The sequence below is a fragment of the Phaethon aethereus genome (genome assembly GCF_964289735.1).
Source record: "Phaethon aethereus genome assembly, chromosome: 1".
NCBI classification, from domain to species: domain Eukaryota; kingdom Metazoa; phylum Chordata; class Aves; order Phaethontiformes; family Phaethontidae; genus Phaethon; species Phaethon aethereus.
The window spans coordinates 66,234,912-66,307,000 of record NC_138575.1 but is presented as its reverse complement, the minus strand read 5'-3'; the positions used below and the strand labels follow the sequence as shown (position 1 = coordinate 66,307,000).

The 72,089-nt window shown below is 38.1% G+C and overlaps 1 protein-coding gene across 1 annotated transcript; it reads right to left on the bottom strand.

The window, feature by feature from the left end:
* Positions 1-20,727: 20,727 nt before the first annotated feature.
* Positions 20,728-57,484, bottom strand: MTPN (myotrophin; the record flags this gene model as incomplete). Its single annotated transcript, XM_082008116.1, has 4 exons — positions 20,728-20,820; positions 30,099-30,182; positions 31,343-31,456; positions 57,413-57,484. The coding sequence occupies 4 exons, from the start codon at positions 57,482-57,484 to the stop codon at positions 20,734-20,736; spliced, it is 357 nt and encodes a 118-aa protein (XP_081864242.1). The 3' UTR covers positions 20,728-20,733.
* Positions 57,485-72,089: the final 14,605 nt, after the last annotated feature.

The window sequence follows — 72,089 nt, the reverse complement described above, 5'->3', positions numbered from 1 at the left end:
CTGGCATCCTCCCCAAAAAGTCAAGAGTTTTCACGGGCTCAGATGCTCAGCAGCTTCATAGTCTTCTCCTCAGTCTGTCACAGAAGCGCCAATGCCTGACCAGACACGGGAGCAGGACTAGACAACTTGGGGCAGGGAAAGGAGCAGAATTATTGGATCCCGAATCAAGACTATTTTAAAGTTTTACCTTAGAAAGTTCTGCCTCCTTCCATTTCAGTCTTTCGTGATATATCCTGAAGCTCCTAGATGTGACTGATGCATGGAAAGGGACAGTCAGGTTACCTAAAATGTTTTGAAACTGGCTTTTAAGTCAATCACAAACATTTAATATTGTAACTGATGACAATGGCTGCACTCAAAAGGAGTTTTAACCATTATTTCAAAAAGCAAAGCAAGGAGACAGCAAAATGAAGCTGGTTAATTTTTAAATTACTTTTTTTTGCCATAGCTGTTTGCTCCTGTGCTGCTTATTTCTAGCATTGGCTGAAATAAGAAGTGCTGAAATACATACAAAATAAGCTATACTATTTCTAGCCAAGCCAAAAATACCTGGAAATCAAAGCTTACCAAGCAACACTGTTCTTAGTATGTTCAGATGAAGATTAAAATTGGATTCAGTTTTTGGGAGCCTTACTCAAATGAAATCCCCAAACCCAACAAAGTTTACTCATTGTCAGATATTCTACTCAAAAACATGGCAGTGATGAATTTTTCTGAAAAGACAACCCAAGATCCACCTTGCATAGAAAAATACCTGGCACTGCAAATAGAGATTCCTCTCCAGATCAAAATATGAGTTGCTTTAAATGTAAGTTATTAATACAGCCCACGTGGCTTTTCACAGAGCTAAGAGAGTTGCAGAAATAAAGTAAAACCTTAAAGTCAGTTTTTGTTTTCCTTATTTTGGTAACCATGGGTATGAGATCTCTCAGACACTTTGGGAAGTAATCCAGACTTCTCTCACCTACAGAAAATAATTAAAGGAACACCCAGGGGGGGGGAAAAAAAAAAAAAAATAGCTTTTTCAATATTGTACCTTTTTAAAAGCAAGAAATCCTAAAGCTTTGAGGTATTCTAAGGTTTCCTCTTGCCTTCTCCTCTCCCTTTTAATCTTAGTTACATCAAACACACCTACTTCAGCAGGTAGGAAAATTTACCCTCCCCTAAAACCCGTTAACCAAGTGAGCTTTTTGCCCTTGAGGTACAGGAGGTCTCTTCTTCAGTTTCAGTCATATTTGACATCTTTTAGTGCCCACACAGAGGGGGCTTCTGCAAAAACAAACTACATGTGTCCAAGCTAACAGGAAGCAAAAAACCTTGGGATAAACAAGGTATCTATGGTACCTTTGAGACTTTCTGTGTGTGTTTTTAAGAGGGCTCTCTCAAAATGAAAATGACATATCTCATAATAACTGAAACAGAGAACTTTTATTGCAGAGCCATCAGACATTTAATATCACAGTATTAACTATTCATTATGAGGATGCATGGAACAGTTCAATAAACGATGGAATAACTTCTCAAGATACCAAACCAAGAATACTGGAAAAAACATTCTCTTACACAGAGAGACCACTGTCTTACAAATATGCTCTCGAAGGCCAAAATGCTCTCAGCTCACTGAAGACTGTATGTGTATGTCTAGGGTCTCATAACCATTTGTTCCAGGTTATGGGAAATGGGTTTCCCATTTTTCTCTTTTCCTCTGTCTCTCTATTGATCCTCATCTCCTTTCTTAGCCTCACAATGAAGAAATCTGTAATAAAAATGACACTGAGAGCCAGATGATTCAGGTAACTCGTTGATGATTCAGATCATATCATGTGTGGCATGGAACATGTACACTGAAAAGCTGCATTTTATCACATCAAGAGATTACAGTTGTTACAGTAAAGTACAGCACAGAAGATCATTATTCTAGAAAGGAATACGTTATAGCAATGATGCTGTTAGATGTTCAAACAAGTGGTTTATGTGTTATCAGTTGACAGGCAAGGTGAGAAGATGCTTAAAATTAAGTACAGTTAAAAAGTCTTGCAGAGTCAAAGATTTGTCCTGTTTCCAGGCATTCTTAGAGCTGTAATTATGTGCATTTCTCTTTTGTAATGTAATAAAAACCTAGTAAGTATAGAAGAAAAGGTGTGGAACTGCTCGCAACACAATACCGTTAAGAATTAACTGATATTTTGCTGCAAGTACAGGAGAAGTGACCTTTCTGATTATTCACAGCTCATCTTTTTCTCCCTAATAATGTAGGAATAGCTCAAGGAAGCCACTTTTACGGTTGATGTGCTTACTCGTATTTGAGCCCCTTGAGGATATGATATTTATTTGTAACCAGGGTTGCTCTTCTGGTTTTTATATTGTCTTATTATTTACGAAACAAAATATCCAGAAACCTTCTGGACTGCCTGTACCCCACTGTCTTGTCCCTCCAGCAGGCATTGGGGTGGTTGAAGACTCCCATGAGGACCAGGATCTTGATCATGAGGCTTCTTCCAGTTACCTACTTCTTCCTGATCAGCTGGGCTGCAGCAAACGCCCACCACAACACTGCCCATGTTAATCTCTAATCCTGACCCATAAGCTCTTGACTGGCTCATCACCCATCCTACGGCAGAGCTGCATGCATTCCCACTGCTCTCTCACATAAAAGGCAACTCCCCACCACACCAGGCTGGTCTGTCCTTCTGAAAAAGCCACTACCCACCCATTGCAGCACATTCCTGTGGTACCAGTGAGATCATAGCTCTGCAACTACTCACAGACCTCTAGTTCCTCTTGTTCGCTCCCCATGCTGCCTAGAGTTCCTCTGCAGTTACTGGGTTTAATTCCCAGCACGAATACCTCTGCAAATAATTTGCAGCCCCAGTCTCTGAAATGTGCGTACTGTATGTTTGCTCTTCTCCTGGGAGCACCTGGGGTAACTAACACTGACATAAAAGTGGCCGCATGCACCTTCCCATGCACCAGTGCAATGGTCTTGCAGTTACAGAATTGTATCTGTTGCACATTATTGCATGTCTGTTCCAACTGAACTGTGCTTTCTCAAAGAGGTTTAAATAGATGCTTTTGCAAGCCTCTTCAGCCTCTGCCTTTTGCCTCGTCTTGCATTTTTATGGGGGTCTTGGCACACAATCTTTGAAAATAAATTGTATAACCCCTTAGATAAATCTCTGGTCACTCTACAGAATTAGGCAGATGACAGCAGCCAGCCAAGCCACTACAGTTTGCCAAAGCCCTGTTCAATGGCTGAGCTGTAAAAACAGACTACAGGTGGGGTCCTGGCCACCTGCAGTTGCAAAGTGCTACTTAAAGTCATTGTTGTGATTGTTTCACCTGTAAAATGGACAACCTAGATTAAAACTGGAAGCACATGTTTGACTGACTCAGCATGATTTAGACCACTGTAGCCCATCTACAAAGGACTGCTTTCTCAGCTGTAACAGCGGGACTGTTCTCTAATCATCTGATTATAGCCTGCATTTGACTGGAAGACCTGAAAATACACCACCCTACAAGACATGAAGAAAAGCTAGGATAACCAGGACGAATCTTAGAAATCACGCCTTTCCTGTGTGTATAAACTCAAACTACAAAGGGATGAAATGTTAGCGCTCCCTCAAAATGCAACATACAATCTGAATCATCCAATGGGTCTAAGGGACCTCAGGAGATCTAGTCTAGCCTCCAGGAGAAACTTCAAACTACAAGCTGATGCAGATGCAGCTGTGCAAGCAGGAGGGATGTGATCTCTAATGGACATATTTGGCCATCGAAGCTGATGAAGTAAATCTTGCCATACCAGATGTTTTGCTGGTTTTGTGAGGTTTTCTTTGCTCAGGCTGGACTGATACCAAGGATAGCTTTCCTACTGTAGCTGTATTCACTCTTGTAGCATTTTTCTAGTATAGCACACTAGTCACCCCGGTAACGTAGACATGTCCTGCAGCTAAAATTATCATCTGGTTTCCTATTGGAAAAATGTAAACTTTACATACAGACCATGATATTTTTCTTTTATTTTCTCATCTTTTCTTACAAATAAAAAGACAGTAATATTGTTAGATTTGTACCTTAAGCACAAATGAATAATAGAAGATAATTATCCTGAAATTATATTTCTGGGAAGTCAGGGAACAATAGCCTCATAGCAGAGAGAAAAAGGTCTATTACGACCCAAATGTGTTTTTCAAGGTATACTACAATACCCCAGGTCATATTATTTCAAATTAATGGGGCCTGTAAACACACTTTTCTTGATACATCTTATTTGTATCTGCTGAAGTCATATACTGCTGTGAAGCATCACCAGAAGTGGTAGTCTGCAGAGAAATCTCTGATTAAGAGGCTGCAGAATTTTCACAATTTCAATTAACTAAAATGAATGGGGGAAATCTCTAAACTCAATCTCTAAGTTGGCAAGCGGTTTGTTTTGTTTAAATCCCATTTTCCTCGGAGTAAAAACCCGTTAATCAGCAATACTACATCATGAAGGAAAGTAAAATCTATTACCAAAAAAAAGAAAAGAGTAGCCCTATCTAGACCTGCATAAGTACAGAAGCACAACCTTAGTACTGTGGATGCAGTTGAACATGAAATTACTGAAAAGGGGCTAACGATGGCAGACATAATTTCTAAGTGGGAATGGAAATAAACTGTACTGCTATCGGTTATTTTCACACTAGAGTACTAATACAGCTAGTGTAAACACAAATAAAAAGTAGTACACTTTTAAATGAATTAATTATACTTGCATATAGTCTGTAACTAACTAATCACTCTCAATACGACTAAAAATGTTTAAATCCATATAAATTGCATAAATATGTACTCTTGGTATGCATTTTTGTTACACATATATTTTAATGTTTTTTTTAGATATACTTACCTGCATTAAATATATAAACCCCTGAAGAGTAGATGAAACTTCACAGAATTGCAAGCCTAGGAGGAATTTGGAAAAAGTGATCTAGACCTCACCTTGTCCCAGAGGTTTACACAAGTAATTTCTGACATACAGACCCCCACCCACCCCATTTGTTTTTAAAAGCATTTTTAAATTTTAAATGATGGAGACTCTATAGAACTACTATAGCAAGAGCTCCTTGTTGCTAGCCAGGTTAGGAGCAAGGGGAGGAGTTCATTGCAGCGTTAAACCCTATAACCTGGCCCAAAGGAACCAGGGGTAGAGATTGTACTGGATATACCTTTAAATTGTTGTAACCCATGATTTGAGTTGTACATTACAGGAATTAATGTAGCAGGAACCACCTGAACCACAAGCCTGACAAGAAGCAGTGCAAGCGCAGCAGTGACCTGATGTGAGCTGACTTTGGTGTCCAGTAACTCCACACAACACACCACCTCTCCTGTCCTGAGTGACCACCATAACAGATGGACCCCAAAGTCATGGACTAAATTAACTCAATGGACATTTTGTGGACATTTTAAAGACATTTCACAGGGGTGGTCCATAGACTAAGGGAATGATAACTGTGTGTTATGTCAAAGGATGGGAGGGGCGGTGGTGTTTGATGAGAATGTATTGGATAGTATGGGACCTGAGCACAGTATAAATGGTATGGAATAAGGGGTGGAGAACGTGCTGGTTTGGGCTGGGATAGAGTTAACTTTTTCACAGTAGTTAGTATGGGGCTGTGTTTTGGATTCATACTGAAAACAGTGTTGATAAGACGGGGATCTTTCCATTATTGCCGAGCAGTGCTTACACAGAGTCAAGGCCTTTTCTGCTGCTCACAGCACCCCACCAGCAAATAGGCTAGGGGTGCACAAGAAGTTGGGAGGGGACACAACTGGGACAGCTGACCCCAACTGACAAAAGGGATATTCCATACTGTATGACGTGCTCAGCATACAAAGCTGAGAGAAGGAGGAAGGGGTGGGGGATATTCGGAGTTATGGTGTTTTGTCTTCCCAAGTAACCATTATGCATGATGGAGCCCTGCTTCCTTGGAGATGGCTAAACACCTGCCTGCCGATGGGAAGTGGTGCATGAATTCCTTGTTTGGCTCTGCTTGTGTGGGCAGCTTTTGCTTTCCCTATGAAACTGTCTTTATCTCAACACATGAGTTTCCTCACTTTTACCCTTCTGATTCTCCCCCATCCCACTGGGGGAGAATGAGCAAGTGGCTGTGTGGCACTTAGTTGCTGGCCAGGGTTAAATCATGACATTCAACAATCAGCTTCAGAACTTCAGTATTTCTTGATGCTGGACTCCTCACTGTAGCTTATACCCATTTTGTCTTGTCCACCACAGTCCTTCTTGTCCACCCTTCCTCCTTGCAAGAGTGTTTTACATATCAGAAGGTTTGTTATTGCATCTGTTTTCTAGACCTTTGATTATTCTTGCTGTTCTCTCTGTTTGTATGAAGAATATTCAGACTTTATCTTACTGAAATTCAGGACTTTCCATCTCGGAAGTATTTGAAGTAGCAGTAGATATACAACATTAGCTTGCTATAGCCTTTTTACCTGTTTGCATTGTATCACTGGGACTTTTTGATTCCATCATAATGGATTAAATAGATTTGGTAGCAGCAAGCTCCAGTAGAGCTTCAGACCGAGAATTTGGGGACATGAAATTTTCTTCTATTTCTGTCCTTGACCATGATGCTTTTATCTCAAAGTGTCTGCTTCCTCTGTAAAACCTCCCACATGCAAAATGGTGTGTAAGAATCAGGCATTACTAATGATATTTTTCAGCAGTTTGCCCCTGCTATCATTGTAGTAGTGAACTCTAGCAAAGGTTACACATCATTCAAAGCATTTGTTCAAATTCTAAAGAATTGTCTGTCATCATTCTGAGAATGTACTAAATAATTGAAATACAAGACATTCTGATGGCTTGTCACAGGCTGCTTGAGCTGTCAGACTGCTGGCAAACCTTGGATTTTCTGTTGCAATGGATTTCTGAAACATAGTGCAGAGATGCAAGTTCACTCCATTCCCAGGCCTGCATTATCAACAATCTGTCCAAACTTAGTTTAGGTAGAGATGAGGTCGTGTATTGAAAATGCCTTAACAGTAGCTGGTAATGTGGTGTTTGTCTACAAAAGGCAGGGGCAGGGTATCGATTAATTTATTTGGAAAAGGAATCAATTACTTGCCTAAGCGTATGTTTGCCCTTGTAAAAGAGCAGTTTATAGAGTAGGATGCTTCACAAGGTCTCTGGGGGAAAAAAAAAGAAAAGAACTTCTGGCAGTATTTTAATTGCTTGTCTATTTACATGTTTGGGATGCTTGCATCCCCTGTTTCCTTTGAAGCTAGAGTCCAGACCCCTGAAGGACTGTAAAGTTACAAGATAATTACCGATTGTTAAAAGGGACTATGTTTTCTTAAAAAATTGTCCATATTGTTCCTTCTCTATTGCCCCCACCACCTCAGTATCTAACTGATTTTAAGTGGAGAAATTTCTAGATAGAAAATGTTTAAACTTTCCAAAGACTTGTGAAGGAGGTTGTAAAAAGCAGCTGTTGAAGAAACCAGCACATGGCAACCAGCACAGGGAAAAGTCATGGCACAGTTTAAAACTTGAGCGAAGGAGAATTAGACCTAAGTAGCTATTTGTCACTGTTGACAGAAGTTAATACTAGAGTGACCTAGGGATCAGTCTTAGGACCGGACCAAGGACATTCTACCCATGTATTAATGAACTGAAAGAAAAGGTGGATAGCAAGGTGACCATATCCCCTTGACTATTCTAGATTCTTGTGGCCAGTGAGGATTACAAGAAACTTTGGAAAGACCTAGCAAGCCTGGGGAATGGGCCAGATGCAATGAATCCACAGATAGCTATGTACAATTTTTGTCACTGCTGTAAATTAAGAAAGAAAAAATTTCCTGCTTCTCCCCATGAAGAGGTAAAATATTGTCTCAGGCTTATAATATTTTTGTTATTGCTGTTAGGCTACATTTTCTGCTGGTTCAGCTCTCTTCAGGACCAGGTGAGCATTAGTGATAATGCAGGAAAAGAGGCTGGAGCACAGCTCAAGACAGGGGGGGAAAAAAAAAAAAATCTGCCTTTTCAGCAGCATTTGCTGCTCTACCTGTTCTATCAAACTACAGCATAAATGATCTGTTCGAAGATCAAAAAAAATCTGTCACACAGAGAAATCAGCTCTCCTGAACCTGGATACAGCCACTTAATCATTTGGAACATCCTTCTCAGCGGGGGAAAGCAATGAACACCACTAACCTACTGGCTGGCCGCTGTGTCTTTCTGTACTGTGGATATCTGTAATTCTCCCACCACTGCTGCAGTGACAGCAACACACATGTAAAAGCCATGACAGCTTACATCACTGTATCTCGCATAAGGACCCTTTACACCAAACCCCAACACGCTATCCTTTGAATAGAGATTTTCTTCCTCCTCTGCTCTAGTTCACAGAAGCTCAACCACTAAGGCCTGCAAGATTATATACTAAGAAGGTGTTTAACAGTGCTTAAAGCAAACCTAGAGGTGACAGCTGTGAAAAATGAAGTAATTTGCAGCCAGCCTACACACTGGCACTCCCACCACTGCTAGCTAGAAGACAGGGAGGTGCCTCAAGGACAGGACCCTAGCAGGAGAACCCAAAGCTTTGTCACACCAGATTAGCTAACCTTCAGCTAAATAGATTCATACTTCTCAGCCTCTATTGGGATTGCTTCTTACAAAAAGGGAAGAGTTTAGTGCTTGTTTATTTTGTTGAAATACACATTTATCTTTGTTATTTCTGTATTAGGGATTACTGGATTGGGCGACTGGTTCTCAAACTTTTCTGTATAAGGAGTCTACATCAAAACAGAAGAAACTTTCACATTTTCCAACCAGCTATAAATGAAAAAATGGAACCTGGTCATTCCCAATGAGAAGAGAGACAGAGCCTGAAAGTATAGAAAGCCTGTGGAAAGTGGAGTGGTGCTTGGTAACTGTTGTTCAGTTACATATTGCCAATTTTAAACATGTTTTTGCATGTGTTGCAGGCTGCTGTGTTTGTCCATTTCAGGAATAAACATTACAACTGCTTTCCTGTGCTTTTTGCAACACTATTTCACAATGCTATTTTAACCCTGTGGAGTATAGTGGTTTTACAGTTCAAGATTAAATAATAGCACCATTTAGAAAGCAAATATTGAGCCAAAGAACTTCAAAGCTGCAACATTCACTTACTCAGCTTTCATGTATTTAAAATTGCAACTAAAATAAAACAAAAACTAAATGAAAAAGCATAATTCATTCATTTGAAAATAGGTTGTAATCAATATCCTCTAGTTTAGACTTACTTCTTTTGCTCTATCCCAAATTACAGCATTAAAAATACCTTGAAATCTTTTTCAACTCCTGTTTTACTACACTGAGTTGATACCCTCTGGAGCAGAAACTATTGGACTGTGTAAACCTGAAGTTTATTAGCAAATGCATGGCAACAGACACTGTTGCTTTTGTTTCCTACAGAGTAAACACTCTTTCTGCTGCCCTGGCCAGAGAGACAGCTTTGCTGTAAGAATCATGGATGTGAATTCTGGCTATACGTTACCATTCTGTATTTTTGCCATTCTGTACTCCTCCCCGCCCCCCCCCCCCCAAGTGTTGTTGCAATGCATACTTGCATTATTTTTGCTCTTTCTCTATGTTGCCTGATAATTTTCTATGCTCCCTAATAACACTGAAAATGTCCTGCTTTACCCCTCTTACATGTTACCTTCAGAGATCTTCTCTCCAGCTATCACTTTCCAATGTTATTTCCTCAGAAATTCATCAATTTATAATCAGAAGAGAAAGAAATGTTTCGGACCCTTTCCCCAAACGAGGGTGACCAACGTTTATTTCAGTGTTCCCAGTTCTCACTGAATGAGACTCAGTTTCATTCAATCCTACATTTTTCTTCCTTGATTAGCAGGTACAATGAATACGGCCGAGTGACTGCAGTCCCAATACAATCTTTAGTTCTGGAAGGACATTACTCTCAGTGACAAGAGTCACAAGTCATGAAAGAGATATTCAGTCTAACTACCACCTACAAAGTGCAGCTACTTTGACAGTATAGCCACACGTATCGCATGTGATCCTACATGCTTCTTCAGCTTGTCTTCTGTTTGTTGAAAATTCCTCCCTGCCACTGGCTCCACTGTTTAACTACGTTTTATTTTCCAGCCAAATACCATTTCTCGGCATGCAAGCAGGTCAAATTCATAATTCTTCAGTTTGGCAGTAACAACCTGGGTAGCTGTACCGCACAGGTTAACAGTGCTTAAACTCGTGAGTATTTCCTACTTTTGATCATCTCTTTCCAGAGGGAAATCATAATTGGCAAGGTCAAACCCAATGTTTTCAAGGAGTGACTTGCTAAATAACCATGAAACTGAAGGATGCACAAATTTTCTGGGGACTTAGCTTATTTATATGTTGGAGAACCAAAAATCAACCAAATTCTTCCTTTTTCCCCATATATACTTATTAGCTACGTTGCATCAGCCCAAGTTCTTTTACTGCAAAAATAACTTGTTACAGGAACAAGACTGAAAGCTCAACTTCAGCTTTACCAAAGCTAATCGCCACAGATGAAAACAGTGAAACTATTTAACACTCTTCCTAATATTTTCCCCTAATATTTCTGAAGGGAAGCACTACATCTCACAGCAATAGATCAAAGCTTTTGAGTAGACCTGGCCTCCTGTAGACACTGGGCCTGGCCATCAGTTGAAACAATGCCATGTGGAAACATCTGCCTCAAGACGCTGTAGAAAACAGAGAGCAGATTGCGAATACACAAAAATGTTGCCTTTGCAAAGGAATTGGGAGATTCCCCATGGCTATTGCCACACCTGCTTATCAGCTGCCACTCAAAGCCAAGTACATTCGTTTTCCTCACTACAAAGAAAGTGTTTGGATCAAATTGTCCAGAGTTCTTCAATTCTCAAGAGGAAATTCTTATATATTAGGTATCAGTTGTGATACCAAAGATGTCTGATGTCATCCATTTATGTAGAACTCAACCGGCAGAAAAATTTCATCAGTTCTTGTTGTTACACAAACCCTGTCAAAGATATACTGATGAAGGTATCAATTTTTAAGCACAAAATTGTACCAAAGTCCAAGGATCAGGGAAATGCCTACCTCTTACTACCTGTTGATCAACGCTGCATGAGTAAGATAAATTACCCTCTCTTTCTCTCTGAAAAGGAAGCAAAGTAACTAAAAAAACCCAACTTCTATGCTAGATGTTATTCTGCATATTTGCATATACAGAAGTTTCCCCCAGACTACAGGGGATTATTCTATTTTAATCAAAGAACATACAAAGCATACATCCCAACTTTAAAACAGAGAACTGTGAGACAGAATAATCAATTCATTTACCACTATAGGGAGATGAATTTGTGAACACAAGGAAAAAAGCTGACTGAATTTCTCATTATGACAAAAGAAAGCCTGAAAAAAACTCAACTGCCAATAACGTGTTAAAAAATGACATTTCTTACTATTAACCTGTCAAAAAAATAAATTTAGTGTGAATTTCAAAGCCTCTGTAAGACAAGCTTTGTATTTTTACTTAGTCAAATACCTTAATAGGTCAACTCCCTTACTAGCTATCAGCCTTTACCACTGCTGCTCTTACACTAAATAAAACTTAGAGAAACTTGCTACCCTCTTCACATCCATTCACAGCAAGTATCACTGATTTTCTTATTAAGAAAATTTGACTGTTGTCAAGAATGACAAAGGCAGCTTTAGACTGCTGGTTTCATCCATCAGCTTTTTAGCAGCAGAACACAGAACATTTGAACAAATATTCTAAATCCTCAGTAAATGGATGAGAGAACATGACCAATTGGTAGATGCCTCCTAGCACATATACCTACTCCCTGGCAACGGTTTGAACATTTTCTTGGGAGAGGATCCAGTAGAATACAAGTTTTTCTGTAGACGGTTTACATTAGACAGGTCAAGCTCATGTTACCTCTTTCAGATCATCATTTCCTCACTCTGGTAAGTCACTACATGACAAGAACAACACTCTGGTTGAAACCTTTTTCAAAAGGTGGCAGTGTTCTGCTTAAGTGGTCATGAAATTATTGATGGGTTTTCACAGCCACCAGTGGGAAAAAAGCATTTGGAAGTCCACAATGTGTCACAGCTGCTATCTGCAGTAAAAACGCTTGTGTGTGCAGCAGGCAGCTCTGCATTGACAAGGGCGTCTGCTTCCTATTAAAACTCCAGTTCAACAGAGTAGGACTACTCAGTCCAAATGAATGAGGATCAATGGACACTTAAGCCTCTTGGAAAAAGAAAAAAAATACATAGAGCATGTTGCACCTATCATGTCAGAGCAGGAAGTCAATAAACAATATCTTCAGCATGAACACACAAAAGCATTACAGAACACTAAGTCAAAATATTAATGATAAGAAAAGCCAACAAGTTTGTCATTGGGATTATGAATCCTCTCTCACAAATGCACACACAAATGTTATTAAGATACCAAATGCTTGGGAAAACAGGCTCGTTTGTTGACCACAAAAAAATGAATGTCATACCTTTGGTTTATCACCTCAACAGCTATTGCCGTCCATGCTCCCAGTCTGAAGCTCAGACATTCATGAACTTGGCTTATAACTGTTACTGAAAGTATTTTGCCTCCAGTGGAAATCGTGAAGAAGTGAGCTCAAAATAGAAAGCAGTCTATGCAACTACTCAGTCAGTATGGGATCTTATTGTTATATCCTTCACTTACCTGCTTTGTTTGTTAGTACAAAATTCTAAAATACGGCAAAGCCTACTCCAGCTCCTCTCTGGCTTCTAGGTCTGTCTTTTTACCCTTCTACATTACAGCTGGTCTTTTAAATCCTCATCTTTACTATGCTGTTTTGTCTAGTTAATTAAAAATAAGATGTCTGTTGCTGTGTCATCCTGCTATTAAAATACCTAATCTTGGAAATGTGCATTTGCCCAGGTGTATTTTGAATTATGGTGTATCACAACTAACAAGAAAATTGGAGTCACAAGGCCAACTACACTATAAAAAGCAGGACCACAACACACATGATGTCTTCTATTTCTGCCAGCAGTATGATGTATTAACCATCAACAGTTCAGTATGTAAATGAAGTACCTTGTGGGTTTAAGAAAATGATCTTGCTCCAAAGGTTGAAACAAAAATAATTTGCATTCTTCCTACCAACTCATAGCATTATGATAGAAACAGTCAAAAGGGCATCAAGAACTCAAACAATATGCAGTTTAAAACACTTTTGTTGCATCCACATTATTTCAGGGTAGCACCAAGTATCTCTGTGGCACCACTGATATTACTGTATTTTATAACCACTTTGCCTTCCAATAGCTTTCAGGAAAAACACAAGGAGGAAGTAAACCATGTTACACTAATCCTACAACTACTCAGTGTACACCTGCTATGAAGAAAAGCAGTAAGGAGATCAAGCATCTGCTAAAAAAGAGAGACATACTACTGTAATATTTAAAGTGAAGAATAAGCCTATAATAGCAAGGAGATAGGATGGAAAAAGTCTTTCATTTACTTAATTTCTCCTCAGTCTTTCCTCCTGTGATTTTAATTCTGCCTTTCCCATTATAGATGACAGTATTTTCTAGTAACATCTATAAAGAAGTTCTCTGCCTACTTTCTAGGCACCTATTAAAAAGGGAAAGCTGTGATGGTGGTAAAGTAGAGCTTTTGAAAGCTGTGCATTCAGGAATGGCAGATAAAGATAAAAGCATGGGAGCACGTGTCAGAGGTCAGCTCTGGCATGTGGAGAACAAATGCAGTTGACAGAACGTGATCTTTAGAAACCACTCCGGGATATTTTGACATTAATTTATAATACATTTCACTCCCTGTACATCTCTGTAAATCTCACCTCTGACAGTAAAAACCCCTTTAATCCCAACCTCTGAGCTTTGCAAATTGGGAACAAGGGTATTCTCTTTTCCCCAAAGCAACCACCTGCTAAGTAAGTGCCAATTTTTTTAACCAAACAAGAGAGAAGGGCCAATTCACATATTTAGAGTGAGAACACCACCTTAGAAGCACCTCCTTATTAAGTATACAGGTTATGCAGCTTTATTGCTATAGGTTGGGCCTTTTTTCTTTCAAGTTATTGTTTAATACAGCTTTGTAAATATTTAAATTTATAGCTATCTTCAGAAATTTCATTAATTTATAAGCTTGAGTGTTGTTCTTACATTTTAAACCTCTGACACTAGAAATTGGTGTCCCTCCCATCTGTTTCGTCTCTCTTTTATATAAAGTCTTCTGTGCTTTTGAGAAGGTTATTGACATTGACTGCAAAACACACAGAAAAACCCTTTAAGGTGTGTCAGGTCCTGAGAGATAGCCTGAAAGCTGATTGAAGGATTAAGTGCACAAAAAAAAGAAGGAAAGAAATAAGTTTTCCTGTTGAGAAGTGAAATAGAGGATTGTGCTGTCACAAAACAAATCTGTTGCTCTTGTATTGATTCCAGTTCTAATGATATCTCATCCGATGCCTCAAAAATTTAGCTACTTCATCCCATATTCTATTTAAGCCTACTCTTCAGGATTTGTCTACATGTAGGTATTGGTATCAGGTGTAGGACTAGCTTATCATAGCAATTTGTCTAAAGTATAGTTGGGAAGTACTCTTCAGCACAACTTTCTTATATAATAGATACGTATTGGCTGAATTTATTTCAAAACAACATAAAAGATACATTTCTGTTCTAAAAGGTGAAGTTACAGCTTTGCTTTATGCAAAGGAGCAATGAAAGAAAACAAGAATGCTCTTGAGTTTTAGGAAGTTTTCTAAAGCACATACAAGACAGAAAAAGGAAAATAAAATAAATACAACTAACAAGAATAAACTTTGGGAAAGACTTTTGGAACCTAACATTAGAATTGCTCTTTCTAGAAGGCTATCATGTTATGACGGCCATAGTTCATGCAGTATAATGACAAATTACTGTTTAACAATCTTGAACAAAGGCAGCTATCCTCACTCTCCGCATGCTGATAGATACTGGGAAGTCTTCTGCATTGCAGAAACTGAATTAGGCAATAACAATCCCATTCAGATATTTGTCTTTATCTCAATCCTAATTAAACTTCTACATCTGCCCTATGCTACAGTGGACTGTAGCACAAAGCTCAATTAGGAGACGCTACAAAAGTCTATGGCACCATGGAGCTCTCCCAGGGATATCATCAGTTTAAACAGAAACCAAGTTGAATCATTACACAGGGACATGCAAATACTGATCTGGTTTGGTGGCTGCAGAAATTTGGCAAAAAAAAAAAAAGGACATTTTGTGCCAACCTGGAACATATCTGTTGGTTTTCCACTGAAAATAAATTAATAAAGAAATGGGTAGTTGGATTTTTTTGGTCACAATATGTTGCCACTCTTTAAATAAAAGGCTAAATTTCTTAATTGCAAGTGTATTCCAAAAAGAAAGAGGAAGTATAACTTCATTTCCGTGAAAAGCTACATACTTCAAGACTTCCCACCTCCAAACATTTTTGAGGCAAAAAGTTAAACATTGATCCAAACTAGAAAATGGTATCTGTTACTCTGAAACAACAGCTTTGGTGAACAAACTGAAGCTTCTTCTGAATATACTGAGGAATTACGTTCAGTTAGAGGAAAATTATAAGAAACACATATGAAGGAATGTTTCAAAAGTAAATAATTTTATATATGCACCAAACTTGAGTTTACTGTAGGTCAAGAAATTTTTTGAGACTGAGTCTTTGATCCTTCACATTTATGCTCAGCTTGAGACAACTGAAAGAAATTTTCATTTAATGAATTGTAAGTTTGATAGATGAATTGAGACATGCAGTCTACTGTGGTTTTGGCACACCGTTCTGCTTCTCAACTTTAAAGGCCGTGAGGCGAACCTCAGTGCATGAAAAGGAAAGCCTCTATTCTTAATTTTGAAATGTTGCAAAATGATGTGGAAAACAGGAACTCACTGAAAAGTACAAAAGAATCCTGTATCCTGTAGCAGCCTGCAGTATCCTGAAAAATGAGACATTGAGGACACAGGAGAATGGAGAAGTGCACACAGATGCTTTTCAAATTGCATTTAGAAGAGTGAAGAATCAAGAGATTCCAGGACTTCTATTTGAAAAAAGGCTCTCCAAATTAACATTAGACCACAATAGAAAGCAATGGTATCTAAATGCAACTTTTCACAGTTTAAAATTATTAGAAACATTCTTTTGACTGTTAAGGCAGGGAGAAGGGAGCACTCCTCCTAGGAAAAAATGCTCAATCACTTCCTGAGCAGACAAACACTATATGCTTTTGAAGCCTTTCAAAGCACTACATGAAACAAAGTGCTTTCCAATCAACTCATCTAGAAAGTTTATGGCATAACTCAGTTGAAAGGTATTCCAAGATGTCAGATTATGAGTAAAACAAAAAATATTTTGAGGAGAGCTTTGAGAAGATAGTTTTCTCAAAACTGAAAGAATTAAGTGATACAACTGAAAAAAAGCTTTCTAGGGCCAACTTCCTTTTGGAAGGGAGTTGAGAAATCCATTTGTTCCAAAAGATCAGCCGTAGACAAATATTAGGAAGAGTCTTTACATGTATAGATGAATTTGGTTAGCCAGTCACTGAGGAATGAGAGTGAAAGAAATCTGCATTCTGAACCTTAGCCAGTATTTCCTCCTACAGAAAAGCTGTCCATTAAAAAACCAAACAGAAAACCAGTAAAATGAATACAGGAACTGAAGCACACACATCAGTTGCCATGGTCATCACACTATCTGAACTGCTTTGGTACTTATGATGAACATGTCCTTCTTTTCTCCAATATTTGACTAAAAGGTTGCGCATACAACATTAGAACTCCCTGTTTTCAAAGTTCAGCACAGAAAACCAGACAAACTAAGCTTCTTTTGAATTATTTTTTCCATATTTATATTTTTCCCCACTTTGACACACCACCTTCCTGTACTTTTTCTTTAAAAGTGTATATTTTAAATTAAATCATATCAAACAATTCAAGCAACTGGATCTAAATCTCTCCTGACAAGCAAAGGTATAAGAGCAAGCTCTGACAAATTCACTGTAAAGATGCAACATGGATAATGAATACACGTAACTATAGAATTTTATTTATACTTCAGCTGTGCTTTCTGTAAAAAACTGTTTCAATTTCTTTGATGAAGTAAAGAAAAGAATAAATTGCTTTAGTCTTCACAGGTTATGGGAGGAACATCCCTCTATCTACAGACCATCTCTTAGAATTTAACATGATCTTCAACACTATGCATTACCATTTAAGCAGGAAATGCAGACTACAAGACCACAGAATCAACCAAAACCTCTTTTAAATTGATGTAATTTAAAAAAAGAACAAAACAACTTAATATATTTAGTTCTCAAAGCAGCTTCCGTTCCACATTTAGGTCTTATAAGTTCCTGAACATTTTAATCACTGTACATGTGAGCTGGAGTTTAGATGTCTTCCAGGCAAATAAAAAGTTGTAGCCAGAGATTAATAAAACACAGGAATAGAAAGGGAAATAAAACTCTACATATTGCATATCGCACAATTCAAGTTTATTCCATTCATTCTTGCAACACAAACTTAAAAATACAGTATCATTTAGCATTCTGATGTCCATGAACCACGATAATGATTAACCCAACTGTGTCAAAACAGCTAACAATGGTGAAAAGAAGTCAAATATCAAAATGCACAGAGCACTAATTTTCTTCCATCACTGCGTAGAAAGATGATTGTTTATCCATTTACAAAATATAATTAAGACAAGTTAATTTTGAAATTTTGCATGCAACACTGCAATTGCTTGACCTAGGACACTCCATTCTTACCAGCCTCTTCTACAAATAATTCAATTTTATGTTTAAGGATTAAGTTCCATTTAACTATCATACTCCTTTTCTCATTTGCTCCCCCTTAAGAAAAAGAAGCAGAGGGTACAAAAATCAAAATGTACTTAAGATTATAACTTATTCAGCACAAATTTCAAAGGAAAAGGTTTAAGAATAGAGTGGATTTCCAAGTATATGCGATACCAGTTGGAGAAAGTAATTAAATTCTGTTTACAGAATGTAAAATAATTTACAGTTTGTTATTTTCATCTAGTTAGGACCTATTCAAAGATACAGGCAGCCACCCATTATTTTTTCCATAATAGAGCTAACAAGCAGGGAACAAATGAACAAGCCCAGTTTCTAGACAATTACAAAAGCGTAAGGTTTTATTGTTTCTTTTTTTTCTTTTAAGTCCTGGGCAAAATGATCAATCGCCTCTTATGTAGTGCAAAAAGCAAAAAAGTATTTCTCCTTTATAAGCCAAACATTAAATGCCATCTTTTAACTATCCTGAAAGGCAGCTTGGGTATATATTGCAGCCAAATTAATACTTGTCTCATTGAAGTTAGTTTGCTTTTTTTTTTTGTCCCCTCAAGTAAGAAAAAATATGGTGTCCAAATAATTGTAGAAAAAGGGAGGCAAAATTGCCTCAGTGAATCACCAGAAGAGTTAGTACAAAGATGATGTTTCTTTACTATGCTAATGCTCACTTAATGAAGGGCAGGAAAGAATAGAGAAAAAAAACAAAAAAACAAAACCACTATGGCCAGACAACTTGACACTAATCAACACAAAAAAACCTGAATAATCAAGTTTTCCACATAAAAACAGATTGCAGTTTTCTAGACTAGTATTTTAATATCCAAGTATTTAATAGCATAATATGGAGGCAATTTTATGCCAAAGATGGTTACTTTCACAGCTGAATAGAGTTAAACCTATAGTCTGTGTTCACACTATTACAATGACATGACAATCCAGCACTGATCAGAGATAAGATTAACAAGTTCTCTTTAAATTGTCATTAAAAGCACTGTTCAAACATGCTTGTTCTTTTATCAGCAGCTCACCAATTGATTTATCACTGATTTCCAACCCTTCTGCTCTTCCTTGCCACCCATCTCTAAGAAGCAAAGAGTAATTGCACTGTACAGTTTACGGCCAGAGTTGATTGTTTTCTCCATCACTTTTTGTACGGGATGTCTACAAGTAAATCAGTTTCTGCTCTCATTTTACAGTCTAAATGCAAGGCTTTTTATAGCTGAGACATTCAATCATAATATGCAACATGATTCAAGTAAAACTAAGTCTCCATTAAATGAGTGGTAGTCACCAGTCTACTTTACATACCCTCTCAATTTCAACAGTGATATCAAAACAATATCAGCTACTTTTGTTTAAGAATTCAGCATGAGACATTATATACATTTGTTTTCTGTACTGTGTATGTTATCAGAAAGTTTGAAATCTGTATTCCAAAAAAGAGGAAGGTGTATAGTTTTGTAGTATACGCTTTTCTGTTATAAAACCTGTTACTCAGTTTTGTGTGAATCATCAGTCTAATGAAAGTTTTCTAGATGAAAACCAGAAGCTCAGACATTCCTGGGGACCATAAGATGTGATCCCTACAGCATCATTAAATACGTTCCCATGAATTATCAAGGCTGTCATAGTACTGTCATACTTACTGGTATAGTAAATCTTACCTAAATGTCAATGGTTAGTGTGGTATGGTTGCACTGGGAACTTTCAGAACAAGCCCCATGACTTAATGAAATTTAAGAGATTCATTCAGCCAACAATGAAACACCGATTCAAAGATATGCACAATTAAAAGTTGTTTTTTTCCCCTCCAGCAGTTAGAGCAAGTTAAGACTTCTACCTGTACATCGTCCTGTTGCTAACACATGAACTTGGAAAGCTTACATGTATTTTAAAAGTTTACCAGAAAAGTTTAGCAACACTATTCACCTGACATGAGTGTCTAAATAATTATTATTCATGTTCCACATTTGACTTCATTATCCTTGCATACCAAACAGCATGTAGGCTTTCGCATGTGTCTATAAATCTTATGCCGACATGGTGAGTAAAGAAATTCCATCTTACAATCCTTTTGGAAATAACTACAGTGACATTTTGAACCTTCTCAAAAACAGTTGCTTAAAATGTCTGTCCTGGGCTAGAACAAACATGGGAAAGAAAAACCTCAAATTCAAGCATCCAAAAGTACCTTGGCAAATATTCTGGAGTGTAACACCACCATGTCTCAACTCATCTTTCCTGGTTTACTCAAGAGTCAGAAAAAACATTAGTGTGACATCCAATTAGTCAATATAAAGAACAGCTCCAACAACTAGTATCAAAAGTCCTCAAAACTGCAACGTAAGCTTTAGGCGGAAGAATAAAGCTACCCACTGAGAGAGAAGAAAGAAAAGCACCCAGCCACCTACATTACTACACCTCAGATCATGGCAGACACTAATAGCATGGGACTATTGTCTCCTTCACAATTAGTTTCAGGTATATAGCACAGTACTTCCATCTAAAGGAATCTTTCAAGAAAAATCATAGTACTAACCTAGGAGGTTCACAAGCCAAAAATTCAAGATCATGGTCTGTCTCCCTTCTCCCATTTTCACTAGAAATAGGAAGAGATTGTGCACTGAAAAGAAGTCCTAGAGGGACACTATTCATAATAGTTTTGAAACCTCTCCAAACAGATTATCTTCGATACAAGTCCCTAACTAGTCTTATTCATAAAGAATTTCCCTCCCCCCAAAGTATTTAGCTGAAGAAGCTGGAAGATGCAAAGAGTGACAGACAGGCAGCAGTGTGAGGCCACAGGAGACATTTAAGATATCAGTCCATCCGTCACTGAAGAAGAGTTTTGATTGCCTGGTTGTCAGTGGCTTCAAAGGCAGTTAGTCCATCTGGGCCTTTCACAGTCTTATCAGCACCCTGTAAAGACATTGAGAAGGACTGTTAACTCATAAAGCCAGCCTATATTAGTACTAAGTGTGTCACAACAGTTACTTACCTTGGATAATTATACTGATTATATATAGCTTTTTAGTGCAGTGCATTGTTTTAAATTAGAAACTAAACAGGCAAGATCTACGTACAAAACTATTCTGCATGCAGCTAACATGACTTTCAAACTTTATACTTGAGACCTCGAAAAAGTGAAAGTTATATAACTTTTGTTACACAACAAGTTGCAAGATCAACAAATCATCAATTAATCTTGGACAGAAACAGAAGGATTTTTTGTTTGCTTCCAGCAACTACTCTTACGAATGTAAGAATTTAGCATTACACACTTCTATGAAATCTATATTGCAATAAACTTTTTCATGTGCTAAATTAGACAGGTAACATCTGGAAGAGCTTACTTACTAACAAATCATACTTTTTTTTCTATATTATAAAAAACTACATCCATCTAGGACTGTGCTTCTCTCCCATTTTGAAAAATCCTTATTGCTACATAGAAAAAACAAAACCCAACACAAACTGATCAAATTTGTTTTGAACAAGCTATGCCTACACCTAAAAGGCAACAAAACAGATTAGGGAGGCAACAGGAGGACAGAAGATAACAGAAATGCACCAACTAGACAAGATGCAGAATAGTAAGCACGAACACAGCCTCAGTGCCAGAATTATGGAAGGAGAGCAAAAGAAAAGAAGCAAAGAGTAATTAACTAGTCACATTTGTTTTAACCACCATGTAATCATATACATAAAAGGGAAAACCCAGACTAAATTGTAAATAGGGTAGTTAAAGGGATAAAAGCTATTAGAGAACACAGGACTGACTACAGAGATAGAGAGAGATGTTTTCTGAAAATAAGATTAGATTCCAGAACAACTCTTCTTGAGAAGATATGCAAGTCTCACTTTAAACTATGTTCATTTGCTCAATCAAGTGACAGAAAAAACACTGTGGGTACAGACTCACTTTGTCAAGAGTATGTACTGCAGAGGTTTGTCTTTAGTTTATGGATAAACTCTCTGTAGAATAAGTACAAATCTCTTCTCAATTACATTACAAGGAAGAATATGCATAGGTTAATAGTTATTATGAAGGATACCCAATAGTTTCCTAAGAACATAATGAACCTAGAATTTCCAGAGCTGCTTTACCGATGAAAGACTATATACATAAAACCCCACTAAATGTCCATACATAATAAACTAATACATACACAATAAACTTCCTATTGTAACTGTTTCTAACAATCTAATAAACTGGATCTGATATCACTATGATTTGCTACCAATACTACTTTTCACAACATAGAATATTTCCCTCTATTTCTCTTTACTTGCAAATATTCAATCTGCCATTCTAAAAAGACGGTTTTACAGTGGTTTCTAAGGCAGAAATGCCCATCGTGTGGTCCACTGGCCAAACTGATCCCGTTGGAGCTGTTCATCATCCTTGCAGCCCCTGGAGACCCTCAATGCAAGACATGAGCTGAACAGAGCATTTTGTTTTGTGGCAGTCAACTGTGGGGCAGGGAGACAGGCCTCTGCTATCAGGGAAAGAGCCTGGGAAAATAAAATTGCCTTGAGAACACCAGTAAAAAAAAAAATTCAGTGAGGAATACTTATAATTGCAGTAACTCCATCCAGGCAGCCCATTTTCTCTAGCACCTTTCAGGTAGCAGAATACAGGCACACACTTGTGCACATGCAATGAATTCACTCCAGTGACAGAAGCAATCATAACATTTACCTCTCTCCTGTCACAATGTAACATCCTTGGCCAACAAAATATGCAGCATGCTGCAGTATCACTGTTGGGTATGAACATGAGCTGAATCAGTCTGTTCCCAAGAAGTGACTAGTTGGTCGTTGCAAAAACACACTTAGGCTGAAACCACAGAAACCTGTTGCTTGTGAAACATGTATTTTTCTCCTAAAAAAACCTGAGAGCTTTAACAGGTATTCAACGGTTATAATCTTAGTTGTCCTGGGAGAAGAAAGGCAACCTTGAAGGTAGTGATTGTTTCTTTTGCAGGTGTTGATTATTTCTACTGGTTAGATAGCACTCTCAGATTAGAATCTATGTGGAAATCAAAAGTGCTTGAAAGCTGTTCTTTGATGTTAAGCTCAGAAAACATGAAGGAACTTAGACTTGAAGAAAAATGGAACTATGCAGTAACTGACCTGCCAGTATTCACCTTTAATCAGAGTTTAAAGAACTTTTAGTGTATAAAAAAAACTCTCCAACAATGTATCACCATTTAGGGTATAAAAGATATAAACTGTTAACTGAAGTAACTTTAAAGTATAAATAGAACTTTCAGTTTAGACACAGGACTGCATTCCATCCTCATGCACATCTCTACTTCAGAAAAGTTACCTACATGCAAGACCTCAGTTTCTAAAACAGCTTTACTAAGTGTAGGATAAGAGGGTCATGACTACTTAAGGAGGACACTGTTTAATAAACTCAGTCTTAATAAATTAGGAGAATGGCCACTGAGCTAGGCAGAAAGATTCCTGCCTGCATTCAATAGAGAAGAAAATAATAAAGTTCAGGTCAAGAGGACTTTAATTTTCGGAAGTACAATGCCGTCTGGAAGCAAGTTTAATGAAAAGTTCATAAAAGTACAATGATTCCACAATATTCTCTACTACCCCAAAACTATTAAATTTTATGTTTGTGTTATATTCTTTTCTTAAAATATACACACACAAAAATATTTAAATTCTCTTTCTTTGGCAGGGTAATAACAGCAAGAATTTTTGCCCTCTTAAGCCACTGGGCAAAGCACAAATGTTAAACATGCTCTGAAGACAGCACGATAGCCACTAGAAAAAAAGAAAAACGATGAAGGCAGCAGAGAGAGGCAATGCAGAGCTGTCACCAAACCCTGTGAAACTGGAATTAGGAGCACTTAATGAAACTGGTAGAAGACTGGTTTACACAGCAGTCAGCAAACCTCCGGATGAGTTGCAAGATAGCAGCTTGTTCAAAAAGAATAGGGATGAATTCATGGACAATAAATCTACAAACACTTCTTAAAAGGGATAGATACGTGTACCTCTAAATTCCCCAATACAACAACTATGAATGGGGGGAATAAGTGAGCGGAAGTAGTCACACTCACTATTCCTCCCAAATGGCATCCCTTTTGCCACTGTCAGAAGAGAAAAAAGGTGCTAAATTGCCTAACTTAAGAAGCTATTTCTTATGATACATTTTTAGTAGAAAGCAGAGAAAAAATTGCATTAGATATTTTATAAAAAACAGAACTATTTTGAAAGCTGAAAAAAATGGATGAGATTTGTTGCATCTTTCACAACAAATCTCACCCTCCATTAGAAGCATTCAAAATGGTTTAATTGTCTATTGTAATGTGACATTGGTTTCTCCTACACTTCACTAAAAAAAGTATCTTTTTACATTACAAAACCAAAGAGAAGATTCTTTAAAAAAAAGGAACAATTTGAATTTTATATATCTTTCTGCTTTTCAAATAGGTATCCCTTAAATCCACTATCCCTGAAAAAAATAAAAGTAAACTGAAATACAGGGACTGATGTTACTTCAGTCTAATTCTTAGTATTCATTACTTCATCTGTTATTTTGTTTTGTAGAGGCTACTATATAACATGAGCAAAATAAATACCTGCTATTTTGGAAGACAATTCAGTTCCAACTTTGTCAAAAGCTACTAAAAATTAATTCTCTCCCTAATAGTAGAATATCTTTCAATATTATGTTATTTAACATTCTGCCTGAAAAGGCAGAAGTGAAAAAAAGAACACAAGATATAACATTTCTGCTTCATTTTAAGGTCACAACATGCTGCAAACAACTTTATTCTTTAAAATTACAAAGGCTATTTTAATATGCCTCAAATTCCTAGAAAAATATTTTAAGATTAATAAAAGGATTAACTACTGTTAATGTAGTAGGAAGACAACAAGACCTACATTTGAACTTTAAGAAGGAAGTGCTCTTTAGATCTAAGCTAATTACTTTCATGTATTATAGTAAGTCAGAGCAAAACAACATTTTCAACTGAAACTCAGATGCCGATGAAGCAGTTTTAGGTATCACTCTGCCAAGTCCACAGGTATACTCTTTGGAGTGTCTATGGTATTTCACACATTTTCATAAACTTGAAAGATGTACTAAGAATTTCCAAAACTATTTCTAGGCTGTATACTGTATAAGTAAGGCTTAAGGAGACCTTATTGCAGCCTTCCAGTACTTAAAAGGGGGCTTATAAGAAAGATGGGGACAGACTTTTTAGCAGGGCCTGTAGTGATAGGACAAAGAGTGATGGTTTTAAACTAAAAGAGGGCAGACTTAGACAGGACTTAGACTAAGGAAGAAATTTTTTCACAATGAGTATGGTGAAACACTGGCACAGGTTGCCCAGAGAGGTGGTAGATGCCTCATCTCTGTAAACATTCCAGGTCAGGTTGGACGGGGCTCTGAGCAACCTGATTGAGTTGAAGATGTCCCTGCTCATTGCAGGGGGGTTGGACTAGATGACCTTTAAAAGTCCCTTCCAACCCAAACTATTCTAGGATTTTATGTATGCACTGTAATTATGAGAGCAAAGTCATATAACCATTTCACTTTGTTTAAACAATGCAAGTTGTTTCATTTATGCAAAATACCTGTATGTTGATTATATCAATTTTTTTCATATTGGAAGTAATGTCTAAACTTGAATACCAACACAAAATTATGGTAATACATGAAGCTACAGTTCCAAATACCTTAATAATAAATAATATAATAGTAATTCAGCAAAATGTTTTTTGCTATGCTTCATGAATAGATGAAAACAAATAAAAACAAAATATTGGGGGTTATCCACGCAAACATTACAATAGGTGAAAACTTGGGAAAAAACCCAATACCTAAAACATTGTCAACAACTTCAACACTGAACAAATGATTTGCCAAAGAGTAAAAGCTATATTATAGAGCTGTTTGTTTTCTGAAGCTGCAAAATTAGTGCTTAAACTTGCTGGAGTTCTCATTTGCAACCACTAATGAATATTAAAATCACATTTCAAATACTTCCTGTAAAACCCACCAGTAAATTACATCAAATGATTATTCTTCACAGTACTTAGTTCACCATTTTTGATCAATGTGCTTTCCAAGGTCAAACGAGATGTTATGGAATCACCTGCCTTTCACAGAAGATCATACTTAAAATGCTTACAAGGATTCTAAGAAGAAACTTAAGAGCTAAATCACTTGGTTTAGGGAGCTCTTAATACCCCTCCAGAGACAGCAATTTGAAAAGCTAGAATAAGTTTTATAACACACACAGAAGATTAAGGAAGTAGCCCTCCTACAGTTTTTGTATCACTCCAGTTTTAATATATAGACAAATACTATAAGATCACCAGGTAGCTGAGAAAATGTTAGCTATGTCACAACTGAGCCACAGCTGACTCAAGAGAGAACTTAATGCATTCCTAGGGGGGTAGTGGGAAGGAAGAGGCAGGAAATAAGATCCATGAAATCTAAACTTATCCAGAAGTAATCACTTCCAGTTCCCTGAAACTGTACAAGACAGGTAGCAGCATAGTATACTCTGTTTTGGCAGGTATAATATTCTAGACTTTCTTACGCCTGCCAGTGAAACCCCTTCTCATTGAGCATGCAGCTACAGCTCCTTTTTCAAGCATCTATTTCACTTCACTTCTCACCTCCATAAAGTCTCATCCCACTTACAATTATAGCTGAATTTTACTTTCCAAAGTTCAAACCCATTGTTATTAACCCAAATTGGTATTTGGATTTTGCTCAGCCTATTTCTGCATAAAGATTTTCAGTATTTTTATTTTCATTGTTAAAATGAAGCAAATGAGAAGGTTTCTTTTCTTAGAAAACGCATATATTTAGTTACAAATATGTTTCCCAGGCAATGAAACTGTGCAGCCAAACAACATGATTTCCTGTAATCAGGTACTTCCAAACAGAGGCCTCCCAACACAGAGGGAGGTTTCTAGCCAAATTTAAACTTCCACACATCTCACACTGCATGGGTAAGGAATTCAGACTTGCATGGAAACAAATTAAAAAAAGGAATACAGCTGTGGCAAAAGTTATGCAAGGGCTAGATAAAAAAATAGCCAAGGCTAAAGGTTATCTTAGAAAAGAAGTTGTAAGGATGCATTAATCCTTCAGATATGACAATATCCCAGGTACCTTTTGTCAAATGACAATGGCTAGTCTATCTTTAGCTTATCAAAACTAATAAAGTCAAACAGGCTTTCAAAATGATGACCAATAGGCTTCCAAAAATATTTTCCTCATAGTTCTTCAAGAATAAACATGAAGTATGGTAACAGAGAAAGAGACTACTTCTGCCTTTTTCAACTAATAGTATAAGGCAAGTGTGGGTATAAGGGACACTACAGAGCTAGCTAAAGGGACTTCAGCTTCATCCTTCCCATCTATTCCATGTCTCATTCTCAAATTTCATCTGAAATTCATCCATCCCCTAATAAAAACAGTGCCACAACAAAGACAGCTGAGCAAGCATTTAGTACATGTCAACAAGCAAACACCATCTGCCATTTACAAAGGAACACCACAGATACTAGGTGAGCAGTAAAACAGAGAAACTGGATTCTGTTGTTCATCTACAAAAACTTGTAATCAAGCCCAGAAGACAACCCCCTGGAACTGGTAGGTCACACTGCAAAAGCACTGAAAAAATTCCCACGGCAGCAGCTGGAGTAAAACTGAAGATACATCAGTTCTGTCTGCTTTTTAAGGGACAGCAGTTGGTATAATGGCTTCAACTATTAGTATTATCTACAGAAAATTCTACTAGTCATGTGACATGTACACTGAAAACTTTTGTAGAGACTGAACTGATAAGAGCCAGTGTAGATCCCCCAGTACTCTTCAAGTTAAGCTCTTATGAGCGCAAACAGGTTCTAGTATGAGCTTAGAAGAAGCTTGGTTGCACTTCACTGTGCAGCTGCATGATCACCAGTATCAACAACAGAAAGCCAGGTTTGTAGCAGCTCAGGCTACTTCAGCTTAAGATCAAGTGGCAACTCTAATCATTCTAGTCAGTTTAAGAGCTTAGAAACTTGACTCAGTGTCTCTGCTATTTATATGTATTTATTACCCTCTGAAAGTGAATTATGCCCAAATACCTTTAATGCTTTTACTGCTTTCAGTGGAAGATTGTTTAAAGGATGCTCTTCTGTCACACTAAATGAAAGAGTAACCAGCTTAATAGTCATTATTTTTGTTTTCCTCTTTAAAAATGTTAAGGAGGTTATTGACTTCTAGTCCAACAGCTTAAGGGATATTCTATGACAGAGGCCACATATGCAGGAGATGAGCTAACAGAGTAAATGAAGGCAGCTGAAAGTAGGTATGTGTAAAATAATGAAGCTTCTCAGCAGTAGGTGGAAGTGTAGAATTTTACTAAAGCAAAGAACAGCTTTGAAGAAAAATCTTAAATATATTGGTCTATCACTTGCATTTGCAGTTCCACTACTTACATACACTAACATCAGACATTCAATATTTGTCCTGCATTTGGAGGGACAATAAAATATACCCTACTCCAAAAGTAACTGGGAAAAACATTAACCAAAGTTAAAGTCAGTAATTTTTAGAACTTTCAATAAGGGTTGAACTACTTGACCTCCCAGGTGTCTGCTATCAAAGAACATATGAAATCAGACTGTTTCACAAACAAAGCGTGACAACAAGTGTTCAAACAAGAGTCATAAGATAACTATATTAAGAGAAAGAACAACCTCTTAATCTTAATCAACCTCTTAGATCTGCCTCAGCTGATGAACAAAAGTTCCAGTTCATAAATATTTCATCAGCTAGCCCATGTGAGTGGAAGCAAGCAGATATGGTACAACATTTAGCTCTTCATGGAGAAATCGGAAAATAATACAAGCTTTCCCAAACTATCCAGTTGCAGTAACATTTTTCTAACTTTATCTCCTAATCCAAGTTCACTTTCCTATAGTATTCTGCATAGTTTTGTAAGATTGCCTCATCTTTATGACTGTTGAACTTAACCAATGCCATTCAAATTGTACCAAGTATAGAAACCAATACATTCTCACAAGCTGTGTGAAAAATAGCTGGTTCAGGAAGGACATTAATGCCCTCACTGGCAGAGACTACAATGAATGCACAACCCTTCTAGTTGACAGACAATTCATGTGTAAACTCAAGTTTTGAGGCACCTTATTAATTATTCTAAACTTATTTAGAATGTAAAACACTTCAAAACAGAAGTGGAAAGAAATACTACGCGGCATATAGCATACTTTTTTTTGTAACTTGTATATAATTATCCTTAAATGAAGGATCAGTCCTCACAACAAATTTAAGCAGGTTGGATGCACCATTTGAACCCTAAATTAACAGTGACAGCATTTCTTCACAGGAAGGGATAACTAACATTAAACAGCATCAAAGTGAAGAAAAGTGAAATTCATGCAGTGTTAAGGCAGTTAAGGAAAACTTTACCTTGGAAGTGTTATACGAAAACATTACACAGCATGAAATCCTGCAGCCAAATTATTCAAGTGGGTTCATATGCTGAAAATGCACTGTTAACCTCCACTTTTCAAAGTGAGGTGTAACAAGAAGGAGCACATATGAATGGAGACAAAACAGTGCTTGAATTAACTACTGCTTTGTAAAATGGATCACCTTTGTAATATGAATCAAAGGGAAAACAGAAACAGATTAAGCTTATTCTCCCCAAAACAAAATTTACAAGCTCTGTAACAGAGAAACCTTGTCTTCCTACTTCTACTTCCCCTCACTCTGCCAATCCAGATGGGTTTTCAGTCATCTGGCAAAAGCAGAGGGAAACCACACCTCTGAGCAACTTCACAGTGGAGATTCCATCACATGAAACACTTAAGCAGCTGCCAAAGCAAAATCCTGCTCCTCCCTGACTGCCCAAGGAATTATTTTTTTTTTCCCCCTTGCCTGATTTGCTGTTAATTGCTCTCTAGCTGAAACCTACAGCACTCTTAGTGGTCACTATTACTTTTGCTAAACTGCAAAAGTCCTAGAACTTTCTTCAACTATTTTCTCCATAATCAGAATACATTCTCTGGGTTAGCAATATAAGCAGCATTTGTTTCATGTTCTGAACTTACCTGGAGCATCATAATCTTAGTGAAAAAAATCATAGTAATATACTTTGCTAATAGATAACGTGTTCTAAACATTTGTATCTCACCTTTGAGAGAAGCAATTTCACACAGGAAACATGGCCCTCATAGACTGCTGATAGGAGTGGTGTGATATTATGTTTGTCTGGAGCCTGTAAATTGAGACACAGTTATTTGAAGCACAATCTCACACAGAATTAAAAAGTTTCACTTTTTAATTTTGTGTTGTCAACAGTAGACTGAAGGTAAGGATTTAAGAGTATTTTCCAGAAATGCATTCCCTCAGAATTTTTTACTCTCCTTTTTAAAAAGAAAAATCATTGTTTAAAAAACAGTCAGGTAACAGGAAGATATTTCTTCCATAAGACTTTTAGGTATCCCAAAGTTTGTCTATTTTTTTTAGGCCAATGATAGAAATTTGGGGGTTTCAGCTGACAAATTTTGTCCAATTTGAAACCACTACTCCTAATTCTCTCATTTCTCAGCCAGCCTGACTTCAGAAACAAGTTTTGGCTGAAACATTGTCTGGGCTGTCTTTTCTCTAAACTATAGCCCTGGAAAGAATAAGAAATGGAGCAACTGAAATGTTCTCATTTTTTTCCCCTCCATTTTTTCTTCCTCTCCAGTTAGGAGAATTCCTGAGGAAGAGATAATCTTTCTAGATACCAAGGTAAAAATCCAAGCCATTTTGTTAAGGACTAAAGCTAAGATGTCTTACACATTAATTTTCAGACAAGTATTCTACAGCACAGCATTTGGGGTCTATGGTCTCTCACTTCATGGAGAACTACACTATTTTGAAGTGTCAATCAATACAGCCCAGCCGAGTCTTTTCAAAACAAAAAGCCATGCATGTCAAGCTACAGCAAAATAAGGAAGTTTGTACAAGTAAGAATGCCTCCAAAAAAAGAAGAGAGAATACCAATTTAAACAGAATTGATCCTACCCTGGCCAAGCATGCATTGCACTTCCTTCTGAAGTCCCTTCAAACAAATGTAATATGTATTTCATGCAAACTTTATTTAGATGTTTTTACTGGGTTTATTTTTCTAATCATGGTCAAATTAAATTTGCACTTTTTATAGCTACAAACAACTTTTCCTAGTGTGTCCAAAAAGACTAAAAACATTTAATAAACTTAATTTTAACCTTCTAACCTCTAGGAGACCACCTCTCAAATACTTCTAAATGTATCAAATTGTTTAGTTTGATCTAAGTTTTTCAGTAAACATTTAGGCATTTACACCAATCCCTCATGTATGCGTGTAAGAACCTATCACCCCAACATCTGTTTGCAAATTGATATACATACATTAATATCAGCTCCTTTCAATAGCAGAAATTCCAGAATCTCAAGCTGTCCACAGTCTGCTGCATAGTGAAGAGGCTTCCTTCCACCTTCAAGTGTCCGATTGACATCTTCACCCTTCAATATAAACATAATTTAATAGGCAAAATTTTAGAGCTAACACACCAAGAAAAGTTTCGAAGAAAATTTCAATATATGCTGAAGAATGTTCCATCCAAATATTTAAGTCATTGCCCAAGAAAAATGAAAATTAAGTTTCTTGATTTCCTTTCCTTCATCTATGCATTTAAGATTGTAAGACAACCTTGATCCCTTCTTCCACACTGCACCTCAAGTGTAGTGAGTACTCAAGTGCACTAGGTAACTCATATGATTAAAAAAAAATTGAAAAAATCTTGTAAAAAAATGCTCACATAGGCTCATTTTGCTTCTCCTTCCCTCCAACTGGGATCCTAGTTATCTGGCTAAGTTACTTTATCTGCTTCTACACATATTGAAGTTTTGCACACTGAGAAATCAGATGCATAGAAATAAATCAGCATCATAACTACTAGCAAGTGAGTACAGACCATACATAATTTAAAACCTAATTACGAAACTGTCCATTCTGTTTTACAAATAGCACCTGCCAGTTCTACATGACACAAAAAAGTCTGAAGACAGTCAACCAAATCAGGACATAGGAAGTTCTAATGCCACTTGTACTAGTGGATTGAGACAGCTCTGAAGGCATAAACAAAATTTAGTTCAGTGAGTGCCTAATCAGCTTTGTTTCTTCACCTTGGGTTGTGCAACTAAGGATAAACTGATTTGCTGCACTTCAGTAATGACAAGAAGTTACTGGAAACCAAATACTGACAAGCTATGTGGTAAGTGACTTCTTGTTAGTATGTGCAAGTAATTGAAGTATTTTAGGGAGTGGAGAAATTTAGCATCATACCTCAAGCCCTGCATCTTCACAGAAAAACAATCAAAAGAATTTCAGCTGCAGCACCAATTCATACTCCTTGACAGAGCCCCTGCAGTTCCCTCACTCCTGCCCCAAATCTCTGGAAAGTTCACAGAATTGACATAGATCCTTCAGATTTTATCTCCTTTCTAAGAGTGGAAGAGAAGATTGTCAGAAGGAAATCATATTCTGCGATTTGACATTTTTGACGTTCTGTATTATCAGAATTTTATACTACCAGCCAAATAATAAGATGACCTCAGAATTCTCCTCTCCTGTCAATAGGACGTTCAATTCTTCTCATAATATACCCTGATAAAAGTCAAAGCAACACAACAGTGTTTAATTCAGGTGTTTAACTAAAACACTGCATGATCTGTGGTCTCCGAGGTCAGGACCTGGTTCTCACACTATGGAAGGTTCTGGCTTCAAAGTAGCATGAAGTAGCAACAAGTAGCACAATGAAAAATTGTGCTACAGCACAAAACAGCAAAATCATCAACTGCTGTTACTGACCCTGAAATACAGCTATGGCTTCAGAAGCATGTTGGACATCAGGAAAAAAATGGTTTTATTTTTATCTATGATTTTCAGAACAGCAAATTGTACTTCTAAACAAAGTCCACCACAGCTTTAGCTATGTGGACTATTAACACTGTACAACAGTTTATAACATAAAATTCCAATGTGACTAACTGAAGGTCTAACTCTTTGTTTACCAGTAAAGTTGTTGCAGATAGTCTTGTGATATAACTTCTCTCTTGCTGAATTTCAGTGCAAAATGTTGGTGGGGATATTGTTAACAACTGTGTTGCAATTAAAAAAATAAAATAATCTAGATCACAGTACACTAACAACACACAAATAGCCACATTGGTCTGAAAAGCATATAAGCAAGCAGCAGATACTTAGCTTACCTAGAAAGTCAAGCTCTACCCATATTCTTAATTGCACCTTGCCACTTCCCATCAATTTTAAAACAGGTGGCATTTAAATAACACATTTGCAGATACATTAAGGATTGGGATACGTGAGTTTAGGAAGCCAAGCATGTAAAAGCCATGCAATCACTACCCCAAAACAGACTCTAAAAACACCTGTAAAGTCTGATGCATGCTATGATGTGGCAAGTAAGGGTGTAGGGGAGAAGGGACAAGCAAGCTAACTCCTGGGACAGCACACAGTAAAGCTACAAAGTTTACATTCAGAAAGAAATTTAGAATCATCATGTGTTAAGATTAGGACAGTCCAGCAAAGCTCTCCCTTCCTTAAGCTTATAAATATTATTTGGCTCACTGGCTTACACTATAGGATTTTTTTTTTTCCCCCTTTTAAAGAATATACCACAGATCCCTCTGTTCTCTCCTAAGCTGGTTGTAGAATAAATTCCTGCCAGACAATGAACTTTTGGAAGGAAAACACACCTCCCAAACACCAAGTTTTCTAAGTTTCCCTTAAAGATGATGAAAGCATGTTTATAGGGGAGTACCTAGCAAGAAGTCTACAAAGAAAGATGTCCCAAACACAGATTATGTGGATTTGAATATTAGCACTGAGAAAATGTATCAGCGAAGTCAAGCATCAGAATGTTTTAGTCTGAATTAGCAGAACCAAGATAACATAGAAGTTACAAAAAATTTAAAAAGCAAGTACTCCTAGATTCTGCAATAAACAAAGTCAAATATCCAGTTGTTTCATAGGCAAGAAAAGCCATTGTAAAACAGACCACTGAATGTTATAGAACTTCATTTGGCCCTTCCTACTGCCAGTCCAAGACATACAGAAGTAGGAGGGGAAGACAAATCAATCCATTCCATATACAGAGATCAAAGCTTGGCACAAGCACCTGCTTTAAATGCAGTCTCTGACACATGTACATCAGAAAAGTTGCAGGAATCTTCAGAGATAATTTCCCTCTGGTGTTTAGATCTCCTATTTATATTGCCTGGGGCATCTCCCCATAGGAAGAGCAGTGGTCTCCACAGTGGGGTGCAAAAACTGGAGAGGTGTGCAAGACAATCCACTGGAGTGTGAGAGGAAAATATTTTTTGCACTGTTAATAAAGTGTAAAAATAGTGCTGATTTCATCTTTATCTCATCTTTAATTTCCATTTTGGGGTATGTTTTATAATGTACATAATACAGTAGTATGTGTATATAATTTACAAATAAATATACAGATATTGGTGGTGCATGATCAATTTTTTCTTTTTACTGATAGCGGTGCATGATCAAAAAGGTTTGGAGACCACTGGTCTAGAACTCTATCAGTACCCACGGAAACAATAAACAAATTCTTTTGTCAGAGGGAGTTTCATGCTGGAAGACTAAACAGTTTCAGTGGAAATTTTATAGGTCAATTTAAAAACCCTTAAACCTTACCCCCCCCCCCAATTATTCAGATTAAAGACCAATTGTTCTAAAACTCACAAGAATATCCTTATAGTTCTGCTTTTGCAAAGAGAAAGTGCCTTTAGACATGAAAATATCAACCTTATATCTTTAATTGAAATTCTATTAAAAGTTTCAATCTTTTTCTACAGCAGCTGCCATTTATGTGCTTAAATAAGTCTCCAAGATACAAGTTTCATATAAAATCACCTATAAAATCGGAAACTCAGAAAACTGCTTGAACCCTTATGATCCAAAGTGGTAGTACATCGGTGCCAAAGACAGTAGTTACCAGAGCTGCAACAATAAACCTTTTACTTGGCTAGACAGTAATGTGAAACACACCTAACATCCTAGATAAGGTTGTCAAAGATTATCTAAATAAGCTGCAGTTCTCTTTTAAGCTTAGGATGTACAATCCTGTGGGTGTTGACTTTTGTCTTCACTGGATGAGCACTCCAAGTTGGATTCTCTTGCTCTTCCACTTGAAGTATTCTGTTCAGCTAAGCCAGGGAGAGATGTTGACTTACATGGGCAGTTGGGTTTTCAATTTTGACAGGCTGGCCAGCCATGACAAACGACATTTTGTATAGGAAATGCATCTTCTCTATATGGTGACATCTAAAAAGTGATTGACTATGCACTAGAGAATTCAAGGATTCACATTAGCAAAGAAATTATATACTGTAGCTACAGCAACAAGCTCCAAATGCCCATTTACATCTTCATATGATAAACTAAGCATAAAGTCAAGATTCGAGCCCCCTCCCATAAATAAGGCAGCTCTGGTGAAGGTGTGGCTAATTATGTCAATAATAAGATGTTGAATGAGACGAAGCAGTCTCTCAAACCCTGTAATAGGCTGAGACAGGAAAAAGCACAGAAGTAAAGATTTAAAGAAAAGAGTTATCTCTATGTAAAAGTTTTCTGAAATTACTGTAGTTTTGAATAATATTGGCCAAAGACATCATACTGCATGTTATGTGCCTGGCTATCAGCAATCTTATGAGGTGACGATTCTCAATACTGACCTCTGAGACAGTAAAGTAACCAATAATTTGGTAGGCTGAAACTAAGACTGTACTGAATAGCTGCTAAAGATTTTCTTTAAAAAAGATCATACTCTGCATAGGCATATGGTCAGAATCCACATGAACTGCCAAAGAGCAGTCTGATTTTTCCCTTATGCCTGCAGGATCAAAATCTTATGCATATTAGACAAAAAGCAACAGAACAACTCTCCCAGGAAGTTTTATGGGACTTTTCACATCTTGTAGAGTCTAACAGAGCAGCAACAAGGTCAATAGTTATGAGGATACTTTGAAGGAGATGTAATTAAGCCAGAATCAAAGAATCATATCAGCTTCAAAATAAAACATACCTTCAGTCAAAGGCTACACCTCTTCTGAAAGAAGATTTATTTTCACTTTCTAGAGTGAACCTACAGATTTACTAACAATTGTGCAAATGTTTGTGCAAAGCCTCAGAAAAGAATTTGCCCTTGCAAAAGGAAAGACATGATCACCTCTTTAATGACCTTCCAGGATACATTGAGTTTACTTAGACATTAAAGGCTAAATCTGGCATAAGCCACATCACTAATGTTTTTCTTTGCAGATCAAAGACTTAGGGCACCAGCTATGCAATAGCATTAAAAACCAGTTCAACACACAAAACATCAGAAAAAGCAGTTAGCCAGTATCTGCTTTAATCCCCTCTATTAAAATCTGATTACAGCTGAAGAAAAGCCTCTCTCTGAATCTCCAATTACTAAACAAGACAGCATGAAAGAAGACTTTTATAACACATTGATCTTATGTCCTACTTAGAAAAGTCACATACATGGATAACAGCAGAATATTCAATAAGAAGGACTTCAAGTATCAGCTTCAGTTGAAAGCTGGCTATCAACTTTTCAGTGAACGACAGGGAAATAAAAACTTGAAGCTCAGTTCTAAATACTTTCAAAAATTTTCGCTGCTTTTTAAATAACTAAATAGTAGGGCTCATTATAGCATTCTCTGAATGCAAATATCACCTACTTTCTGTAATGGAGCAATTCAATCTATAAAAAGATCTATTCCAACTAATTTCTTAACTGAGTACTGTCAAAATTAGTTACTCTTGAACTTCATTCTTCCACTACTCTCTATCTCACACATTTTCCCTGCTCTACCTTTTCTTGTCACAAGAAAACACACAAAACCCCTGGTTGTATCTCATGTCCTTTTCCAGTTTAACTCCAGTCAAGCTTTGGCTTTTGAAGGTCCATCTCTGCACACCCTGGGAAAGCGCCTACATTCTTCTTGGGTACCCACCCCCAGTTCCTTCCACTTTTCATGCTCCCTCTCTTCATATCCAAGCTCAGACAGGAGTTCCCTAACAGCCAAGCCGCCCTCCTGTCACACCTGCTGGATGCCCCAGAGTAAACTGGAAGTACCTGCACCTTAACAGCTGCCTTGAATAAGTTCTGCCAAGTTTAATTCCTTATTCTTTTGCAGCCCTAGTTAAAAGAATGAATCGGGTTTCACTGACTTTGTCCCTAATGCACATTGTGACATCAGTTCATTGAAAATGTCAAATGAACAAATTTAGTCATAAATTACAAATTCTAAAGCTCATTATTTCCCAGGCAGATTACTTAACCACACCAAACTGACACTGTCCTTGAACAGCTCCTGCCTTTTCTGTAGGCTTTATTACACAGACTGTATTCCATGCCTCCCTTGGTCTAGCTTTACCTGCTAACTCCCTCTTTTCCCAGTTCCTGCCAGCTTCAGAAGCATCAACACTTAAAGCCAAATGAGTTAAACTAAACTCCTAGTGACACTCTAGCAACCCTACAGTATAATCCATGTGCTTCAATCACTGGCTTACTTTGCAATGGCACACCAACTGAAACCAAATCTGAGCCAGCTATTCACTTGTGTGGAAGCCTGGCTGTCAGAACGAGGACATGATTATATCAACTTGAACAACCCTGGCTTTGTTACTAAAACCGACGACTGAACAAGAACCTTGAGCAAGTGAACTGTCTTTGATACATGAACAATAAGGAGCTTCATACTGTGATAAACAACTTAGAAGAAACTAGAAACTGGAAGATCAGGGAATGGGTGGTCTATGGGACGACATGTAAAATGACAGTTACCAATCAACAATTAGATTTGAGCGCATGATCAGCTGCTTGTGGCAAATGGGGAACAATGTCCGGCGCGTGGACAGTGTGTTAACCTATAAAAGCTGTGCATTTTGCTATAATAAAGGAGAATGACCATACCCACATTGGGACTCATCATTACTCCGGCAGCATCTGGTAGCAGAGGATGGGAAGGGTGCAAAGAGATAGTGAAAAAACAGCCTTTCAAGTCCACTATCAATATATGCCACCCTTCAGGTAACATGTTTGGTGATGGCATTCCTGGCTGCAATGCACCCATAATCTGCTCCCCCCTGGCGTATTTCTGGTTTGTGGGGATAGAGCTTGGCCCGGTATTCCTCATAATCCGATGGGAGGACCTTGTTATATTGGTCGGTTAACCATGTTTACGTCTACAATGCGACAGGTAATGGATGCTATTAAAAACCGAACGAAAATTAGAAGAAAACGTCAAGTCACTGAATTAGATGCTTCATGTAATGACCAGGTAGAACTTCCTTCAGTGGCTACGGCCGTCGCAACTTCTTTTCTTTTTCCTGGCGGCAATGCGCCCATAGGTAACACACTTGGGCACTGTAGTTTGCCAGTAGTGTTGCTCTAGAACATTACTGCCATGCTGTTAATGTCACAGCTCACTCATCAGTTTAGCACCGATTTTCTCCTGTGTAGCAGTTACAGCATCACTACTCCTAGCCACAGTTTGATCCTTCCAACCCCTGCATCGGAATTAGTGGCTGAACTATGAGTCCAAAGAGGGAACTAATCAGTCTGAGAATTAACTTGATCATTCTCTTCTTTCCAGCTGAGTCTGTTGCTTCATCTGATTCACCACTTGGCACCTGAACACACCAGAAATATGTAGCTGTGATTTACACTGCAGTTCTACCACAGGAAGAGAAACTGAAAATTGTGACATCATTAAATCCTATTGCATAGGTTAACTGTATTGGTAGACCAGTATCTGTAATACTGGTGGCATTAAAATGCCATTTCATATTTAGAAACAACTCCATATCCCCATCTGTACATATCCTGTCATATAGAAATAACTTCATCTCCCCATTTCATGCACTCTTTTCATGCTGGTTTTAATGAAGGAGATCAGATTACATGCAGATAGATGTCCTTAGAGCACAGGGAAGCATCCTACAGGAGCTGCACTACTGGACAATTCTCGTCTCCATTATTCTGGGAAAAATATGAGTCCATTGTACAGTCTCTTGCAACACTTCTATCTCTTTGCATACAAAGGATGTCCATTCTTATTGAGTATTAGATAACTGACATTTTAAATATAGCAATAACTTTATTGTTGTTGTCTGAATGGGAAAGAGGAAGACTGAAAAATTCTCTTTCTATAAAGAAAAGTTTAAGTCCTATGGATGAGATGTTTGGAATATCTTATGCATATTGAGAATACTACTTCCAAACATTTCATATTTTACTCTTCCCCACAGGACTTTGTTCACACTGATTGTATTTGTTTTTAAAAATTCAAAGGGATTAAGTGAGATAGTTCATGGGAAGGATTTCCAATGAATGTTATTGTACAGATCTGAACCAAAAGATGTGAAGAATTCAACTCATGGAAAGCAGGAGCCTCTCAGGTTTCAAGCATTTATATTCTTCAGGTGTAGGATCAATAGGCAAATATGCATGGATGAAAGAAAAGTAAAATTTAGGTATTGTACCATTTTGTTTCTTTGTCACATCACAGTGCATGGCCTTTATATCAGAAGGATCACATGTGTAATATTCCTTTATGTAACACTAGCAACATTCTTCATTTTAAAGCTCACGGTGTAACAAAAAAAATTCCTACTGGGCTTTTATGCCAGAAGAAACATTTGGAAACAGGTGAAATTCAGTGTAGCATCTGCTTTCTATGTTCACCTTCATAAGAAGTCTTTTAAAAAAAAAATTCCTAGTAGATAGCTAGGCAAGCTTTGATACACCAATAACAATGACAGAGGCGTAACTGAAATGTAAAATCTTTCTTACATTGTGATATTCTGAATCCAGAGATCCTCCCCCACAAAAATGCCATAACCAGGTGTCCTGATATAATTTTAACTTTGTAAAATGAAATTGGCAGAAGTAAACTGTAATTTATGCTGTTGGATACAATCTGAAGACATTTTGCCATAATAGAGACTATATTGGTATCCACTGAATGAAATCTTTCCTTCCAGTCTAACTCATTTTTAGCTTTTACACCCAACTGCCTGAAAGAGTGTGCTGTATGCTTTTAAGTGGAACATAGATAACCTGACCTTTGAAATCACTTCAGAGCAACATATTCCTTAGTTTTGTAAAGGGAGAGCAAGCCTGGACAAACCACACCTTGAAAAATATTAGCCATATACTCAAACAGGGTTTAGCAGACAATCTTGCACTTCCACAATGGGGATGTGGGGGCCCTGGAGGAACTAATGTGTATTAATCTTCCCCTAATACTCTCCTTCATTTTCTCAAAGTCTGAGTCAGCTCATAACTTTTTCCAGATTCATCCATCTCTGGAAAGACTTTAGAAAAATAAACCAACAAAAAACAACAAAACAAACAACATACAAGTATTCTGAAGATAAAAATAAATTTAGCTATCTTTGTCATTCTACTTGTATTCTCAGAATGGTTGTATTTTAAGTATTTAAGCCAAAGTTCACTGCTTAACCTGTGTTTGTTTCAGTTGTATGTTCATAGACTGTTCAACTGTTTACTGTTGTCACATGTCAGCTCTGGGGCTCATCTAATCCAAAAGTTACCTCACTAGCACTGCAGATCTAAACACCTTGATTGAGAACCCTTAAAAACAATACAGCAGAAACAACTACCCCTCCCCCCATAACCTACATACTTTTATTCATCAAGGTCAGTCTTTCTACAACTTCTAAAATAATTGTAAGCTTAAGAATATTGTAAGTCAAACAAAAACTTCTGCCCTTATTCTACTTGCTGTAAAAGTAAAAACATACAATGAGGTTTTTACATAACTAATCTGTGGGTCATAAACACTGGCTGTAATAAGGGAAAACTCAAATACCACACTTCCTGAGATCTGACTAATAATCTAAAAATATAAGGACAGTTTAATACAACAAGCTTGTAAGTCTACTGACTCACAAAATCACAGACTACTTAAATCTGAAAGGGAACTCTGTTATCTAGTCCAACATTTGCTTCAATTAGGTCCAATCAGACCAGGCTACTCAGGACATTACCCAGCTGAGTTCCATACACCTCTGTGGACAGAGGATTCCACAGGCTCTCTAGGCACAACCCCTTCTCAGGGCTTGATCATCCTCACAGTGCAATATTTTTCTCTTACATCTAACTGGAATTTCTCACGTTCCAACTTGAACTATTGCCTCTTACACTTTCACTGTGCACCTCTAAGCAAACTTCTCCATAACCTGCCCTTGGTAAAGAAAGACAATAAAATCTTCCCTTTATCTTCTTCAGAAAGAAAAAAAAAGCCAAAAACACAAAACTACCACAATTCTAACAGCATCTCCTCATACGTACTCAGCAATCCTGACGGCCCCCAAACTCTTGACGCTGAACATGTTCCAATACGTCAATGCCTTTCTCGTACTAGGAAGCCCAGAACTGGCCACAGTACTTGTACTGCAACCTCAGAAGTAGTAAGAAGGGAAAAATTTCTTTCAACCTGCTGGCTGTTTTCTTGCTAATACAGCCCAGTATGCTGCTGGCCTTCAGTAATGCAAGGGCACACCGCAGACTCATCTGCCGCTTGATGTCCACCAGGACCCTAAAGTCCTTTTCTAAAAAGCTCCTACCTAGCCAATTAGTCCTCAGCTTGCAGAGGTACACAGGTTTACTTTTTCTAACTTAGAGTCCTGACCAGTAAAGACATCCCATTGTCTAGGTCACCAATAAAAGTGTTAAGCAGTGCTACTAATACTAACCCGATAGATGCCACTGGTAACCAGGTACCACCTAGAAGTGATGTTGCCGATCACAACCCTTTGCGTCCAACAGTCCAAGCAATTTTCCACCATCCTTACAGTCCACTTAGTCCATATACCACAAACTTCAACTTGATATCTCATTGTAACCCTACAGCAAAGGTCTTGTCAAATGGGTTCTAGAAGGAGAAGGATTTGCTCCATAGTCTTCCCAGAGACTGAGGCTAAGCTGACATACCTACAGTTCCTCAGATCTTCCTTCTCACCATTCTTGAATGTGTGATGTTTGCTTTCTCAGATTCATCAGGAACATTCCCCCAGTCACTATGGCCTTTCAAAGATGACAGAACAGCCCCACAAAGACATCAGATAGGTCTGTCAGCACCCTCAGATGCATCCCACTTGATCCCATGGACTGATGTATGTTCAGCCTGCTTAAGGAATTCCCTAAGTCCATCTTCCTCTACTGTGGATAGTGACTCATTACCAAAGACTCTCAACAGGTGGAGGGACCTGGAAGGCCTTACCAATAAGAACAGAGGCAAAAGAGCTTTAAAGGTACTTTATCACTAGGTCCTCTGCTCCATAAAGTAGTAGGTCCAGATCTTCCTTTGCCTTCCTTTCATTATCAATGCACTAGCCCCTTCTACTGCCTTGAGATTGCTTGCTAGTTTCAACTTCAGTTGAACTTCAGCTGTCATACCTCCACCTCTGCACATTTGTACAATGCTTCTACATTCCTTCCAGTGGACCATTTTGCTTTCATCTTCCACGTAACTCTGTGTTGGTTACAGATTCCTCAAAATACATGACCAGGAACGCAAGTTGAATATACAAGCAATAGCCTTGAAAAGCACTCTCTCAACTGAGCATTTCTCATGCTGTCATTACTGAGGCACAGAATGCAAAGAAAGGCCCCTGAAGCATCTTAACCTTCTTTACGTCAGACAGGCTGCGGTATCATCTCATTTTCAAATAATACCATCTCACATCATATCTCGTATAATGTCATATTCAAATAACATCAAAAAAGGCCATCTGATCTTCCATCATAGAAACAGATTTTTATAGCTCACCTCCTGAATTATTCTTCCACCAACCAGTTGCTTAAGCACAGAACTGGAGGCTCAAATATCCTTGTTTTCAATTAATTTTCTTGAAAGACTTGGGAAGAACTAAAGTTGAATGCTATGAGTTCAAACACAAAAAAGGTCTCATTTTTCACTTTGGACAGCACAAAAAGCTAAGCTGAGGTTTAGCACTGAAAATTCAAGTGCTGCTACCTCAGTTTTCTTACTATTGAAACGTGCCTCGGGCTTATGTGCCGAGAGACCAGATTCTTCCATATGACCTGATGGAGAGTCATCATCTTCCTCAGTCTGCCTCTGGAGTGGTTCCATATGTATTCCATTTTGTAACACTAGTTCTCACCTTATGACTGCCAAAGAGCTGATTCATGTACTGACAAGCTTAACCCAAAGTTGGATTTGTAGATGTATTTTGTTCCAATATATGTATTTCTGTAAAATATGCTGATGAAATCTGACAGCATTATAGAATACCAGCTCTTAACAACAGAGCTCACTATATTAAAATATTTATCTGGTCTGCACCTTAAGGCTTCAGTTCAATGATCCTAAAATATTCTGGTCTTTTGAAGTGGTGTTTTAGTTCAACTGAGTTTTTCCCCCCATTTAGGATAGTCTCAGGGTCTAAAAAGCAGCATTGACTTTGAAGTAGTTTTCATTCATGCCAAGATATAAACTGATTTAGCCAGCCAAAATCCACACTAACACTCTCACAGGTCCTTGGAAATTACTGATTACCCTTAAAATGAATTAAGTTAATTCAGGCCTCATGGCTTTTCCCAAAAAACTTGTTTCTAGTTTTCAAGTGTTAAAATCAACACTACTCAAAACACCTTCAAGTAACAGCGACAATAAACTAATTTCTTCTTCCAAGCTGGCTATACAATTTTCTCTAGAAATTTTGTCATGGTAACCAAAATGGAGCATTAGCCTGAAGCAGTTTCTGCTGGGTAGAGCAGATAGGTTAAATATCTGCATCCATAAAACTGACTCAGTTTTAAATTGCTACAGTTGACATACCCTCACATCAGCAGTCTTAATAAAAATCTGAAGATAACTGAACCACTAGTCTAGTACTTTAGACAAGGAAAGCATTTGTGTAAGCTTCTGAGTATCTCATCACAACCCTAGACTAACACATCATTTTCCAACTAATAAAAATGGACAGGAATGTGAAACAAGAACAATTGAAATGACCAGCTCATAACACAAGCCAGTACAGCGTATTATTTAAGCTTTTGTACATTTTTTTTTCCTGTAAGAGGAAAAAACTCTTGACATATGACACTTCAGAGATTGCAGAACTAATAATTAGGCACAGCAGATGAAAAAGATAAATTCCACATTTCCACGCAACCTGATGCATTAAAAAAACTACTCAGTACAGGAGGCCTAAGGAGAAGCAACAGTTTTCTATATATGCTGCTCAGCAAGACTGAGTCTGAAGTTTTCTCGCCTCTGTCTTCTGATTCACAAGAAAAATAACCCTGTTGCCCCTGGTCAATATACAACCCAAGAGCAAGAGTGGAACACAGTGAAGTAACTAATAACTCAAAGGTTGGGTTAAGTCCAAAGAGCAGAAAGGGAAGGAAAAAGATTAAGTGTTGTAACTTGTGAATTGTTTATGATTTTGAAGCGTATTTCTTCAGTTAAAAACCAGCAGTAAGTTCCTGCCAAAGATGAGAAATCAACTCATTTTAACTACAAGTAGGCACTTTCCCATGGCAACTGCAAAAATTTTGTGCAGGATCCAAGTTTTAATTTAAAATCTCTATATTTTCAAAAATTACTTACAGTCCACTAAATAAATTAATACAACCTTGTTGCATTCAGCCTGCCACAGAGAGACTACTGCTGTTGTTGCTCAGTGGTTCAGCAAATTCTGACCATTCCGGTACTTTTCCAACTGCAGCCTGAGTGGACTACAGTTGTCTGTGGACAACTGAACAGAAGGAAATAACCTAGATTTATTGTATGGGGTAACTACTTTCCACTTAGAGAATTTCAGAAGATCTTGAAGTTTTTTTTTTTTGTTTAACAGTTGAGAGCAACTGCATTAGCTAAGCCTTTCTACTGATTATCTTTGTGTTCACAGTAAGTGGTATTTAATAATGCCTTTTTGACACTGCTAGGTTTTTTATTCCCTGTCCTCTAAACTTCATAACCTGGAGCAACAAGAAATTTTCTCCCAGCTGTCTTCTTTCTACCCTGAATGTTTTGGGGAATATTTGGGATAAGCTGCCATTACACCTTCCTCTTATCACATCTTACTGAAACAAACAGAAATAGCAAAAACATCCACAAGAAATCATGTAGATGATGATCAAAAAAACAAATCAAGTTAACAGATGTTAAGGGAACTTCTTAAATACAGAAAGTTAAATCTCTGGAAGAGGCTGCAGACATCAACAGCAAATTTTCATTGCTGTTCTGGATCCACACCTAGTCTTTGCTATTAGTTTTGCTTGCCACACCCATCTGAGCTTCAGTATTTAAAAAGCAGAAAGAAGGCTACTCAAAGAATTTCAGTGTAACATTCCCTCTAAAAGACCCTCACCAGTTTATCAAAAAGAGGTATCTGTTCTGATGACAGTGTGAGCCTCTCCAGTTGGCTTTTTGCAGCAAGTTCTACAACCAGAGCAGACAGATGTAGATATCCATTTTAATCATACATGGACATCTACTTTGCAACTCTCTACTTTGATAGAAGCCTCAACTGCTAATAACACCACCAGTACTTGGCCTACACTAGTTAAGAAAATTATAAACCTGATGCTGGATTTTGCCTATCTTGATATGGTATTTAAAGTACTCTGAAAAGCTTTTATAAGCACCCTACACTTATTTTTGCTTAAGCTGACAAAAAGGTACTTAACAAGCATACTTTTCAGGTTTCATTTGTTAGTGGTAAACAAGTACCTAGCTTATCCACTAAAATCAAATGCAATCTGAAGTCCTATTGTGAGGAATGAGTGATTCGTGTAAAGAAAATCTAGTGAATATAAGCTTGAAGCAAATGTCATTTATATTGAAATAAAGGAATATATGTAGGGCATGACCATAAACAGGGGAGTGGTAGTCTTTATGTAACTTCCTGATAAGTATAGCGTGGGTAACTCCCTTGATATGTGTAGCTTATGTAGCCTCCTGATATGTGTATGTTAGTTCCTGATATACTAGTGCAAACCAGTGTTGTAGATAACCGCAGAAATGTTGAGAAAATGTATAGCCAAATAAAGTAGCATAATATAAGTAGAATAACGGAGCGCATGTGCAAACAGAGAGGTCATGTAGAGTGCACTGACGAAGAGGAGCATCTTCCCAACGACCACTGGACGACCACCTAGAAAAGATGAAGCATGCGCAGACCGGGGAAGTGGTGACGTACTTAGAGAAAGAGTCATCTTCCAAGAAAAAGGCGGAGAAAGGCAAGAAACGAAGCCTAGAAAAGTATAAAGGAAGGAATTGTAAGAAGTGAAGGTGTGCGTCTAGGTGGAGCGGAGACTCCCGGCACACCCAGCGCTGTTTGCTTGCCTCTATTCGTTTAATAAATTGTAAACTTAAATTGGAATCCTGTGTGGGACGAAATCATTTATCACACTTTGTCTCAGCCAAAATAATCCAATTCCAGAAACAACTGCTAAATAAACTGAATTACTGAGCCATCTGTGCTTCAGTTGTTCTATCAGCATTTTTAGAGGCAAACAAACCTGATACATGAGTGGTTCTGTAGAACAGTAATGAACCTACTGTTACCTAGCTACAGCTTCTAGAAACTTGTGCTACAACCCCAGGGTCAGAGATCTGTCAAATACGTGCATTATTGAAAATATTTGTTCTCCCCCCGCAAATCCTTAGTCTAAGATTTCAGTGAGAAATAGTGGACTATTTGCATTAGTAAGTGATGAAACAGGAATGAAGCAACCAGTTTTGCAGCTTCTTTTAGCTCGTATGAATTCCTATGTAAAAGTTTTGTCCAAAAGCACTTGCCTCTTCGTTAGGCAACAGCTCAGAGCAATGGCAGCAGCTAGCTCTGACAGAATAAGCTGTTGCAAAGGCATTGTTACTTCTAACAAGAGACTCTGTGTCCAGTACTGCTTTAATTGATGAACGTTAGTGCACTAAATATTCTAGATCATGAACTGAAACAGCCAATGATCAGACAAATTCTAAGTTACCTCTGCTCAGAAGAATTGTTAGAATTTGTAATTAAAGTTAAAATGCTTTAGTTACAGCACCAGGCCTTGGCTATCAGACACGATACAGAGGGCACAATTGAAAATAAAACCATTTAACCACTGATTCTTAAGAAACCGCAGCCAGATCTAATGACCGCATACCTTAACTTGACATATAACTAATATTCACTCTACAGAGATGTGTTAAGTACTCTATCTATTGAACACAGTGCAGTGTCCATTTTCACAGGCAACACTGACCTGGCCTAAAAGGGTTTTTCCTCCAGAAGTGATTGGCCAGAGTCCGTGTTTTAGCACTGCTGCATTTTTATCTGATTTTGATGATACCCACTTTAAGGGTATACTAAGCAGAAAATATTCCAGCCCACATGGGTGCCAGATGATTGCTAAACAGCAGACATCAACCACACTTGTACCAGAAATTAGATGAGGTCTCAGTAATTCAATACTATACCATCAGCAGACTGACAACAGATGACACTATCAAAACAGAAAAAATGTCCTACAAAACACCTGTTCATGTAGTTTCACACAAACTCAAGCTTAACGTGACAGAATGCTGAAAGCAAGTTTGGACAGATAAGAATACACTGTACCATCCTTTACTTCCTTGGTACCACTGAGTTTATATTAGGATAAAATATGAAGTTCAGAGACAAAGCAATCTAAAGGTTTATTAATAGGATTCAGGCTATTCCCATCATTAGATCATTGTTCCAAAAGTTAACGAGCACAGAATAAAAGCAATTACCAATCCATTCTGCACTTAGTTGCTAGCTTTGAATTAAAGAATTTTCAGTTACTGTAAGACCACCAACCTCAACATCTGTATTAAAATCCTCAGTACACGCTGTCCAAAGAATGCACAGGAAGTGACTGTTTTCCTTCTAGGAGAACAGTAGGCGCCAGCTAGTGGGTTTCAGTTTCAATTAATGACAGCTTCATATTTTGACTTCTATGCAAGATCTAAAAACTAACAATAATGAAAAGAAAAAAACAATCCACACAATAATAAACATGAGTTCTCAAAGTTAAGGTTGTATGCCATCATGAAGATACGAGAGGATAAACAGGAAGATAAGTCTATCTTCCAAAAATTACTGCTATAGTTTTAAATTCAGTATTTTTAAATGTTATGATTGGGGCTTAGTATCATAAGCATGACTTACTTCTCTAGAAACTAAAGAAAGGATATGTCCAAGGCAAGATCAAATGTTGTCAAACCCAAAGCAGTGAAGATTAGCTTCTAAATAAGTTTTCATATAAGATTAATGGCATTATTTTCCTGTGCACATTAAGTCTACATTTTCTTTACACAGCAATGTATAAAAAGATATGAAATATCAAAAGCAGTAGTAATGAGTTCTAGACGTTTTGTGCCTTAACACAGTTTTGTTGACACATGGAAGCAGTTGATGATTGCAATAATGCAAACACAAAACATGGAAGTAAAACACTTAATCAGAAAAGCTATTTTTAAATCCATAAAATAAATGCTGCTTTCTAAACAGTATATACTTAAAAAACCCCATACACATTAACATCCACAGAATGGCTCTGTAAATTAATTATATACAGTGAAGCCAAATACTCCAAGTGTAATGCTTCATTAAAACTTACCAATATTGATATTGCACTTCTATAATTTAAATAATCCATCTACAAAAGTTCAGTTATTTTCCTCCAGATTTCACCAGGAATTATTGTATTGAAAATGCTTTAGTAAATACAGTCCAATAGCTCGTGAGAAGAACTAGACTAAAGCCTGTATTTCATGTTATACTCTAAGTAAAGGAACATACTTTGAAACAAAATGTATTTACTGTTGAGTTACTATCTCCAAGACAAATTTAAGTAACAGATAATTAATGCTTTATTACAGACCAAATTCAATTTTTTAATCCATGATGAATATCCATCCCTTCAGCCAAGGAAGAGTTAATACTATTATTGAAGTTCTTGAGAAGTCAGCAATCCAAGAAATAAAGATTCTCTCAAATGCCTCACTTGAATACCAAGGATCCTCCAATTTTTTTTTATACAGGGCATGCATAGAAATGCAGATCTCACCTCACACGAACTTTCCTGACCCATCTTTTTTATAGAAACCTCCTCCTCACAATTGTATTACCCAAATCAAGTATTGGACTGTTTTTGAACAAACATAAAAATCCTTTTTTAAACATTTATTGCCTATGGTACTTGCATTCGTAGCATCATTAACAAATCGGTTTAGAAGAGCTATGCTGATGGCAACTGTTCTATGTATAGCTCTCTTTTGTCTCAAATGGCCTTCCAGCTCATCTTTCCTCCTTGAAGCTAATGACTAATTTATAGGCCACAAGTGTGTTAAAAATGAAGTTCATAAGTTATTGGAGTTTAGGGAAGGAAAGTATCATTCATTCAACAATAATTATCAAGACTTCATCTTAGCTCATAAGAAACTTTGAGCACACAATTCTGTTTTATAAACTGACTCCATAATTAGATACACTTTAGAATATTCTTTGAACTTTGGATGAAAGTATGACAGGCAAATCTCCAGAATACCTTTCTAGTGATGTTTTAGTCTGTTCAGCTTATTAGCCAGTCCATGCAATTACTCTATTTGATTTTCAAAGTGTAGCTGATGGCTAAGTAAAATGATTTCACCATTTCCCTTTTGGCCTGTAACGAGTGAAGGCGGCAACAATGTATATAAGACGACAAAAATCTAGACAATACTGTAAGTTACAAAAAAAAAAATCTGCCTTTGGGGAAGTACAGTAACCCTTGGCATAGTATGTATCTGCACTGAAGCACAGAATTACATTGCATACAAAAGACTTAATAAAGACCATAAAAACAGGCAAAGTGCTAAAAAGGACCAAAACCCAAATCCCCAAAGCTACTTCAAAGCCATATTCATGCACATATGCATAGTGTGTTTACAACTCCATATTTCTCTTTCCCTTCCTACTCTCCCTCATCAGGATTTCATTTCATTTCAGGATAGCATCAACTTACTTGTTGTCCTTTACTTAAAAAAAAAAGCAAACAACAAAAAAACAACTAACACACACACAAGTACATTCCAGTCAAACTGAGAATTAAGACAAGAACTATAACTTGTTCTATAGGACTTATTAACACTGATTGCTTTCCAAGTCAGAGAGCTACAGAACTTCACCACATGAGACAGCAACAGAGATACTAGTCCTGTAAACTTTTAAAGGAAACCATTGTTTCCCTCCCCATCTCTGGCATGTGATTGCAGAATTTGCCTTTGGTGGTCACAATCAACATAGGCTTTAGCATCAATCTGCAGTAAAAAGAGCCAATAGCATATCCAGCATCCAATAAAGTTTCAAACTCTTTGATATGAGCTGAGCTAATTTGTACCTATCCCTCCTCATAACGAGCTAAAGCAGAAAAATATCTAATTGTTCAAAACTGCTGAAACCGCAACTTGTAAGAAAAACAGTTGTTACGTAACAGACTGGTCAGTTATCAGCACTTATTAATTCCAGTTAATGCTTTTGTCCTAATAATAGGAGATCTATCTACACAAATGACTACCTCTTTCCACAGAATTGTATTGGCTGGTAAATACAACATTCAAGGTCGAGCTTTTCCTAGGGAGGGAAGAAAAGTTAAGAGCAACTTAATACAAACCTTCAACTTTGGAAGTGTGCAAACTAGGGACAAAGAAGTAACTTTGTCACACTTTTGTCTGGACACATAGTCAGAAGTTCAAACAAGCATAAACATAAAGCCATAAAAAAACCTGCCAAGAACACTTAGCTGGGGATGCATATTAAAAAAGTAACTCAAGCAATACAATTTTCATACATCCCCTGGCTTCCTGTATCTTTCTTAAGTTTTCTCTTCTGATCTTTCATCTAAACCTTTAAAGGGCTTTTCAGTCTCAAAAATTCTTGGACTTGAGAGTTCTGCATTTCCGAATCCACTATGTTCTGCTTAAACTTTGGTAGAATATTGGACCTTCAAGTCCTGATACCTTAACAGCTAACCATATGCTCCTTCAGAATAAACATATAGAAGTTGTTCGGACTATTGTGACCTGTCCAGGGGATTCCTTATTTATGCATTTTGACACTGCTGCAAGATCTACTCATTCAGTATTTTTACTTATGTTACCTGCATGACCCACCAATTCCATGGCACCCAAGTCAACATTCAATGCATAACCTTCACAACTAACACAACTTTCTTTTGTTAAGAAATCAAAGTTAACAAAAGAGATAGAATATAAACCACTGCAGAACTGTTCTCTTGGACTTTTGGAAAGCTTAACTCATTTTCCATATGGCCTCCCATTGAAATCAAAATTAACTAACTGCATTGGAAGACAAGAGGTAGGCTTGAAAAACAAGGATTTAATAATGATAAAATTGATGCAGAAGGGAAAACTGAAGTTAGAATAAAGGATAGCAGGAAGAAAAGGAGCTGTACTAGAAGTATTTTCCTCATACCACTGAATTCTCTGCTTGTTACTCATAACCTATTCCCAACTTTGGACCGTCATGCTTCGTAATGCATATGCTAAAGACTACAAACTCAGACAAAAAAGGATATATCCACAGCAGAGAAAATTCGCTTTCAATTTAGGGAATGAAATACATTAGTAAAACTTTCAGCAACAAAAATTTAAATGCAGTGTCTTATTAGAATCTGATTTTGATCACCCTCTCTCTATTTTTTGCTGCAAATATCGATTAGACACAGGACAAGTCAGCATGACAAGAACAGCCCAAACAGAAACAAATAAGGAAGTTCCTATTTTTTTATTTAAGCATGAAAAAAAAAAAAATCAAACATGACTCACATATTTAGGCAAGCTCTTAAAGCCACCAAGAATTTCAGAGCACAGAAGCCAACTGAATGAACAAACTGATTATAGGCCTGAGATCAACATCTCAAAGATACTGCTACATTTAGCAGTTCCAGATTTGTGATCAGTGTTATCATGAACTGCATTTCATACCTGTGAGCAATTCTTTTCCATGTGTCCTCAGACTATTTCGTATCAGACTGGAGAAACTAGCCATCCTGAAAAGGTGTCTTTTCATCAACCTCATGCATCTCATTGTAGCCACTACTAAAAGGTAGCTGCAATGATGTGTTCTTCTGAAAGTTTTTCCTAGTACATGCACAGCATTTTAGTTAGGAGTAATTCTACCATGAATACGGAACCTGCTCACACAGCAGGTTACAGTAGCAAGCAACTGTCTTGTTTCATAAAAGGTTTAGATCATCATGTTTAAGTTTACAAAACATAAATTGAACACCAAGTTTAAGTAGAACTAAGCCGTAAAACAAAGCTGTATCTTTAGCAATCACACTCCAACCCACTGAACAGTAATCAAGAGGAAAACAGAAGGCCTAGAACAGTCCAGATAAAGAAAAACCCACATAGTACAAGTACTGGCATAACACTGAGGAGTTACAATACAGAGATATCCGAGAGGCTCCACAGGGGATAAACTCAGTCCAGCAGCTACCAGGTCAGTGCTAGCCCTGATACGCTCCTGGACAAACTACTGAGGTATACTTACACTGCACTGAAACCCAGCAAGAAAACTGTTTCCGAACAAGTGCCAATCCAGATACCAATGTAGCCATAATAATGAAGTGCACTTCAGCATTCAACATAGCAAGACAATGTGAAGTTCAATGTATCCATGGTATGGTTAATCTGTAACTCAAGTAATCCACCCATATATAATGACAATTTAAGTGTTTGTTTTCATTTAGTTTGTTCCTGAAGGAGTAGAAGTCATTTCAGTAGACACTCAAAAGAATAGAGGTTACCCACAAAAGTTAAAAGCTCTTTATTTCTCTAGTCTAATCACACTTCTTGCAGACATATTTAAGTTTCTTTGTCACAACACTTAGACATTAACTACACCCCTGACTGCTACCACTTTTTCAAAAAGATATTTCTAACCATTGTTTTTGGTTTAGTCTGTTTTGTAGTCATCAAGTTCTCCTCATTTCTTAAGACATTTATTCAAGCATCATTATATCCCAAAGAACCGACAGGTTGTTTGTAGTATTGCAGTTTTGTGAAGGATGCATAGGTAGTTGCTGTTTTCCGGCAGTTATTGAAGGTCCTCTAGGGATTTGGTTTTGTTTGTTTTGTTATTTAAAAAACAAGACTCTACACCAGTCATGCCTACTAGGCAAGCATAGCATATACATGCTTTCTAAGAACACTTGTTTCACAGTCTACCATCACTTCAACCTCCTCCCAGTTCTCTCAGCTGTTAAAAATCTGGTGCTTCCAGTTTGGTTGACAGTCCTATCTGCTTATAGTATTAGGTTAGTTGACTTACCAAACATAACTGTAAGCAGTGGTACGTTTAGGAAGCAATGAGGTAGGGGATTACAGCAGCTCATGAAGTGTGGAATTCTCAGTTAAGCTATGGCAGACAAAATTACTCTAGAACAAACATTTATTGTAAGCTCTTCCTTGCAAATCCAAATTTATCTTGCAAAAAATTTCATGCCTACTGACTGAACAGGAATTATATTTAGTCCGAGAAATCTACTACTGACTGTAAACATTACATGTACAAGTTGATAGAGAAGTCTTTTTAAGCAATTGTAGAGTTTATCTCATTCCACTGGAGGAGGATAAAGAAAAGGAAAAAAGCAAACACCATTCACGTTAAGTTCTGCAGGCTTAATATACCCTACTCTTCTTCTAACTAGTACTTTTTAACCCCCTGTTCCCTCCCTTGAAGGAAGCAAATTTTTTTCTCATCTGCGTGTGTCTTCCCCAAACATTTAACTGCACATTTGATTTGTCTGCTCTCATGAAAGCTTATGCTTTATTGTGGAATTTTAAAAATTTGAGTGGATGTACGTGGGAAGAGCGCAGAATTCCTTCAATCCCTTCGATTCCTGCAAAAAGACCTCTGAAGCCAACATAGTCTGGCTATATTTGAAAGGAAGACATCAAGGAAAGCAAACAGTAAAAACTACTTTTCAACCTAGTCATCATAAAAATAGATGACACCATAATTAACTGCTAGCATAACACACTAACTACAGTACTTCAGTAGAAATTAACATTTACCATAAAGAAAAAGTTGACATGATTATAACTTGAGAATTATATAGACTAATAATATGTTTTTTTACAAAAATAAAGAACTCTTACGGGACTATTCAAACTATACAAATAATCTTTCACATTTTTATCAAGTAGAAGCCAACAATGTCTTCCAAATGCACAGACTGGCAGCACTAAGATCCCTTTTGCTAAGCAACAAAGCACTATATTTGGCATTTGTCTGTTTCATTACCACCTCTCAGAACTACTGTTTCTGTGAAAGATTCCTTCTGAAAAAAGATTCTTTCTGAAGAAAGTATCTTTAGGATAATGCAAGATCTCGTAACATAGAAATAAATAAAATGCAAATGGAGACTCTTCCTTCTGCCTCTCTATCCTTTCTTTGTCCAAGAACCGCTGAAATGGCCAAAGCTTTCTTTATTTAAAGAGGACAAACCATGCCATTGAAAAGAAAGGTTTTCATATTATACTTTAAGTTTCACCTGCTGTTTGAATCCAAGTCTGTGAGCCATAAAGCTACCTTCCTCTTGGTTCCTACTAACCACATCTGAGGTGAAAGAGATACTAATGACTCCAAAGACAGAATCTCCACAACTTATTACATGCAAGTGAAGTATCAAGAATTCAACTCTTACAGCCTCATTAATGACATCCATTTATACTATTATTTTTAAAGTGCCCAGGGTGATCTAGTTAGCATTTCAAGACCTGCCATTCAGACATGAAACAAAATCAGAGGTCAAACCCTTTGTGTTGTAATTGGCAGAAAAACTGCAAGACTATAGTTAAAAGCTGTATTGCTTCCAATCAACTAATGCGGAAACAAAACTAGAAGAAGAAACAAAACAAATTAAATTGGAAAACAAAAGTTTCAGGAGGGCGGACAAGAAAGAATGTTATTAAGATGCAAACTATTAAGATATATATGACTACCGGAAAGGAAATTTCTACTACTGCAAAGTTTATTTAAGTAAAATTCCTGGACGTTAAATCATACTTAGAACAGGAAAGCAGCAAGGAGCAAAAGCCATATAGCTGATAAGGAAGACAGTCAAAAGAGAACATGCAGCACAGAAAGATACTTTTCAGAGAACTCTTAACTACCAACACATGATTTGTCCTCACATATTTCACTGATTTAGGAACCAAGAATGTGAAGTTCCAAAAGCAGCTTCTCCTACAGTCAGAGGATTTAGAGTTCTCTTGCCCCTCTTCAATACTTATTTCCTGTTGTGCAGTAAAACAAACTCATTCTTACACTCTCTTCTTCCCTGAAGGTACCTCCTTCTACTTAACTTAGTTTCACAAAACCCACCAGTACCGACCTGTACCCCTGTAAAACTTACTAAAAATTAGCCAAAAAATTAACAAGCCATTAGGAGAGAAGAGGGTCAGTCAAAACTTCCTAATATAAGCTTTGTTTCCACAGGAAATGAGGCTAAGAGTTTACTAGCCCACAATCTGTCAAGCAAGCATAATGGACTGAAAAGAAAACATTAGACTTCTTGTGTTACTGGCAAGTAGGATGCTCCATAGCTGATTATAGAAAGCACATTTGCAAGTGGTGGAAAAGAATGAACACCATTAGGTCACAAATAAGCAGAAAGTTCCCATAGTTTATTCACGTTCCACACTGGAGTTCTAAAATGTAAGACTGGTCAAGGATTGTAGGCTTCTTTTACTGTAATCATGTAAACACAGACAGTATCTCTCTTTTGAAAATATCTGCCTCAGTAGTGCAGTTAGATGATGCCCTTCAGCCTCTTTACTATAGCATCATCCAGGCTGGCTCAAGCCTCTTTCAGTAGTGGATGGAACTAAGTATTTGACTTTGCACTGAAGCAGATGAAGAGTGATCACATAAATCCATTTGCTACATGAGTTGTAGTGCCACTCAGGAAGGGTGGGAATATAAAAAAGCTTTGTAATTAGTACTGCAGTGATCTTGTAGATATAAACTGACTCAAGATGGTTACTGTCAAAGTTTTTGCCTCAGCAATAGATACACAAGGATCCATTAATCACTAGTGTGCAATGAGTTCTCCAGATATATATGGAATTCCTGTAAAAGTGTAGTAATAATTTAAACCTGCTGCAAAACACTCTGGAGGCTCCCAAAGTTGAAAAGAAATAAGACACATCAATGTAGTATGCAACTTTATTACACAGACATATGTACATGACCATTAACAAACAGCTGAAGTGGGATAATTATATTATTCCCAGTTATTACCTCTAGCACTTTACAGACAGAGCAGAGCATGTGAGCGCACAGCCACTTTGATGCTAAGTCCAGTAGCTTAGCTGAAACTGTCAGAGAAGACTATTCAAGCTAAGCTGTTGGACTTTGTACTAAAGCAGCTGGAAGTACTTCCACACATTTCTTCTTGCCAAGAGCACTACAAGTTTAGGTAACTTTCAACCAAAGCTGACAACTGGAGTAGGAAGAACTTAAGTCACCACAGCAAGATATGTCAGTATGTGCCAAGCTCCCAAAAACAATCATTAACTTGTTCAGAGATCTAAGTAATTATAGTTAAATTACATGTAAACCTCTGCTCTGATGTAAAAGATGTTAGATAATATTCCTGAACACTAAGGATGCACCGAAGCAGAATCTTGCACTGATATACATGTACTTTTCCCACAAACCTCACTGACAACTGAAGGCAAGTAAGGACAGAATCCATCCTCCGAATACTGCAATGTACTTGAACACTTTTCATCCATTGCACCGATGTTTACTGTTCCTGTAGCACTAGCCCTAACTAGATATCAAAACACTTCACAGAAGGTTAATGAACTAAGCCTCAACACACCCGGTAGCTTAGCATCACCCTATTAAGGATGAGCCCCGAGGCACACAGAGGAAGGATAACCAAACCGAGGCCACGCATATGCATGTACACATAAGATCAGCGATGCAGGACTAGGATATTGGCTGTCAATCCAGAAAAGTTTCACCTACTGACGTATAGTAACTTCACCAGCATGCACGAGGGTCGACCGGGGGGCAGGAGGGGAGCAGGGCGGCGGGTGAGGGAAGGAGCAAGCCCAGGCACCGGGAGGGCCGCCAAGAGGGGGAGGGGAAGCGTGCCCTACCGCCTGGACCCTCACCACCACAGAAAGTTCACGAAGTCTGTCCGGCTCCTGCCGCGTTCCAGCCCCACCCGGCCGACCCCCGAACGGAGGGCCTTGAGGAGGGCTCCGTGCACATTCCTCCCTCCTCAGCCCGCAGCGCCGCCTCGCCCACCCCAGGCCCTCGCCGCCTCCTACCTTTGCCACATAGTCTTTCACCTCATCCAAGTCTCCATTTTTGAGGGCCCACATGAATTCCTTGTCAGACATCGCGGCCGCCTAGCAGGGACGCGGGCGGGCGAGGCTGCGAGGGGCCGGCAGCACCTCCACGGAGCGAAGGCGGCGGCGCGGAGGGCAGGAGCCCCTCCCCCGGCTGGCGGCCGCTCGCTCGCTGCCTGCCGGCCGGTCGGCAGACGGTTGGGCGGGGCGGGGCCGGGGGCCAGCAGCAGTTAGCGCGGTTGGGGCTGGGCGCCGCGGAGCGCGACCAGGCACGCGAGCAGAGGGAAGCACTGGAGAATCCGCCTGACTGAAGCGAAAAGCGGTTTACTTGCGCGCGGCGCTTCCGCTTCCGGTTTCCATTCCGCTCCCCTCCCCCGCGGTCCCCTACCCACCTCACCGAGACACCCACGCGGGAGAGGGGGGCGCGGGGCGCATGCGCCGCCCGCAGAATGCCGCCGATTCCACTTTGCGCATGCCCCCATCGACTGCGGCCCCCTATTCCCGGAGATACCGCGGGGAGCGGGGCGGGAAGGAAGAGGCGCGGCGCATGCGCTCGAGGTTCCCGCGGCCTCGCCCCGACGGCGGCCCCGCCCCCGGTTGCCCGGGGGTTGCCATGGTGCCGCGGCCTGCGCCGGGCCTCGCCAGCCGTCTCGCCAGCTCGCCGGCGGGCCTCTGAGGCTGCCGCGGGCTGGGAGGTGAGCCCTGTGAAAATCAACCTTACCTTACCTGGTGCCCAGGACCCTGCGGAAGACGTGCGTGGCGCGTTGCGTCTCTGCTCGGGACGCTGCGGCATGCCGGGGGCGCAGCAGCCCGCGCTGGGCTCCGGAGGGCGTTGGGCCGCCGGCTCCTGCCTCCAAAGCGGCTGAGGAGCTGCGTGTTTAAGTATCTGTACTCGCTGAGGGAACTAAGTGTCTAAAATAGCTGTTCTACAGAACCCGAGGCACTGAACATGCTGTGAATAATTACCATAATGCTTCCAAAACAGGAGCGGGGAGACATAAAAGGAAGTCTGTGATAATTAATTAACATGTTGGCACTCGGTGGTTGCATATATTTTTCGAAACCACATGTTTTGCGTATGGAACATGCAGCCTGTTGTGTGAATCATGCTTGACTGCTAACAGGCAGCCGCTCTTCCTAACCCCCTCTTGGCAAGCATCATCCTGAGACACCCTTGGAGCTAGAGCTGCTCTGCTGTGACTTGTACCCAGTCTGGCAACAGTATGAAAATATACAGATACTGTTTAAGGGCAGCGATGCTCTTATGAATGAGAAGGGCCGAGGAGGGCACTCCACCATACAGCCAAAGAAAATTTGTAAGGGATGGTGGTGGTGCTGTACAGCTCATGATTCTTCTGTGTATTCTTTGTATTTCTGAACCACAGAAATGTTAAATATGTAGGGCTTTGCAGATTTTCTTCAGGGATTAAATGGTATTTAATTGAAATAGCTAGAATGTTACTTGCAAGGAAATGAAAATCTATAACCTTTCAAGTTGGATTAATTACCGATTTCACTTGTAAACTGAGAAGTTTTGGAACACATGATTTTGTCCTTGTAAACTGAGAAGTTTTGGAACACATGATTTTGTCCGTGCTCATTAATGTCATTAAAGAAAAAGAAAACAAAAATCGGTGAAAGACAAGCTGTCAAGCACCCTTGCATTGTTTTCTAAGTGCTCCCAGTACAGGCATAAATACAAATTTTTCAGTGCTTAATTTTCAGACTGCAGAAGTGATAAGCAAGTTTGGATTTTTTTAATAAGCTAAATCTAATTTCTTCCTTTTCTAGGGAGACTAAATAACCCTAACTTAATAAGTCTGGTGAAAACTTATTTAAAACTCTGGATATTTACTTAGATATTTGAATATGCATCAAGGAGCCAAGATGTGACCATATTTTTTAATACGTTGTTGGATAATTCTGTTGCCATTTTTGTACTCACTAGCCTGTGAATCCAATCTTCCAATTTTACCAACAATTTCCTTATGTTATCCTTACTCCTACCTCATCACTGAAGCAGAAAAACTTTCATACTTCCCTCTTTCTCTACATGTTCTGTTACCTAAAGTACGTGATTTAGTCAGACATTTCTCCCCTTCTACCTGACACGTGCTTTTTCTAGAGGTACACTCATTGGTTAGCTTCAGGCCCAAATTCTAAATGGCTTTTGTCTGCTTAGTGACTAATGCTGTATCTCTCAGGCATGCATCCAGAAATAAAAACCCACACCTGATACCATTTCTAACTGCGGAATGCTGTCATACATGCCTTAAAAGCTGCATGCACTGCCTTAGCCCTCTTCCTTTTACTTTTTTTAGGCTTAGTTCCAACTCCTAGAAGTCTGTTTGCGTGTAAGAACTTTGGTTCTTAGACATATTAATCAGAAAAAAAAGTGAAAGAAATGCAGTGAATAAACATTTAGCAAAGGAATTTCTTAAACAGAATTTTTTTCTCTTGAAAGCACTATAAAGTTATGGATATTTGCAAAGAGATGCAATACTAAACATGCAAAGTCTGTGAGACCTGGGTTTGATTATAATCCTTAAACTAGGGACAGCTCTTACACCTCTCTCTGCTTTCCTTGTCCGTCTTGTAAGCAGTAGTAGAATCACATTCCATTTGTGGAAAGGATCTCTGCTTTGTACTGTCTTTAATCATATTAGCCAAAGCTCTAGGCTGGCTGCAGTTTCACCGTTTGGAGAATTAGTTCATTGTTGAGAGGGAGTCCTAATTGTTAGCCACAGAGATTACGCTGGCTTCCAGATATAAGCCTTCACCTGGTGACATTCCCCACTTCAAAATGGTAGTGTAGTCTCATCAGCAGAAGTTTCAACACAACATACAAGTCACACTCCAGAAGAGTTATAGCATAAACGAGACCCTTAGACAAAGTGCCATTTGTATTTTGATAGAGGTATAAGACAAATGCATTACAAGCAAGGACGAACGTTATCCCGGTCAGCATAGCATATCTTTCTATGTTCTCTATGAATCTGTGCTTCATTTTCTCATTAAAAACTGGGTTATTTCTATTCTGTATCCTCCAGAAAATTTGAGAAGAAGCACGAGGTACATTGCCCCATCATTTGAATGGGTGGAAGAGACAGGGAGTTATAATGAGTTATGGTGTAGGAAAACTGCTAAACCAACAAACTGTGCCTTCTCTACCCCGGTTATTCCCTATGAGATGAAATTCTTCTATCTGCTTACTGGTTAAGCCCTGGTTTGAAGGCTTACATAACTGCTGAAGTGTCCCTACTCTCATCTTGCTCTCCTGACTAGAGCTTCACTTCCGGAAGTGAACCTCACTTACGGAATACAACCATCGTTATTTTTTGCATCTATCTTCATATATCTGCCCATATACTTTTGCATATAAATGTAGTTTTGCACTTACCTGCTTCAACAAATTCATTGTAATTCATTGTTGTATTCTGTGTATTCAGTTGCATTCAGTGACATTATACAATGTTACTCATACAATTCATATGCTTGTATAAATCATAAATGCAGTACACAAATAGTCTAGAAAACAAGTCAATCCAATGAATTTTGCTAGCCAAATTTAAAAAAACAAAAACAAAACCAAACAAACAACATAAAAACCCCAGAGAGATTTGAATACATACTGGTACCCTTGCACGTTTTATTTAAAAATGCGTGTTTTTTCTCATATTTACTATATTCCCTTTGAGTAATGCCAAACAATTCATACACAACAGCTGTTAATTCAGCAACAATAGCTAAGCAGTAATATAAAATATCAACATATAGAACGCATTCTACTGAGAAAATAATGAAGTTAACAACAGACTAGATAAAGTTATGGAACTGACATGAGAGATCTAGGAATGACAGGTGAAAACTGGACAATTGATTGGCTTTCTGTTTATTACTTGGTCATATTTATACTATTTGATGCAGTTTGTCTGCCATGGAGATTACCAGAGAAAAAAAATGGTAATGTCTTCCCCTTACTTTTTGAATCCAGCAACAGTTTTACTTCATCTTAACTAAAAAAAGGTTTGGGTTTTGGTCCATGCATCACAAACCTTGTTGTACAGGATATGAAAGACAAGTATCGCCTGTCTCCCTGAGTTCTTTCTTTAGCTGTGTGAATCTTTGGTGAAATAGTTTAGTATTTGCTGACATTACTGCAAATAAATTTCTTCCTAACCTTTAGAAAATCTGTGTAAATATTTGAAAAGTAAATATGTATATAGCACCAGGTTTTGCTTTACCTGTCCGTGATATGAAGTGTCTGAAGGAAGAGGGAGTGGAAAGGAAAAGGAAATAAGAGTTATTTTTTCTCTCCCAAGGTCAAGCAAGGCTTGCAGACAGGGAAACCCAACAATTGTTTGAATGTATTTGTTGTGGTACTTGAAATAGCAGGACAAGCAGAAAAAGTCAGACATATAGCTCCAGTTCTATGGTACTTGTTCATGAATCCCAACGAGGCTGGACCTTGGAAAGTAATGTAGTAACTTGAGTGCCAGCCTTTGGTAGTGAGGAAGGGTGTCATTCTGTGGAAATGCATCTTCCCGTGGAGTAGAACTGCCTTTTTGTTAGACACTACTTAGTAAACACAATCTAGCAGTCAGTTTAGCAATTGCTAAGCAAGGGGCTGACTCTGAAAACTGAATCAAGGATTGTATCAGTGTTGACAAATACTCTCAGCAAGATCAGAATATCAGTAATGGCTTGGAGGTTTGGCCCATAAATAACCAGGCTGGGCTTATTTATTAACACAGAGTACAAATCTCCTTTTGGCTGTAGACCTTCTCTCTTTCAGTATTTGTAGAAGCCAGTACGTTTTTATAGTTTTCTTTGTTTATTTCCCATTTAAGTACTGCATCTTCTCTTCTTTTACTTACAAGAGTATGGGTATACATCATTATTACTGTCTCCATGACTAAAACGAGCTGAGCTCTTTGTGCCTTCACACAAGAGAAGATACCTTTTTTTTATAACCTTATTTCTCTTTTCAGGAGCAGTTCATAGGAAATGGAAGTTCAGAAAATTCTCTCCTGATAATCTCAGTTATTTCTCTAAATTAAAATAATAAAATTATAGAGACCTAAAACAATTTAGGTTGGAAGGAACCTCTGGAGTTCATCTGATCTAATCCCTGCTCAAAGCACGGCTAACTTAGATGAGGTTGCTCAGGGCCTCTTCCAGTCAAGTTCTGAATATCTCAAAGTGTAATGAAACCCCAACTTTTCCTGGCAATTTGTTCCAATGCTTGACTCCTTTCACAAAACAAACAAACAAACAAACAAAAAATACTTATCTCTAATATAAATTTCCATGTTGTAACTTTGTATATGTTACCTCATATCCTACACCTACCTCTTCAAGAAGAGTTTGGCTCTGGTTCTCTTTGTATTCTCTCGAGGTCATTGAAGACAGCGGTAAGATCTCCCTCCCCCCACCATAGCCTTGTCATCTCAGGCCTGAACAAGCCAATTTCTTTCAGCTTTTTGTTGTGCCTAAGTCAGCTTATCATCCTGGTCATCTTCCGATGGACTCACTCCAGTATGTCAATGTCTTTTTTACTCTGGGGAGCCCAAAACTGGAAGCAGTACTCCAGATGCAGCCTCACAGGTGATGACTAGAAAGGATCAATCCCTCATTACAGATTGTTCCTTTGAAGGCTGAAATTTCCTTCAAGTGAACTGTTGCAATGAAGGGTTAAACACCGGAGAGCTCATGCTGGCTGTGAGTGACAAATACAATCTCTGTTCCAAAGCAAGAGACTGTTCAGTATAGCTGAGCATCACAATCAGGAGAACTTAGCCCAAAGCTTTGCTGATGTTGCAAGACTCTGAATAGGTTGCAGTTTGCTTTTTCACAACCGTATGGGCTTTGCAGTGCTGACAAAGGTGAAATCTTTTGCTAGTAAGCAAATGAGAGTTGGGCGCATTAGGGACTGATACTAACAAAGAGGAAACATAAACAACATCATTTTTCTCACAGTACTTGTTGTTAAAACGATAAACAACTGACTACTAAAAGTGATACCAATGTGATTTTCTAGTTAAATGAAAATAAATGATTATTGAACTTGCTTGGCTGCGTAGAGATAATTCTAAAATATAATACTGTAGGTGAAATTCTAGGATTTTAGAAAAAGTTAGAAAACTGAAACTGCCAGGCTCGATAGGAAAGAATTTCAGAGAGCAAAATTCTGCCTTTTGTAGAAATTACAGCCATTGAGAAAAAAATGATGTCTATTCATGCATTTTTACCCTAATTCAAAGAAGGTGTCTTGTGAACGTTACAGTTTGGAAAGTGAGTGTAAGTTGGTGTAACTTATATGTTGGGTGAATGAACAACTGGAGAGGTGGGGTAATACCAGAAGTAGAACAAACAAACAAACAAAAAATGTTTTAAAGTTTGAAGGTAAACCAGAATAAAGCATTTTGTACTTAAACCTTTCTTTTCTGCCATTTGCATTTCCATCCAGATCAGTGCCTTGAGATAGCATGCAGTTGTATGCAATCTTCCAGTTTTTTATTGGGAGAATAGTCATAGATCTGCTTTTAGTAGGAAATAGCTCTGTCTGAAAAACCTGCAAAAGATGCTGGTTTGAGTTTGAGAAACTCCCTTTGAGTTTCTACACAGCAGAGAAAGCTGCCTCTGGAGCTTTTTCTTGCTAGATCTGCAATTTTCCATGGACTATGTACTTCAGCATGTGTTAGGGTTTCCTTACCCTTACTAAGCTAAGAATTTCCTGGGACCTCCTTTTTTCATAGTGGCAAGTTTTGCAACCAGGAGAGACATTGACTGCTGGCTTCCAAATGTTGTTCGTTTTGGAACAGTCTCATAATTTTTTTTGTGCTTTAAACACTGTCTGAAACCCCCCACTTTCAACCCAGATCACAAAAGGACAACCTTGGTTCAGCATCCCAAGTTACAAAATGAAACTTAAACATAAGCATTTAAATCACCCACATAAAAAACCTGAAATACACTTTATTTCTGCCCTTTGAATGTTTTATGGAACAGTATTTATGGATCTAGCTGTGAGCAATAGAAGCAAATGCAACTGCCTGAATACTTTACACAGATTTTACAGTGTATATAGTCTGTGTGTTTACTGTAAGCTATCATTGTTCTAGGAAGTACCTAGCTTGTGATTATGAAGTATGGAATAAATCTTCTTTAATCAAAACCAGTTTTCAAGTTTAGAATGTCCAGATAAATCATACAGATTATATACAGGGAATTTATTGATTGAACATTCAAAAACACTGACGAAACTTATATGTTAATATTGAATTCAGTACCATAATAAAATCTGGACCTTTGGTTCCACCCTGAGATGTACCATTTCAGACCCGTATGGTCTTGTCATTATGCAGATTGTTTGCTGGCACACTGATTGTCCTGCGAGCATCAGAGGATAAACCAAAGACCTTTGATATAGTATAGCAAAACTCATCCAGTTATGTATACTTGTGCCGATTTAAACACACTAATATTTTGAAGAATATTTTGTATATTGTAATGTGTTTAATAAACCAAGTCTCTGCTTATAAATCAAAGGGCAACGATAATAACTTGCTTTTTTTTCTTGGGTTTTGAAGTTTTCACTAGTGATGTTTAACAAACCACAGGCAATAACAGTAACAGTCACAGTGCCACAAGGAGACACTGTTGTCCAAATCATCATTTCCTATGCCTTTATTTTCCCATCCATAATCCAATACTTTTCTACAGTTGTGCAGAGCCTTGAGACTCTCAGATGAAGGGTGCTATATCAGTGAAAAAATGTTATAAATATATGGTTGATGGGGTTGTTCCTGACAATTGTATGCCAAGATGCAGGATAGATAAGTGTGAGGAATCAATGATGACTGTTACTATTTGTCTTTGGAGAAGAAGTAAAAAAGAAAAAAAGCGTTAGGATACTTTGTTGAAAGGTAGATTTTTTCACATAAATGGAACGTATCCTGCTCTTACAGGCTGTTTGTGTCAAAAAATAAATATGTTGGGAAACAAAGGTGCACCTTAGGTGCACTACAGATACTACCAGTTCCTGGTACAGCACTGAAAAAGTTTGGGTTTCTACATCAACAAAAATGTTCTTCTTTCACAATAATTATCCATATTCTTACATAATTTAAATTGCAGTCATGTCTCCAGTTGTGTCTTTCCTGTAAAAATATGGATAGGATATATCAACTAAAAATGCTGTACTTGAGATCTCTTTCCAGGGTTTTTCAGATACCCATGTGACTTGGTGTTCATTTTTAATCAGCAATCTTTTCCTTAGTTTGAAGCAAGAACTTTTTTTTATCTTTGTACTTTTTGTTCTTGACTTATTTCTTTCTTTCCATATTTTTCTCTTTCTCTTGTCCATTTGCTACTTAATACATGGACTATCTCTTCATATTAACAGAGGCAGAACTGTGGTAATGCTCTTACCATAATCTATGTAACAGTTTGGGCTAGGTTCTCCTTCTTTTGCAAAAGGGAATAGCTTCCTTGAGTGGGTGTATAACCCTTCTTGTTAGATGTATCATATGGATTATGAAACATTTTGCTCTGAATTTGGTGAGGATCTCCAGTACAGTACGGTCTGGGGCAGTGTTGTGTTGCGATGCTGCCCCTTCCATCCTCCCAACATATGTTTTTGCAGTATTCTCCATGGTCTTAGCACAGAATGGGAGGAATGAATGTCATCCTAACTTTAAACAGCTTAAAATTTTATCTTTCAGCTTAATAGTACCGTTACTGAAGGCCCTGGCAAACCTGTAACATGCGTTATTCCAACATTGTGTGTGGGAATACTGCAGGAGCCTTACAGTAGTCTCAACTGGACAGCTAAGTAATGCTCAGGGCATTCTGTCAGAGTGCTTATGTCCTGTATATGTCACACTTCAGAAACATAGCTGCTGATGTTCGTGATGGTAGCTACAGTAACATAGTATACAGCCATTTGTTAACCAACAGTAACTCCTGTTAAAGAAAAAATGTTAATTGTCAACAGCCGTACTGTCAACAGACTGTAACTCTTCCATGACCCATATACCCTTTACAAATAAACATCTGCATCACTCTTTCTTGTCCCCAGGGGTGCTTTGCTGGAAGCAGCTCAGATGCCTCCGCACCGTGCTATCCAGTGCCTCCTAAAGTGTCTGCAGTACACTTTATTTGTACTCCTTGTTATTTGTACTTTTAATTAACTGTGCGTGTGCCAATGAACACCTTTTTTTTAATTTCTCAGCAGATTCGTAAGATTACAAAGTCTCAAATAACACAGAAAAGGAGAGGGAGAGTCCTATGCCCAGAATATTCCTGCAGCTATAGCTATTTATAAAGCTTTGTGCTCATCCACCGTGAGTTTGCACAGCCTCTTGTTATCCATGCTTCGCTCCATTCAACCAATATGCTCAGAGCTCTATCACTAGTCTTGTGAAGATACATGGTCCATTTCTGCCAAAGAGGACGGTGTACAGAAGCAGTGTGCCAATACAGCCTCTCTGGGGAAATCAACACACACTGACCACAGGCTGTGCATGCCTCATTCCATATCTCTCCTCTGTTTCAGGTACGGTCTTTGTTAACTTGCAGAGCCTTACTGATTATTGGGAGTGTTTTCTCACCATTGTCATTTGAAAGGCGATTGCAGATTATGTTGTGTATGTGCTAATAATAAAGCTTGTACTCTCCTGTGCACAGAGCTGTGACATTTATTTCTCTCTCCATCCAACAGGTGTTACTGTCCGATTTCTGCTATGCAAGATGACATCCAGGGCTTTGCAGTGGAGGTGGAAATAAAAACAAGAGAGAAACAGAGAATTTTCCTGTGTCTTTAGATTTCCTTGTTCCTCTCCATGGAAACCAATGAGCACTTGGACCTCTCTGTTGTTGGGGTTGTTTTTGGGGTTTTTTTTTGAGGAATCTAAGGAAACAGAAGGATACAGGGGTATTTGTCTATGCATATGGTATAGACTTATTAAAAGAGCAATGTCACATATATAAAATGTATAGGGAAACAGGAACAGGAACAGACTTTTCTACCACCTTTCAGTTTACTTGTGTAGTCCCTATTCATAGTGATAAGAGGTAGATCACTCCTACTATAAATAAGCCAGTCAGTATGAGCCACAGTTGCAGAAACAAGTTTGCACCATTACAAGTAGCAACTAGACATTAATTGTTGTTTCTCTGTTCAGATACAAATCCAGAACAGAAGGGTTCCCGGTTTTTCCCACTTTGTGTGAGGCCAGTTCTGACATTGAAGCAGCTGCATAGAAGATGTAAGACTTATTTTTTAATATCTGTTAAAGGTGTCATTGGCTGTTGTAGGAGGAAAAGGTTTATCAGAAATCAACAAGTATTAAAAGATTAGCAAATTCTTTTTTAACTAGTAACACGTATTATGCGTGTCTTTCCTTTTTTAGTTCCTATCATATTGTGGCAAGTAGGTCTAATTTTTTTGTCTCTCTTTTTGCCTAATACCACTAAGGACTTACAGCCCAGTAGATGGCAAGTACCTTTACAGATTTTGGCTAACCTGAATAAAGTGATATTTCTGGTGGATGTGCTGTTTTGACAGAGCTATCAGAGACAGGTATCTTAAGTATAGATTTACAGATCTATACCGAATTAGGAATGTAGGAGATACGGTCAGATGTGAAGCTTAGTAAATGCTACCGAATTGTCAATCACTTCTTCTGTTCACTCTGGGTATGGTCTCTGATAAAACATAACTATGTGCAAATAGGTGAACAAACCAAAGCCCCTGTAGCCCTTTTTTGGGGGGGATAACTGAGTCTACCTTAATGTCAGTGTTGGTGGAATTATTTTAAATGCTTCCAAGAAAATGAGCTTCCAGGAAATACAGAATTGCCTTCAGAGCACTCAGGGGCAAATCAGGCAGGATGATGAGTGCACCAGGTAGTGAAGTGGTATATGGCAAAACCAGACATGATTGTTTGAGGAAGTTCTCTAAAACAGACTCTGTGAAGTACAAATTGCTACGTAACCATTGAGCTTATAGCCCTATACAGGCTGCAAGGGAATATGAGCATGTATATTGGAGGGGAGAGGCATTTTGATCAGAAGTAGCACTTCTGTGGACAGGAAAAGTCTGTGAGGCAAAGGAGCTCCTGGCAGCTGCAGGTTGGCTCTCCCACTGACCGGTGCTAATGGGTTTGTGACAAGAAGTGGTCATCTGTGCACCCACTGAGCTTAATTCATCTATTTCCACTGAAGGAGTAGATGTCCCTGAGAAGTGCCAGAACAGCGACAACCGAGCGGGTGACTCAGGGAAGTAGCTGCTGAACTATTTTGACTATTTCAGTGTGATATTCTGCAGGTGTTCCGAGGCTGGGACTGCATTTTTCATTCAGCCAAGAAAAACAGAGTATTATAGTGTTTTTTCGACTTCATATTCTCCTCCACACACACCTTTGCATAATGAAAGCAATGCGGAAAAACTGCTTCAGGTGGCAACTGAAGATTCAGTAAACAAGTAAACCTTGGGTAGATTTGAACACTTGCTGAGTGAGATGTTTACTGTGACCAACTTCTATTTCTATAGAATGTCCATATCTAACTGCACACTTTTTTTCTATCTCATAAAACTATTTCCTCACCATTACCTTCATACCAGTGCATGTGATCTGCCTTGAATATATCCATTTTCAAGAGCAGAGTTTTGCTTTCTGACATGAAAAGTAGCAAATATTTAAATCTTCTTATGTAAGTGTCATTCTGGTCACTCATTTCTCTTGCTGATGGCACTCTTAGAAAAATATCCTGTCTCCTTGTGGCCATGAATTATATCCTGCCTGACCTCTAGTGTTTATCTTCATGAATCGAGTCATCTCCTGCATTTGGAACGACCAAGTTCACTTCATAGGTTTGGGAATTGGGAAAGGTGTGATCACAGATTGAAGACTACCTCAGGTTTAAAAGGGTGCAACACAAAGAGAAGCCAAACGATTTCAGGACCAGAGATTTGAGGACTCAATGAGAGTTGTTGCATGAAAGATGGCATAATTAGTTGCATGTGGTTAAAGTTCACCTAATGAGTTTAGACGTATCTTCTACACATCTGTGAGTTGAAATAATACCTATCCATCTTTATTAAGTGCTTTGAGATCTATGGATAAGTTTTTAATTAATTTAGGTAGACTTGATCTACCAGTGGTAAAGAGGCAGGGCATGAAAGAGATATTATCCTGACCAGACCTTATAAAGCAACAATGACATCTTCTGGATCTATGTAAGGGTGTGTGTACTCTCAGTGCATTGTTCTGTACGTATTCATCATATACCAGTGCCTATGTGCTCAAAGGTTATATCTATTGCTTGTAAAATCAAATGAAGACATCATTGTAGTTATGTATCTTACCTCTTTGCAGGTAATTATGAAGCATGTCTATATGCATGTATGTACATGTAGATTATGCAGATATGTATGTGTGTGTACGTATTTCTGCATGCTGAACCTGCATGCAGATTTCTGTATGCTGTAATCCCATTTCAGTGTGTGCAAAATCAGTCCGATGTCCCAAAACCTGTTTTTCCTTTCAGCATTAGTCATGTTCCTATTCTGTGCATTTAAACATTTCCTAACTGTCTGCTGACTTAACAATTGCTATAACAAACTATGGATGAAGCATAAATAATTCATAATCACCAGAACAGACATGGAAATAACCAGCAGTAACCTGAGAAATGAATGGGCACGTATTCACACTGCTGTTCCGGTGACTTGTGTCTCAGCAGATCAGCTCCACCAAATTCCCAGATGCTGCTGTACTTTTCTACCCAGAATCTTTTTTTTTGCTACATTTGCTATGCTAATAGAAAAACAATCTTCTTTTTAAATGTGCATCTACTTCTAAAAAATGATCCACTATATATAGCTTTTCTCCTAGAAGAATGAATGGGGCTTTAGAATGTTTAATGTCAGTTCATATGCCAGTTTGTCTTGGTAATGATTTTAATGTAAGCAGTTCTGCTTCAAAATGTTGACATTTCAGATTTTTTTTTTAGCCTGATATTAATGTTTCCTGCCTGGATTACAGATACTAAAACTGGTAGAAGAAATCTTCCTGTATATGAGAAGTGATTTCTGGTTAAAAGACCCACAAGACTGGGTAATGATATAAAACCTCAGTGCACCAATATCTGAACACCTAAGAGGGAAATAAGGTTTTTTATGCAAGTGGCAAGAGCAAATAGGAGAAAGTGTGGGAATGTTCTCTGAGTAGCAGTAACCAGATTTTTTTTCTTTTTTCTCTGGAGCCTGTCACTGTTGTACCTATCTACTGCTTTAATAGATTAAATTTTAAATTAAATTTGCTGTTATTGCACCTTTTGTGGTCGATGAACCAGCCATGGTATTTGAAGCATTAACTTAGTAAACTGCAGTTTTGGAGCTGAAATGAAAGTCCCGTAATATTCCATTCTACCATCAGCAAGTAACTGTTCCATTTGCTTATGGCTAGGGGAATTTTACTGTGTAATCATCTGACATAAAAATAAGAGCAGTCACTAGTATTTCAAGTCAATATTAGAGAATATCAAGAGAATAGAATCTGAATTAAAAGTCTATTTAATAAACAATATTAATGGATTAATAATGAGATTGGAGGCAATAAAATTCTGTAACCCATTGGAATTTTTGATATTATCAACTTTTATAGACTTGGGTTAGTAATTTTAAACATATTCTGTCATGATTTTCTGAGTCAGGGTATTACGTAATTTAAGTATCTGTGCAGAGTTTTGACCATGATAAGCAGGCTTTACCTGTTCAAGATCATTATTAATGAAAGTAGGTTAAGATTGCAAGGTCAAGCACTTCTAAATTAGCATGTACCAGACTGATTATTGTCCACTTTACCATTACCAACCAGTGGCTAAAATTCACCAAAATTAAGAGGAATTGGGATGGTGGGCAGGCAGCCTTAATAAAAACCACCATTCATAGCTCCTCTGAGAAAAAGAATTAGATGCAGGAAAAAGGAAACTCAGTTTTAGCCTTGCTAGCAGAGATAGGTATCCAAACAGTTGGGTTTGATAGTACTGTAGGTTCACTTTCTAAGACTGTAAGAACAGGATTTAACCTGCACTGATATTTTAAAACAGTTGCTTATTTTACTAGTGAGCTTCAAATAAAACATGTTATTCCCTGCCTATGATTCATTATGTAACTAAAAAGGTGGAGAGCACTTCATTTGGGAGTCATATATTTTTCACTGCGGTCCTTACTGGAGCGATTCCAATTGACAGTAACAGAAAGAATGAATTTACGGATGTCAGTGCAGCACCTGCAATGGGATGCAGATGGAAGGTTTGTGCTGGTATCCTGCCCGTAAACTGCCTGTGCCTTATTCAAGCAGATAGTGTCAGCACGGCCTTCCTGTCAGGGTGGGCAGAGGCAGCAGTTAGCTCGTGCTCCCGTCCTTAATGTCAAGAGTGTTAATTGTGGAGGAGCCATCGCTGGGAGGAACGCTTGGAGGTTTTTTTGGGGGGAGTGGCATAGTGATTTTGCACCTTTTTTCAATGAGATGATATTAGACTGAGTTCAGCTGGAAGCTGTTCTGCCCCGGCATGGGGAGTTGAGGGAAGAGAGGGGTGGTACAGGGTCCTGTCTGAATCTCGATAAGAAAGACCCAACAGCAAA